A 69,452-nucleotide genomic window follows, 5' to 3' on the forward strand; every position below is an offset into this window, starting at 1 on the left:
ATTTCATTTGCCGTACTTGTTCTGTACTAACTTTAGCGTTTCTGCATATTTATGACATTTCTTGCAAACTCCAATACAATTAACTAAAGTTGCGCAAACGCAATTGTTTTGTTTTATAGCAGATGCTAAAGGCTACATTTTCATTTCTAAAATCGTTCTTTAAGTTTCACATGTTTATTTTAAGTCCACAAAGAGGAAAATGAATTCATACATTCTAATTTTTCCTTTGTAATTTTGTAAACCATTAATATGAATAACTGTTAGAAAAACAAACAATACATTGCAGATTGTTTTAAATGCAATATTTCTTATTAATAGGAAGAAAAACGATAAATTATTACATTCCTTAAAGGAGATGTTATATCCATAAATTTGAAAACATTTTGAAACATCTGCATGAAGTAATGAAACTTCTTTTTCACTGGTATTGTCAACACTGAAAAAAAAGGAGAATCAACTTAAAGAATATACCTGATATCCAGTGGCGGCCTCTGAGGCAGTGACGCCGTGACATGTCACTGCCTTGAGAGATAGTTGATTCAGAAAATTAAAAGAAAGCGAGTTAGATATCATAACTGCTTCTGAATTTCTTCCTTTTTTCTGCCCGCTGCCGTATCTATTTAGTCGCAAGACCTAGCGCGAAAGACCTGGCGGTGGCAACTCTGCTTCGGTGACTGTCACCAGGCCCTTGCTTCTGAATGCTGCTTGGCATAGTAGTATCACCATATACGCGCCCTATCAGCTGTGTACGTGAAAGGCTTTCCATTGCTTCTAGCTCGTGACAACGAAAGCTTGTCACGCAGAATCCGAAAGCAGCCGATATTTCACGATCTCATATACACTGCTTGGGGGTTGCCGCGGGTTTCTCACACCAGGTGGAATTTTCAGTCTCGTGGAGTAAATACAGTTTACGAGTATCGGAAAGATCTAATTGATGTTATGTTAGCAATAGAAAACTGTGAATATATAACATTACAAACCATCTTAACTCGAGCTTCCGCGTACAAGCTATTATTAAATGAAGAAAATTTCGTATTTTGGTTGACTTTTTTCCACAAGATTATGCCACACGTAGAAACTATTTTCAGCCAACTACAGAAGAAATGTACTGATCCTGTCAAGATTCGAGAACATCTGCATAATTTTCAACTTGGTATGCAGTCAGTCAGAGAACATATTGACTGCAATTAGAAATTGCAAGAGACGGACCATGTGCAAAAATATGGCGAAGTGAGACGTTCTATAACGACAAAAAAAGACAAGCATTAGAAGTTTGTGATGCAATCCTAGTGGAGATTAAATCTAGTTAAATCTAGATTTCACTTCACTGAGCACCTTGCAGCTACGAGATTATTTGCTGTAGAAGAATTTGACAGTTACAGAAAGGAGTTCCCCGATAATTATCTCAGTGAGATGGTTAAAAAATATTCCTTCTTGGAGGAAAAGAAATTAAAAAGCGAACTTCAAGTGTGCTATTCGAGACGCGAACTGAGAACGGTGTCTGGCGCGGTGTCATTCTTAATGTTCATTATAGACGATGAATTGTGCGACATGTTTCAAGAAACAGTTAAACTCTAAAAGTTATTGATAACTATGCCAATGTCAACAGCAGAAGCAGAGAGATGTTTCTCGATGTTGAACAGAATAAAAACTTTCCTAAGAAATTCCCTTGAAAGAGGAAAGATTAACTGCGTTAGACATGTTGTTATGTGAAAAGACATTCATTAATGAGATAGATAATTTTAACAAAAAAAAAAAAAAAAATTATCGACGTCTTTTCCAGCAAGAAAAATCGTCGCATGTAGTTTCAGTGTCGTGCATCTTAAATAAACAGTGTACTCGTGTTTTATTCAATATCAGAGTGTATGTGTATTTTTTATCAACAAGATAAATAACAAACTTAGTTAAATAAGAGCATCTCAAGATTTATTCCCCAAATTTGATTTCTGAATTCACTTCAATATATAACTGATTGGCATGAGAAGAATATAACTTCAGTGAAAGGAGCAAGAGAACCAGTACCTACCTGATTACTGATAATGTAAGCACAATCGATTATAATTAAATTGAAATTCTATATATGTTCTAATAATAATAATAATAATAATAATAATAATAATAATAATAATAATAATAATAATAATAATAATAATAATAATATAGTTCTGTCACTACCTAATAAATTGTCACCAGCCGCCACTGCTGATATCCATGCTTTCTCACCGTTGTTCGTGAAAACACCAAGAAAAGACTGGTGAATGTGAAATAAAATTATACCGTGCTAGCTGAAATACTCCATTCTTCGCGTGGGTCAGATAAAACATCTATGCAAACAAACTAAACAACGAAAGGAAAAAAATAGCGGTCATTTTCTACTACTTTTACATATCCCGGTAAATACCCCCTGAGACTCTCTGGTTCAAAATTTGAACAAAAATCCTTCTGGTCCCCAGCCGATGGGGTCTATATTTGGAAGTCAACGCCTGTTGGAGTATCACCATTCGTCTCAGCTACCACGAAAACTATGAATTTGACGCATATTGGTCATTTTGTGAAAGGTTGTGTTGTGTGTTGTGAAAAGTTGCAGTGATATATTTAAATATCCACTTCGCACTATATTTAACATTTCTATTAGAACAAACACTTTCCCAGATAAACGGAAAGAAAGTTTAGTCTGTCCATTACCAAAATCTGGAAAAAAGAGAGAAATAGAAAATTTCAGGCCAATTGCTATTCTATCGCCCTTTGCAAAGATTCTTGAAAGTATATTATATGCGTGAATTTTAAATCATGTAGAACCTGTTCTTTCAACTTATCAACACGGCTTCTTACGTAATAGGTCTACTTCGACAAACTTATCAATTTTAACAAATTTTATAGTAACAGAATTAGATAGAGGCGGTCAAGTAGATGTCGTTTATACTGATTTTAGCAAGGCGTTTGACGTCGTTGATCATGATGTCTTGCTACTGAAAGTAGCATCTCTGAACTTTTCGAAACAAGCAATGGAGTATCTTGTATCATATTTGCATAACCGAAAACAATATGTTTCATACAAAGGATTTGTTACTGAAAAATTTAATACTATATCAGGAGTCCCTCAAGGATCTAATCTAGGTCCTCTGTTGTTTCTTCTTGTTATTAATGATATTCCTCTATGTATTAAAACTTCTCAAATTCTTCTTTTTGCCGACGATCTCAAATTGTACTCCAAAGTAAGTTCAATTGATGACTGCGTGAAACTTCAACAAGATCTAGACAGTATTCAAATGTGGTGTGATAAGAATAAATTAGTCCTTAATGTTTCCAAATGCAAATCTGTATCTTTCACGAGGAAAGAAAATCAAATTAACTTTACGTATACAATAAATGGCACTTCCTTGTCTACCCCAAATACTATCAAAGATCTGGGAGTTATATTTGATAGCAAATTAACCTTTACTCAACACATTGACGCGATAACGAGTAGTGCATATAGAAACCTAGGTTTAATTTATAGGATAGGACAGGATTTCTGCAAACAATCAACATTTATAAGGTTATATTTTTCATATGTGAGGTCAAAATTAGAATACTGTTGTACTGTTTGGACACCAAATGTCATTAAATACACTGATGCAATAGAAAATATACAATTTAAATTCTTAAAAATGCTTACATACAAGAAAACCGGTTTCTATCCAAAGTATGTCTCCTATGAAGACTTGGTAAGGAGTTTTAATTTTCAAACATTAGAAAAAAGGAGATGTGTTTTTGATTTGTTGTTCTTACATAAATTATTAAACGGTAAAATTGATTGTCCAGAATTAGTTTCAGAAGTATTATTACGTGTCCCAACAGGTAAGACTAGAACAGCAAACGCTGGGACATTCTATTGTAGAAAAGCAAGAACAAAAATATTACATAAGTCTCCTCTGTGGAGAATGTGTGCTTCATATAATGAAATGATTAGACTTCATGTAATAGATGTGTTTAGTATGTCAGAGAACAAGTTCAAAAGAATTATCATGCAATAACTTATGTATAACTAGATAACGTATATTTGTGTATGTATAATAGTGTATTTTAAATAATTCTGTATACGACACTATAACTGGGCATTAAGCCTGTTGTGTTGTCCTTATAAAATAAATAAATAAATAAATAAATAAATTTTAGATTATTTTTACATGTCTCGGTGCCCCCTTGCAGGTTAACCCCGGCCCGCTGAATTTGAAAATAATCGCTAATGGAAGAGTCACCATTGATCTCATCAACCGAAAAAAATTATGAATTCGACACTAGTATCGGTCATTTTCTACTACTTTTGCATGTCCCGGAAAACGCCCTCCCTGGTTCGAATATATTTTTTAAAGGCTTCGTCTTGGTCTGGGGCCTGGACCAAGGTACCCGTGACCAAACTCTCGGTCACGGTAACTCTCGGTCCACTCGTCTGGTCCCCAAGCCGGACACAGATACACATACAGACAGACACACAAACAAACTCATTATTTTATTTATATCGGATAGATACTGGATAGATATTGGATATTTATATTTATATTCGTTTCATTACTGTATGGAAATAATTTAAACTTCAGAGCTGTACAACACCCCGAACCTTCGCGGCTCCTGCATTCTACAAGAGGGATGCTACATCAACAGTGGCGGCAAAACCAACTACACATCTTCCAGGTTTTGGGGCGTTTAATGATTTTTCACATTGACAGAAAGATTCCTTAACCAGCGATTTATAAGTAACAAGAAGATTTAATAATTGTGTAGGAAAGACTCAAATTCTGTCGAGATGGAGATCATATATAGATGAGAGTATGTTAATTAGATTTTAATAAATATACTACCGCACAGATTCCTGGACGAAAATATCTTTTCAAACAAAATACAACATACGAGGGTCGCTACGAAAGTTTTGAGATACGCATTGTTGTGGCACAGTATTTGAATTCTAACAACTGCGTTCGGTAGTGGTATCCAGAGCGAAGAAGCGAAGCAAGTTTCAACTCGCCTCGCTTATCAGCGTGGCCGTATCGCCTTCACTTGTTTGTTGACGTGAGCAGTATTCGGCTGTCTAGAATGGAGCTCGAAAGGGAACATTTTCGGGCAATGATCCCTTACGATTTCAAAAGTGGTTTGAACGAGACACAAAGCCTTGATCTTTTGCAGGGGAAATTTGGGGACCTTGCTCCATCCCGTGCTACAATTTTTCGGTGGTTTGGTGAATTCAGAAGAGGCCGGACATCGCTTAAAGATGAAGAGAGAGCTGGACGTCCTTCAACAGCTGCGTCAGATGAAAACATTGCCGCTGTGGAACAAATGATTCGAGAAAATCCTCGAATAACTTTCAAGGACATTGAATCTACAGTGAACATTGGTTCGCCAGCAGTAACAAAAATTCTTCATTATCATCTTCGGCTCAGGACGGTTTCATCTCGTTGGGTGCCTCACACTTTGACTGAACACCAGAAGCGCATGCGTGTGGAATGGTGTGAAGAAATGCTTGCAAGATTTGATGGAGGCAATTCTCGACGCGTCTCTGACATTGCTACTGGTGATGAGACTTGGATCTATCAATTTGACCCTGAAAATAAACGCCAGTCTACAGTTTGGATCTTTTCAGACGAAAATCCACCCACGAAAGTGAAGCGACTGCGAAGTGTGGGGAAGAAGATGGTCGCAACTTTCTTCTCCAAATCTGGCCATGTTGCAACTGCTCCACTTGAAGAACGAAGGACTGTTACTGCTCAGTGGTACACCACTGTTTGCTTAACAAAAGTGTTCCAGAAGCTTTGGGAACGGCGTCTAAGAACTGGATTGCATGGGATCCTGCTTCATCATGACAACGCGTTCGCACACACGGCCAACATCACAATTCAGTTTTTAGAATCTACGAAGGTCAAACTTATGACTCATCCGCCGTATAGCACTAACCTGGCCCCGTGTTATTTTTTCTGTTCCCCAGGATCAAAGATCGCATGCGCGGGAAGAGATTTTGCAGCCCTGAAGAAGCTGTAGTGGCTTACGAGAATGAATTTCCAACACTTGAAGAAAAAGATTGGCAACACTGCTTCCAAAAGTGGTTTTCGAGAATGCAAAGTGTGTACAGTGTAATGGTGAATACTTTGAGAAAATGTAAGTGTTAAATTGATTTTAAGTATGTAAGTTATTTCACACCTCAAAACTTTCGTAGTGACCCTCGTATGACAACTGACGTTAGAAGATTGATTAGGAAGAGGAGAAAAGACGGGTAATGGTTTCTTAATACCTGGAATTCTAAGAAATTTACATGGTGTTTAATGTTTCCTTTAGCACAGAGGTTATGCGAGACGTGGACATACTGCTTAACCTGGGAACTAAAAACCACATGAGCTTTTTTTTTTTTTAACAGGGAGTCGAAATAACGTTTTGTTGATTTGGTGTTTAATATTTCTTTCAGCCCAGGACTATACGAGACGTTGATTTATAGCTTAAGGTGAGGTCCGGAAACCACAAAGAATTTTCACAAGGAATCGAACTAGCAGTTACAATTAAAGTTTAACTAACGTTCTTTTCAGCATAGAGTCTATATGAGACATGGAACTGCAGCTTAGTGTGGGATCCAAAAACAACACAGAACTTCCACAAGGAATCGAACTAGCAGTTGCGTTTGTAGTTTAACGTTCCTTTTAGCTCCGAGGCTATATGAGACATGGACCTGCACCATGTCTCATGTACTGCAGCTAAACCGAACATTTGGTTTAGCAGTGACATTTGGTTAGTAATTTGGCTGGTTTTGATTTTTAAACAGAGAATAAATAGATTGTTTCTTTTTCTATATAAGTCTGTAGTCACACCCACTTATCGCATATGAGACAAATATAAGTATATCCAGAATTTAAAAAGGTCACAACAGACAAATAATAATAAGAATACAAAGAAATGTCTTTACATTCAGTAATGTAATCGTTCATTTGCATTTTCAAGAGCATAGTTTAAAGGACGTTAAACTAAACATGTCATTGCACATGGAATCCAGTCAGAAGTGACTTTGTGTTTGTTACTTGACTCACTCTCTCATGGTCTACCCACATACTTGAATCCAATTTGTTACATCACTCATGCGAGCATTTGTAGTTATTTCCGTTAAAATTTCTCATCAAGAGTTTTGATTTGTTCCGAATGCACCGACGCCTACGTTGCAGCGAGTTCCTATCAAAAAGACGCCAGCATTTTAGCTTCTGTCTCTCCTCTACTAAAAAGAAAATATTCTATACGTGGTCGAGTCACCTTCACCCCGCCCGCAATTTGAATTTTCTGTGTAATACACGAATTACTTTTTTCTTCTCTCCAAATGAGTCAGTGTAAAATTTCTCCACATTTTTCATTTCATAGGTAATTATAACCTCCGTTTCTCTCCATTTTTTTTTTTTTTTTGTTTTGTTCATTCATTAATTATACTTTTTGTCGACTTCACTCGACATGTCGTAAACTCGTAAACACGAATGTCTACTTGATTCACTCAGGAACCACGTAACGAAACTTACAATGATAAAAATCCGTTATCCGGACAGCGGTATACTGTACAAATAGACGGAATCTGTATGTTTACTACGGAAATCTGTACGGAACATACGTTATCCATATGCTACATGCGTACTTCCTTTTTTCCCGCTTAGATGTTACATCATGCCGCGGCAAGGTGTCTTGACATCTAACAATCTTCCGTATATTACATACGTATACATGTGTTACATACGTCAGCTATAAGTTATATACATCCATGTATATGTGAGAACCTTATGGCCTATGTGCAGTTGTTTCTTTCATATGGAAAGTACGTATAAATGGAACACTTGTACGGAAAGTTATATAAAACATACGTTTCAATTATACGTTTGTTACATATAATCGTACGTTAAGTGCAAAAAACTACAGGATTTACGCATGTAACCTACGTTTGTACGTACGCCACATACATTTTTTAAAATCTGTTTAGGAAGTGTGACAAATAATTGAGTGATTACAATAAAGAAACTCATATGTACGGTACATACCAGTAGCGCAGCCAAAAAAAATTATCATGGGGGATTCATTGCCATGTTGAAAAACGGTACACGAAAAAGAAAAAATGGAGTTAGAAGCCAATGTATTGACCACGTATCACAAGCTGAATTGTGTGTCATGTCGTCGTCTAGAGTACTTCATGTTTACTATTTTATTTCAGCACACAGAGGAGAGGGGGAATTGTTGGAGAGACAGGTAATAAAAAAAAGTCACATTCTTCCCATTTTTATTTACTTACATGGTATTGAAATACTACTTAAACTATCTAACAGAAAGAACTAAACTCAACACTGGAATAACAGCCGATAAAAGCAAATGGACGGCCGGTTCAACTGAGCGATGAATGGTCAGTCCATCGGCTCCCAGGCACCATTATTTCTAGCTTTATGGACCGGTGTATGCTACCTTTAATTCAGATAGCTTTCGAATTGTGCCGTGATTCTTCATCAGTACTTGAGAAATTTAGTGCTCTAACTGGGAATAGAACCAGTCAGAACACATACTGAAGCTGCCCTCGCTAGCTTAGCAAGATTTCAATAATACAATTTATATATTTTTAAAGATTAGAGATCCACTGTCCGTTTTAAGGGTTTTCACTACAACGAAATTAAACTACTGCTAATTTTAGAGTTTTTTCTGTAATATCTTCAAAACAAATAAACATATTCGAAAAGCAGAAACGTAGTGAACTAGACAATACGATTTTGCATCTGATAAATGTACTGTACTACAATTCACGTATCTGCTTTTGGTTTGGCGCTATTTACAGAGCCCGCAAAAAATACAAAATCTATCTACAGTTGCAAATCGAAAACAGATAGATGAGTTGTGATAACGGTATTATGTAGTTCACTACGTTTCTGCTTTTCGAATATTTTTTTATTTGTTTTGAAGATAATACAGAAAAACTAAAATTAGCTGTAGTTTAATTTCGCTGTAGTGAAGATCCTTAATGGTTTTATTCACACCAAAAGATGATAAATTTTAATGCATGCACTAACGAGAATGAGCTCCAAAGATGAAAAATACAGTGTATATATATAACCAATTTTCTGGGTTAAAGATAGAATGCTGGGAAGTAAGTTTTTGAACATTACAGCTAAATGCAGAAAAGTGTCCGTATCCTGGAAATGACGTTTGATCAAAAATAGTTTCTTTTGCTTCATCTAATAGAAAGTTTTGAAAATTTCAGTAGAAAAAAGCATTAATGACAAATAGATTTTTAACATTTTGTTTATAATAGCGTAAAATAGATTAAAAAACATTAAATATGGGATAACTTTTCGTTCAATGGCAGTACTATGAATGGGGAATTTTGTAGAGGAAAATTACAATAGTCAAGGCCAAAGAAGAACGAAATGATGAAATGATTTGCCACTCAAGATACCCGGAACAATTCCTAGATACCTCCCAAATTGGCCGCCATATCGATACTCATAGAACTTTCTTTTATTTCGATAAACGCTGGACCTTCATAAATTTCATTCCGAAGAGCAGGTCTATCGTGAATTTAAATCTACATAGGAAACACTTTGTCAAATCGCATCCTGTCGTGAAATTGTTATTACCTACAGCAATTTGTATTCAAACATTTCTTTACTTACATATTCAGTACATATGTAGTAAAGAATGAAAATTTTATATCGAAGCACGCAAGTGGAAAACATTTCTAACTCTCTTCCTATGTAAAACACCAAGCGCTGCAAACAGTAGACACGGTATTCAAATGGTTCTTCGTGAATGGATGTTGAAATCAAAGATCAGCGGTTCTAGCCCTGCTTTGAAACTACTTTTTCAAATAGAATTATTTGTAAACCATTGTTTACTACTACTACTACTACTACTACTACTACTACTACTACTACTACTACTACTACTACTACTACTACTACTACTAATAATAATAATAATAATAATAATAATAATAATAATAAGCAGCAGCAGTAGCAGTAATGGTTTAAAATTAATTCAATTGAAGTAGCTGTAATTTATGTTAACGCCAATGCATGCATACATAAAATAGTCAGAAATATAACTTATTTGAAGTGTTGTCGCACGCCTGGTTCATTAGTATTTATAATGGTTATAAATAAATAAATACATTTGTATCATTACTACGAATTTCGTTTCAGGGCTTTTCCTACCTTTAATAAATGTTATATTAAATAAAGTATCTCCTTGTTTGTAAAAGGATTATATTATCCTATGATTTTTTTTTAAAAGTGTTGTTTGTATATGTGACAAAATATCAGCGGGCCTGTCCGGGATTTGAACCCGGGACCTCTCGCACCCGAAGCGAGAATCATACCCCTAGACCAACAGGCCACGTTTAGCCACTTCCTCTGTCGTGAGGGAAAGTGGACCAAGTACCGTATTCAAGAACAGCTTTCTTATCGCTAAAATGAAAGTTTAAAAAGTGATGGATTCATACCGGATATAATTTCATGTTTCATACCGGTCTCAGCACAGTTCTTTGGAAGTTAATGTTGAAATAGGGAATAATTTAGTTTCCGGGGGTGTGGTATAATCAGCAACGAAACATATACAATCTATGTATCAATCGATTCAGCTTGACAAAACAAATCGATCGATACCAAATTTAACCACTTCCGGTTTACTGAGCCTAATTTAGTTTCCAGGGGTGGAATATAATCAGCAACGAAACATATACAATCTATATATCAATCGATTCAGCTTGACAAAACAAATCGATTGATACCAAAATAAACCACTTCGGGTTAACCACTTCCGGTTTACTGAGCCTAATTTAGTTTCCGGTGGTGGGGTATAATCAGCAACGAAACATATACAATCTATATATCAATCGATTCAGCTTGACAAAACAAATCGATCGATACCAAATTTAACTTCTCCCGGTTAACCACTTCCGGTTTACTGAGCCCAATTTATTTTCCGGCGGTGGGGTATAATCAGCAACGAAACAATACAATCTATATATCAATCGATTCAGCTTGACAAAACAAATCGATTGATACCAAATTTAACCACTTCGGGTTAACCACTTCCGGTTTACTGAGCCTAATTTAGTTTCCAGGGGTGGAATATAATCAGCAACGAAACATATACAATCTATATATCAATCGATTCAGCTTGACAAAACAAATCGATCGATACCAAATTTAACTACTTCCGGTTAACCACTTCCGGTTTACTGAGCCTAATTTAGTTTCCGGGGGTGGGGTATAATCAGCAACGAAACATATACAATCTATATATCAATCGATTCAGCTTGACAAAACAAATCGATCAATACCAAATTTAACTTCTCCCGGTTAACCACTTCCGGTTTACTGAGCCCAATTTATTTTCCGGCGGTGGGGTATAATCAGCAACGAAACAATACAATCTATATATCAATCGATTCAGCTTGACAAAACAAATCGATTGATACCAAAATAAACCACCTCCGGTTAACCACTTCCGGTTTATTGAGCCTAATTTAGTTTCCAGGGGTGGAATATAATCAGCAACGAAACATAAACAATCTATATATCAATCGATTCAGCTTGACAAAACAAATCGATCGATACCAAATTTAACCACTTCCGGTTTACTGAGCCTAATTTAGTTTCCAGGGGTGGAATATAATCTGCAACGAAACATATACAATCTATATATCAATCGATTCAGCTTGACAAAACAAATCAATTGATACCAAAATAAACAACCTCCGGTTAACCACTTCCGGTTTATTGAGCCTAATTTAGTTTCCGGGGGTGGAATATAATCAGCAACGAATCATATACAATCTATATATCAATCGATTCAGCTTGACAAAACAAATCGATCGATACCAAATTTAACCACTTCGGGTTAACCACTTCCGGTTTACTGAGCCTAATTTAGTTTCCAGGGGTGGAATATAATCAGCAACGAAACATATACAATCTATATATCAATCGATTCAGCTTGACAAAACAAATCGATCGATACCAAATTTAACTACTTCCGGTTTACTGAGCCTAATTTAGTTTCCGGGGGTGGGGTATAATCAGCAACGAAACATATACAATCTATATATCAATCGATTCAGCTTGACAAAGCAAATCGATCGATACCGAATTTAACTACTTCCGGACAACCACCTCCGGTTTACTGATTCTAATTTAGTTTCTGGGGTGGGGTATAATCAGCATCGAACAATCTGTATATCAATTGACTCAGCTTAACCAAGCAAATCGATCGATACAGATTTTAACTTCTTCCAGTTAGCTTTATTTCTTTCGCCCTTTTCTTTTTGTTTTTATCTCATTTTTACTTTTTGTCAGAAATGCTTTTAAATAAATATAAATCTCGTAAACTTAACTAAGAATGTCGTGTGCCTTCAAAGAAACAAATGTTTTGGGGACAACTGTTAAACAATAATATGAGCACGTTCTTGGCAACGTCAACATTTAAAAATTATTTTATCTATTGTTTTTATTGAAATTAAAAAAATTGAAGATCGGTGTGAATTGGCTCACCCAACTTTTATATAACCTTTAAGATTTTTTCGAAATAAAATATTTTATCTTGAAGCCACTCAATAAGAAAGAAAAAATAAACAATTTGTTTGAGTTTTGAATCGAAATCTAAAAGCAGAAAAAGTAGTGTGAAAACCAGTGTGAAGTTGACCACCAAATATATCTTCAAACGTATTTTTTTTTTGGGTGTGTGTGTTTTGAAAAAGGGATTTTTATCTTGAAAATAATCAGCAACAGATGTCTCTCTTTCTATTTTTCCAAACAAACAAAAATAATCTCTTCAAAATAACCAATAAAAAATAAATAGCTTTTGCTTTGATTCGAAATATGACGGTGTTACCAGTGTGCACAGTAAAAAAGGTTGTGTTAATTCAACTCAATTTTAACACAGGGCAGTGGTTCCAGCGTGACTACCACTATACGGTGTTAGTTCAACACATACGCCGCAGTGTTGGCGTTTAACACCGGTGGTGTGTTACGTCTTTAACACACAACCGGTGTTGAGCCGTGCCGTAAGCGTTAATGAACCACAAAATTACTCCCCCAAAATCGCCTATATGCGTAATGTGTTTACATTAAGCTGAGTCTAAAAAAACACTTTAAACAAGTAAAAAAAAATGTACTCCAGTGGCGGAGGGTGGGCACGAACTACCTACTTTTCAATTATTAGCCGCGTGCTTTTCCGACTTGGCCACGATGGCGATGAAGAAAGCGTCGCTTGTATAGGGATAAATTGTTGAGGTCTTTTGAATTTGGCTAATCAGATTGCTGCCTTAAGCCGCGTATATTCGACGATAACCGTTCGGGATAAGATACAATCTGCTCGCCATGTAGACCTAATTCTATAACAAAATGATGACTATCTATTTACTTTATTTTATAGTTCTTTCATATTCACTTTCAAATGATCGGCGCCAGTTGCCATGTAATAAAGTTGATGTGTTTGTTGCTTCTAGTACACAATCGCTTAGAAAAAGAAACAATAAATTCGTCAAATGTGGGAGATGAATTTAGAACACCTAAATGGCACATGTCTAGCACATCTTATGCTGTTAGAGTTTTTTCAGAAACATTGCGTAAAACAATTGAAAACACATCGCGCGGTTTGCATTTTGAAACTTTGCGTATACCTGGATTTGTTTAAGTATTTCTTTCCACTGCGTTTGTCTGTAGCTTCAATTCATAAGCCTTTATAATTACATGCCCAACAGATTTGGCAATCACGCAGAAAACAACACCGAAGATTCTACACTTGTGTTAATTTAACACACAGCCTGTGTGTCATTTCAACTACCGGCATTTGACACAGAACTCCAAATGGAGAGTGAGTTGTTCTAACCACTTGTTTGTGTTATATTTTAACACAATCGTGTTAACACATAAGAATGTCGTTGAAATAACACAACGATTTTTTACAGTGTGAAGTTTCATCACACATTTCTTTTGTAAACACTTTTTATGTTTTTCGAAAACTGTTTTTTCTTCAAAATAATCAACAATCGAACATCAAACAATTGATTTTGGTTTTCAATCGAAATTTGTAAGTATAGTTACCTGGCTAAATTTGGCCACATCTCAACTTTATTTTATAAATATCTTCTTACTATTTTCGAAACAAGCTATTTTTTTTCTTCTTCAAATCAATTAATACGAAACAGAAAACAAATGATTGGCTTTAGTTTTAAAGCAAAATTTGAAAGTATTGGAGAGGCCAGTGTGAAGTTGCTTCGGAACTCCCTCGATCATTGGATAAATATCTCATTACGTTTTTCGAAACAAAGGATTTTTACTTCAAAACAATCAATAACAAACGAAAAACAAACTCTTGCCTTCGTTTTCGAATCAAAATTTGAAAGTAGGAAGGGGTCAGTGTGAATTTCCTCCCCCAACTGTATTTTGTAACCTTACGTTTTTTTGTTTTATTTTTAAACATTTTTGTTCTTCAAAACAATCAATATCAAACGAAACACAAATGATTGGCTTCGATTTCGAATCGATATTTGAAAGTACATGGCCAGTGTAAAGTTATCCTTCTCCCACAACTTTATTTTGTAAATATCCCTTTATTTTTTCGAAACAAACGGGTTTTTCTTTAAAACAATCAATAACAAAAGATTTTGGTATCGAATCGAAATTCGAATTGAGGCCCCTAAGCACATGCCTCATATGTACCTGGGAAACTTACCTAGTATGTTCCAAGTAGGTTTCCCATGCTGCAAGCATCAATGAACCACATAATTATTCACCCAAAATATGTTAAATCACCTATATGCGTAATATGTTTACATTAAGGTGAGTCTAAAAAACACTTTAACCAAGTAAAAGAAATGTGCCTCAGGGTGGGCGTGAACCACCAACCATTTGATTACTAGGCACGTTCTCTTCCGACATGGCAACGAAGTCGATGAGGAAAATGTTGCTTGTAGAGGGATAAATCCTTGAGGTCTTTTTAATTTGGCTAATCGGAGTGCTGTTGTAACCCTGTATATTCGACGATAACCATTTGGGATCAGATAAAATCCGCTCGCCATGTAATTTTATAACAAAATGACGCGCTTCTCTTTACTTTATTTCATGGTTCTTCCATTTTCACTTTCAAATGATCGGCGACAGTTGACATCTAAAAAATACAATTCTTTATCCCTAACTACATAAATAATTAACTGTACACATATGTATGAAAGATTCATCTTAATTTTTATTCATCAGCTATGTCATTCTTTCTTCGACATTTATCTCCCAAATTTCATGCATTTGTTGCTATTTTTTTCTAAGCGATTGTGTACTAGGACAGAGAATGGAGCAAAAAGCGCGAGAAACCGTTCATGTTATTGCGCATGACCAAATACAAAGAGCTGACTGTCATTCGTGTGTCACTGCAGATATCAATTATGTCATAAGTATCTGAAAAAGTATTCACCTACAGTAAGTACCAAGAACATGAAGATATATGTCCCAATGGACGATATAAAAACAAATGATTATCACAGTGCTAAACTGAGCCAGGTACATAAATGCCACATTTATGGTACATAGTCGCAAATATCAATTAGGTGTAACAAGCACCTAAAACTTTAGCTAGCTCAAGTACATACTTAACACATGAATACCATATATACCAAGTGTCGGGTACCTAAATAGTAGCTGAGACACCTAAATGGCACATGCCTAAAACATCTTGTGCTGTTATGGTAGATATTTGAAAGTATCCACTTTATTGAAAGAATTCTTTGAATTTTGAAATTTCCAAAACCCGACCCCGGAAAACAAATTAGGCTTAGTAAGCTGGAACTGGTGAACCGGAAGTAGTTAAAATTGGTATCGATCGATTTGTTTCGTCAAGCTGAATCGATTAATATATAGTTTTATATGTTTCGTTGCCGATTATGCACCATTCTCGGAGACTAAATTGGGTTCAGTAAACCGGAAGTGTTTAGCCGGAAGTAGTTAAATTTGGTATCGATCGATTTTTTTTTTCAAGCTGAATCGATTGATATATAGATTGTATATGTTTCGTTGCTGATCATAACCCATCCCCGGAAACTAAATTGGGCTCAGTAAACCGGAAGTGGTTAACCGGAAGTAGTTACATTTGGTATCGATCGATTTGTTTTGTCAAGCTGAATCGATTGATATATAGATTGTATATGTTTCGTTGCTGATTATACCCCACCCCCGGAAACAAAATTATTACCTCCGGATGACAGTATCCGGATGACGAATAACAGATAATATCCGGATAAAGAATAACATCTGGACGACGGATAATATCCGGATAAAGAATAATAATGAGATAAAGTATATCCGGATAACAAATTATCATAATCCGGGTAACATATAATATTCGGGTAACGGATAACCAATAACATCTGGATAACGGATAATATTCGCATGAGGAAAACAGATAATATCCGGATAGAGAATAATATCTGGATAAATGATAATAACCGGATAAAAGATCATGGATATATAGATAACAGATCATATCCGAATGACGATTCTATTCCGACAACAGATAATATCCCGGTGATAGATAACGAATTAAAATATATCCGGATAAATGATAAAGTGGACCCCAACGACTGAAGAGATTGAAACATTCCACCATTTTAGATTGAAAGCCATCTGCGTCCTAAGGCAAGAGATACTGTGCGGGTCCTTCGCCTGATACTTGACATAATATCATTAGTAAAAGTGACAACGACAGAATATTGGCCGTCAAAATTTCGTTAAGCAAATGTAGATGGACATATTAGACTGGTGCGATTGAAATGTCCGTTTTTATGTCTAGTGAAAAACAACTGTGTGTTGCAACCAATGGATGGTCGTGGTCACAAACTCTGTACACGTTCAGAAAACAGGCGTTAGTACCCAGCCATCAGGAAGCAGTGTGCTGCTCAACAGGATCGTGTGAAACTAAAGCATGGAGAAGACATAATTCAAACTAGTTTGCTTTACGAGTTTAAACTGGGATGTTCTTTACATCTAGCCGCGAAAAACATCAACATTGCATTTGGGCTAATGGAAGAGTGGTGAACTATATGTCGTTAGTTTGCGACGTTTCGTGCCAGTGACAAAAATAAGCCCCGCGGTTGCTGATCAGATGAGCTCATCTGGAACACGGTGGAAGCAGACCGTCCGAACAGTATTCTTTCAATTAGAGATAAGTGAAGCATACACCATACATTGTGTTTCAGCGGCTCCACGCAATCTGTAAAAGGAAACATTAGACTCGTGTTGCTCATGAGTTGATACAGACCAATACGAATCGCTGTCTGGAAATGTCCACTTTTCCCAGTATACGGAATAACCGGGAAGACTTTCTTTATGGAATTTTCATTTCTGATGAAGCTACAACAATCGTAAACAGTCGTAAACAGTGAGTTGGATCCTGATGTATGTCGAGGAAAGTTTCCTAAACAACAAATGGTAAGTGGGGGTGTTCTACCTTGTCTTTCTCCTTTGAGGCAAAATTATCTATGTGGATCGTTACAGTACTGAAATGCACCGCAAATATATCCATAAGCAACCAGCTATAGTGAACATCATATGTTGTCCACATGTTGCACGACAATACACGCCGACGTGTTTAAAGGACAACGCAGATTCTCCCTGTGTTGCACTATGAGCTTTCCTCGCCCACCATATTCTTTTAACGTCTCTTCCATCGACTACCATCTCTTCTAGCATCTCGATTACTTCATGGTCGTACGGTTGAAGACTTCTTGAAATCCAGACTTAAGACTTCTTTCCGTAATGAGATCCAATCGTTGTCTCAGTAATGGCAAACTTGTGTGGATACTTTGACTAACCAGGTATTTTTTTAAATTTCTTTTTAAATGCCATGCGATTGTCGGACACTTCAATCGCATCCAACCAATATTTACACGTGCATATTTGCTCGTTTATACTCGTATGACATTGTCGATGTTTTCGCATTGTCTTATTTTGTGATAAGCCTTTTCGTTGTGCAAGTACTCTTTAAAGAAGTGCATAATTTCATACTCTGCTAAACATTTGACCCTTTTCAGAGTTTTTTTTTTTTAAATTAACTCTCACACAGTGTGCCATGCCCATGCTATTCCCCTGCCATTCTCAGTCCCTGCCACACCCGCGACCTTTCACACATACCATGCCTGTTGTGCCATGCCGCTACTGCTTTCTACACCATTTACCTTGCTTCTAGTAAACTTCGTGTCACTTCGTGTGCTCCGGAAAAAGCCGAACGAAGGTTCGCGGCCTACAAGCCACGACCGGGTTTCTTTTCAAGGCGGCCTGTCGGGGCACGATATGTGTGAATTAACCTTCAGAGGTAATTTTTAGTTGCCTTTATATTAAACGAAGAGAGGTAATAATTATTGAGGGCATTTTTAAATACAAGTTCTCTATATAAATTAGTTCAAATGTACTTATGTATGACATAATTGTAAATGTGAAACCCTAGTAGCAAAATCGGTTGGCCCAAGTTAAGAAAATGGTTGCGACGCGACATACCAACAGTGGCCCAACGTCAGGTTTGGCCGCTTTGGTGACCATTTCCCAATCAAAAGAGTGGGTCCTCGACATTTAGCCAACGCTAAAGTACCGTATTTTTTGGTTGGGAAAACAGTGAATTCTAGTATCGTTGCGTGAAGATCGGGAGAATAGTTGGTTGGCCAACTATGCATTTAATCAACGTTGGGCCAATTTAAGGTTTTACGCTATAGGCTCGCATCGACCATTACCCACCGTTTTGACAAAATCTCACTCAATCCCCAACGGTGGGCTAACCAACCTTGCTACTAAGGAAGTTGTTTGTCATAAGTTGAATTCGGATATAGCAAAAACATTCTCATGTCCTTTGCAACAAACTACGAAAATCGCGGTGGCTCAGTGGTAGAGCGTTCACCTCTGGTGCTTGGGGTCCCGGGTTCGATCCCAGCCCCCGCGAAGTGGACTTTGTGGTCGACAAACACCGTGTGCGTGGGTTTTTTCGGGGTTCTCCCGTTTCCTCCCACTTTCTTCATTCCACCATTTCATTCATTACTCATCATCTCCGTCTCCTTTAGCCTAACCGGCACTAGCGTGGGACGTAAAACTCAAAGATTTCATTTCATTTTAAACTACTAAAATGTAACTATAAATGTTGGAGAAACATATGTGAGAATGAACTATAAACTATTTTTGTATTTTAAAAATAGAGAAAATATCATAATCTGGGTTTCTGTGATGTTGTCAGCATGGTAACAGAGAGAAAGTGACATCATTATACCAGCGTATGTTATGGGAACTTACAACTATAGTGTTGATCATTTATGTAAATAAGAATGATTGAATGGAAGTATTGCTTCTTTATTCAGAAGTATTAGATTAATTTCAAGATTTGATACATGAAATGGTTACACAGGAATTCAAAACCAGAAATAGATTTGGTTCCTTGAATTGAATTAAACTCTGTATAGTCTAAGAGCGATTAGAGAACGCTTGCAGCTGTGACCCTTCTGAGCGAAATGATATCTCTGGCGATGTTTAAAAAATCGCCCAAAGGTCCGTAGGCCACGCTTGAGCAATAGTTTTAATAGAAGAGATTCCAGATAAATACCACCCATTGCGTAAATTTGGTGACCCACAATAAATAAAAAGAAAAAAGTAGGCATGGAAACAAAAGAAACTGGTTTTGACATCAAATATTAGATAGATATTTCGAGAATAGTATTATCAACTCAAAGTGGCATGACTTTTTTTTTTTTTTTAATAGCAATTCGTTCTTGGTTTTATTGCATTGCAGAATTCCATTACAAAAAGAATTTCACAATTGTATGTCGACATTTCTTGTGTTCATATACGTAATTATGTGATGTTTTAATTAGTTGATTCCACTTTGAAATTTATCTTCCACTGTAGCATCCTCTATGAAGAAAGTTAGAACAAAATACTGGCATAACAGGAAGAAATTGTAATCTATAACTGTCGTTAGCGCTTGGAATTTTCGAATTTTGATATTTAGCAAGAAATGTGCCTGAAGACGTCAGACTTTTACTGTATGTTAGATCATAGTAACAAGAAATTGATTTGATTTCATTTTTAAGTTTAGCATCCCTTTCAGCAGCGAAGTTGTATGAGACGTGGACCTACAGTTTAGCGTGAGTTTCAACCACATGAGCTGCAGCAGGGAATTGAACCCAGGTCTCCCACGCCAAAGGCGTGTACGCTAACCGCTTAGCAACAAGGGAGTTCAAAGTAACAAGAGGATATTATCTGGAAAATGACATGTTGAGACGACTTACGGTACCTACTTTCGTTTCCAATCCTAAATATCGTGTATAGGGTTCATTAAATACGGAAACCCATTGGAATTTAGGATTCTTTCCATGTCGAAGAGAACTGTAATCAGGTTCCTGCATGCGATTCTATGTTACTAAGAAATAAACATACTTTGTATTTTTACTGACAGTTGTAGAAATTTCCTTTTTTTAAAGATTACCTTTGAGCCGCCACTGCATCTCATTCAAATATGTGTTAATAGCATCTGGAACTTAAAAAAAAAAAAAAAATGAATATTTTACTTTCTCTGACTTTGATCCGACATTTTGTTCTCGAGTTGTGTGATTGTATCCGGAGACAACAGTGACTATTATAATTTTATAGTAATCAGGTAACCAGATTCTTTTATCTTTCTTTCTTACTTTGAAAATTACACATATCAAATGGACACTTCAGTTGCACCAACCCATTATAGATTCTCTGTACATTAATCTCCCATTTTGTAGTTCAACTGTAACGTATCAACTTCAAAATTTTCTTATTTGACCACAAGAAAGTTACGACACAATGTGTGTGTCTGAGATTTTAGGGTTCAAGAAAGAAAAAAACAATTGAAATACTTAACCCCTCTAATGGAAAAATACATCCTTCGTTGACATTTTTAGAAAGCTTTATTATATATATACACACTGGATTTATTGAACATGTTTGTTAAGTACAATCCAAAACTTTGGTGGCTAATAACTCGAGCAACAAAAGTCTCCATTTGACCAAATTTGAGATGGGCTCTTGATGAGCTCAGTAGCCACGCGAAAAATCATGCTGTACAGAGATTTTGTTCCCAAGTACATGTGCACCAAATTTGTGGTTTGTGCTTAATAACAAAATAAACCAAAATCTCTATTTTGGTGTTTAATCAGTATTTCTTTCAGTAAAGATGTACCAGGAGAAGGGCACTCTAAAACTACGTATTAACAAAACCTATAGCTTATTGTTTTACATTTTTCTGAAGTACACGCAACAAGATTTTCAATTGTCACTTACCTGTTCAAGGTTGGCAGTTACAGACACAAGGTACCACTTACTCTCTAAATATTAAAAAAAAAAAAGAGAGAGAGAGAGAGAGAGAGAGAGAGCTTTAGAACACTTGTAAAGTAGCAATATTAAAATATTTATTTATTTATATATTGTATTCTGAAACTATTTATCTCTCACAGCTGGTATTATACTAGTACATTTTAAGTTTATCTCCCCCAGAAGAAGCACTCTCAGAGCTCTGGGGAGCACTGTCCCCCAAAAACATGCCTAAAAGAAACAGTGCCTAATAGCTCGGAAACCAAAGTATGCACACCATTTGTACTTCATGAGTACTAAGGAAGATCGTCAAACTCTTTCATCATGTCAAGTTTGGTTAAGATCGGATAAGTTCCATATTTCTCGTTTAAAGAGCAATTAGTGAAATTTTGTTATAATTTACGACGTTTCCTGTAGTTTCTAAGAACGCCTTGACTGTATGGAATCCCCATTACATGTTGGGCGTGCGGGTTTACATAACATCACAGGATAAACAGCCGGTAATGGACTTCCTCCTTTTATCCACGTTCTGGTAACAGATGAGGTTCTGAATTAATACAGAGCAACGATGGATGCTTACAGCTAGTATTTTATAAACTACTAGGCTCGTAGTTATCTACTGCTATTCCCAAATTTGGTCAAAATTGAATGATTTTTATCGATTGAGTACTATCATTCCTTTTCTTTTATACTGTTCATATGATTTAATTTTTAGGAAAAAAATACCAAATGAAGGGCGATAAATTTTTGTGATGTGTAATAATGCAAGAAAACCACGTTTTAACCAAGGTGATACCCAAGAAAAGGAAGGAAAGACATTAGGTCTGAACCACTGATTAAGTTTTAAAAAGAAATTGATTTTGTGGCAGGGAACGCCAAAATTTTATTAGGTAATATGTGATTAGCATATCGACTTCCACGCCTGTTATTTTTATATCTTAAAAGGTCATGAGCTCTTAAAATACTACCCGGTTATTTTGTATGATGATTCGCCTACAAAAGAGAAGGAAAAAAAATACTGGCTAGGAATCAATCTTAGGGCGGGCGCACATTGACAGAAGACAGGATAACCGAGCCGAGGTACAGTATACTGTGAGCAATGCAACAAAGCATCGTATGGCATATTCACTCGACCACTTGCTAGATGAAAACCTCCTCAATAATTGATAGTCTTTAGTCAATATATGGCTGACCCTAAGATCTCAAAACATTTTAATTAGTTCCTTACGAACATGTCTCAAGATACGAAATAAATTTGACTTAGCAATTTGGTGTTTTTCTGAAGAAATTCTTTAATTTCGACATTATTGGTTAGATAGATTAGAGTTTAACGATCCTTTAAGCAACAATACTATATAAATCATCGACCTACAGTTTAAAATGGGATCCAAACCACATGAGCTCACACTGGCTATCGAACTCGGGTCTCCCGCGACCCAAGACGCATACGCTAACCAATATGAAGGTTTGGAATATAAATCTTGAAACATAGAAATGAGTAGCCACATGTTTCTTTAATAATTTAATCAGACTTTCTTCTAGATCTTTCGAAGAACTTGGTTTTATATCTAAGATAGACGAAACTTATCATCTAATAGTGTACATACACAATTCTTTGGTTTACAGAATTGTCGAGCTCATGTAGGTAAAAGTACAGTAATTTAATGGTTAAAAATCATAATTCGTGGCTGACTATCCTAACTTAAGTTTTCAGCCCAACTACGTGAATGTCGGCATAGTACCTTAGTATATAATCCCTGGGTAGAACCCCTTCTCTACTTCCAGTATCAATAGTACTATTTCTAGCACAAAGTAGACTTCTGAATATGCCTGAAACAAACAAATAAAGTTAGTAGTAAAATCTTCTTCGAATCTTTTTGATAGGGGATGAGTTGTCGTACCAACCCATAGAAACAACAAAAATACGAGATATCGCTTAATACTCTTTTTTTCGGGGATTGGAGGTGGGGGTTGAAGTTTCAATTATGAACAAAACCCACCTACAACAGTGGACTAACTACAATTCAAATGAATAACATGTTGTATATGTCACATTTGGTTACAAATTGGTTTACGAAGGAGTAAAATCGTTACAGAACCATTTTCGATCACAATAAATCCACCGTTCTTTGAATGATTGCGGTTAGAATTTCTGAGATGTTAAAGCTCTAGGTTTGAAATTTTAAGAACAAAGGGAAGAAACAAACAAACAAAGCAGCGCAGAAGTAAAAGTTACTCCATAGTTCTCTTCTTCTTCTTGATCTTTGATTTAGCGTTTATGTATGTTTTTACTAAACAGTTTTAGAGATTTGTAATTGTAATTCCAGCATTAACTCAAAAAATAACCAAAAATGAAAAAGAGAAACAATCCTCAGTTTAAAGACCAACTATTAGGTTCTTTAGGTAAAGGAGACGAATGGTGAAAGTGAAGAATAACAAAAGTATTGGTGGAATGATAAATTAAAACCCAAAGACACGATGTTGTCCACCTCAAACTTACATGTCCTGAGATCTAACCAGTAACCCTTTTCACCAGAAGTGAACGATCTACCACTGAGCCCCAACCCAAAGTGGAGTATAACCATTTTTTCCTGTGTTTCCAAATCATGACTAACACGACAACTAAGCTTCAGCGTGTCTACTAAATGATTGTTTTTAAATTCCAGGCTTTTTATAGGTTTATCCACGTCTATACTTTTTTAAAGAAAGAAAAGTTGTTATTGTTGTAAAATCCTACCCGAAGGCCAGTTGAGAAAAATGAATCATATCTCTTGATAGTAGTAACATTTTTATATTTTGTTTTACCACATAAAGTTCTAAAAAAAATGTTAATTTAAATTCTAAACGTACGTTAATTGATATTACGAAGGCAAAAAGTATCCGATATTTCGTTGTAACTATTTATTATCACAACCAGTGGTCGAAGTGAGACGGTATGCGGTGGTATGCCATATCGCCTCTGGTTTTTTAGTGACAAAGGCATACCGCCTCTGGTTTTTTAGTGATCAAGACATGACGTCCTGGGAGAGTAGATGCTAAATACCTTTAATAAAATCATTTTTATACACAGTAATTGACGAATAGCTTTCCACGTAGAAAGTTTTTACTTCTTATGTAGAAATAATTTCTAAGTTGACAACACTGACATTTTTGTTACCTTTTTCCTTACCCTTTGTTTTTAAAATGAGGTGTCTTTAAAGAAGTTAATATGAGGTGTCTAGTTTATATTTTGATGTGCCATAATGAATTGTTTCTTTCGTATGTATATATGTTTCTTCTTGTCTTAATTCAAAAAAAAATGTTGTGTTTTGAACATGAGCGGATTTAGGGGTTGTCTGCTGTGAGTCGATTCTTCCAGGGGTTTAGAATATCCCTCAGTCGAGTGGGGATACTGGAGCTGTCCCGCAAGAAATTGTTAATATAAAAGCTCAATTTTTGAGCATTTTCGTGAATTAATATAACATAAGGCGAAAAATCAAAGTCTCTCTATGCTCTCCCCCCTCCCAGTAACTAAAGAAAGCTCTCCAGTGGTTTTCAGTTATTATGTAAATAGAAATACAATCTTTTAGGTAATATACCCTCACTGTATTCCAACATTTAGATAGTCGGTATGTCGTAATAGAACATACCGTCTCTGCTTGTTTTTCCACTTCGAACACTGATCACAACATAGGTACACATTCCCTTAATTGTTTTTCAAATTGGCTTCTTGAGAACACACTTTTCCACCACTCCTGGCATTGCTGGAAACAACGCTGGAAGTCCTGTTTTGGTATGTTCCAATGTTCAACCGTCGAGTTGGTTTGGATGTCTTCTACGGTGGCACAACGGTTACTTTTGAGTACCTTTTTGATCTTGGGGAAAAGCCAGAAATCCTCCTCTACCAGCCTCCCTACTCACCGTATTCAGCACCAGTGGATTTCTGGCTCTTCCCCAAGATCAAAAAGAGCTTCAAAGGTAACCGTTTTGCCACCGTACAAGACATTCAAACCAACGCGACGGCTGAATTTCAGAACATACCAAAAAATGACTTTCAGCGTTGTTTCCAGCAATGCCAGGAGTGGTGGAAAAGTATGTGTTTTCTCAAGGAGCTAATTTGGAAGATGATTAAGGAAATATGTACCTATATTGTGGAATGTGTACCTATCCGGGCTTTTTGACTGATCTTACATGTTGCTGTATAATTTTCATGGATGGAAAACACCTAGTTACTATATTTTTACAAAATTTACTCACGGAACAGATAATAAAACAGACAAATGATAAATACACACGAATCAAAATCAGAAGAAGACTTCCCATATTCATGGGATGTATATGTGTAATAAAAAGTATGCTTCGAATTGTCAAACAGGATAGAAATTCCACCTGTGGCCTATGGGAACTCTACCACAGGAAAAAGTAAAGAAATGAGAAAAAATAAACCTATCACAAGTAAGTGGAACCATTGACAGACTCAGTTTAGGTTACCATCCACGTACTCACAAAATATATACTCTTAAGGAAACCGAACATATATAGTAAAAATGGTAACTTTGAGGAAATTCCATGTTTCTGATTAATTTCCCAGGTTTTCTACGTACAAAAATAAATTCCAAATTACTTCAAGGTTTTCCAGGTCAATAGACATCCTGTTATACGGATACAAACAAATCGCCTTGTAGGTATATATGCAGTTTATGAAACATGGAAATCCATTGAAGTTTTAAGATTATTTCTGTACCGAAAAGAGTTGTAATCAAATTCATCCATTCGTTACTAAGTTATTAGAGAAAAACGTGTAGAAATAAGTGGTATGAATTGTTACTGACCACTGTTTCGATACATAATAGGTTACGAACAATATTTAATATTTTATGCGATAGCACAAAAATAAATAAGTAAAACAGTGATTTCTGACCTTTAAGCGGCACTTAGGAGTACAGTCAGGAATGCGGGTACAAAGACACTCCTTTGAAACTGATCTTCAAAAACAAATTATTAAGTAGATCCTAAGTATTTCGATTTAAACGTATGGAACATTGTTAAAACAAGGATGATAAAAAAAAGTTAAAAAAAACAACAAAAACAACACAGTTAACATTTCAATCTCGTGTACTGGCTCAGTAGCACAGCACTCACAAATGAGCTTTGTGGTGGACAAACACCGTGTGGATGGGTTTTCGCGGGGTTCTCCCACTTTCATCATCCATCTCATCATCACCGTCTTGGTACATAATCGTGGACCGGCAAACTAAAATAAAAGGCTTGTGTTTTGCTTTCTCATAACTGCATGAAGCAAATCACAATTCACATGTTAATAGCTGCTCTGCGAAGAAGCTATTTGTAACATCCGATGTCTATGTAGACTTATATATGTTTATATATATCCTTTTATCCCACTCCCAACTTGCTGATTTCTTTGATAATGTTGAGCTCCTTCGTCGCTAAGGGGTTAGCGTACGCGCCTTTTGTGTGGGAGACCCAGGTTCGATTCCCGGCAAAGCTCATGTGGTTCGGATTTCACGTTAATCAGTAGGTCCCGTCTCATATAGCCTCGCTGCTGAAAGGGACGTTAAACTCAAAATCAACTCAATTCTTTGATAATGATCCAGCATACACAAAAAATATCACATGATTAGTATTGACAATTTTTTATTTTGGAGACTTGTGAGGTAAGTTTGAGGTAAATGGAAAACTGATACCACTGCGCTGAATTATAATTCACACTGCTTCAAGTTTTAATAGATGTCAAAAACAGGTGCAATATGAGAGAAAATTCGCTAGAGGTGAACATTTTACTGAAGAAAATGCAAGAGAGCACAAAACCAGCACTTTGCACTTATTCTTAAATAAAAAATGACAGTAGTAGGCTATCGAAACTGTCTCCAATCTGAAAAAAACCCTTCAGCACAGTGGTAAGTTCCAAGTTTCAAGTTATTAGGTAAGAAATGTGCTATTTGCGGACTTTGTTAAGTACTTTTGAGGAAGAGGGTTTTGAAATAGTACAAAGACATTAATTTATAATTGCAAGAATCGCATTTTATTGTTTTATTTAATAAATATTTGTGACTTTTAATGGACAACAGACAATGTTTTATTTTAAAAACAAATAATAATAAAATATTGTAAATACACAACCTGTCATTTTTTGTTGGCACTAACTACATAACACAACGCTAAAACAATACTCAAGCTTCAATAAACAATCAACACAATACAATTAATAAATTAATACTCTAGACATTAAGTATAAAAAAGAAGAAAAATAAATGAAAAATATATTTTTTTCAATGCATATAAAAATGGATATGATTGTTCAACACATTATGAAACGCAATTAAAAAGAATGATTATGGAAATGTAATTAATCGACGAAATATATGTATTTCTTCCACTGGGACTGCTATAGTTAATTATCTAGAGTTGGAAATATTATTTTAGCAATAACAAATTATATAGTTATTGTCGTTATTGCTATTACGTAATTCACAATAAACTACCAAAGGTCATTAAAGATGATAGAAATTGTAGTTATTAGGCCGCAGTAACAATATTAAACCAAAGTTGCATTAGTATATACAGAATAAGTTCCAGAAATATGTTTCACAGACTTTCTTACTTTTTAAAAATTTTTTCAAGAAAACTTTATTAATGATAGATTTTGCAGACTTGATTTTTTAAAGAAAAGAAAAGAAAAATGACAAAAAATTGAATGTTTTTGCAACAATTTCGACTTTAGATACTTTTTTTTTTTTTTGGGGGGGGGGGGTAAAGGAACTTAATTGTAGACTGAAAATAAAATCCGTGTTAAGCGCCAAAAAATGGAAAAGTTCGGTTTAAAGTCAAAATGTGGGCTATGCGCCTAACACTGCTCAGTTAAAATCGGGCTATCTAGTACTCACTGTGGAGGTAGTTCAAATAATCCTCAAAACAATGTGCATGGGTCTATGTGCCACCAGCTTTGAAGTAAAAATTTTGGCTTTTTATTCAATATTTTCATTTCGGCACTTAGCACTGATTTTATAGCCAGTCTGCCTTACAATTTCAATTCCTGCTTCATGTACTATCTGCTTTTCGAAAGCACACAAACAGAAGACCATCCAACCTCCACTATTTGAACTACATCATTCTAAAGGTCATTGTATCATGTTTAAAAACAATACACTGTTTCTGGATCCTTTTCGGTATAACTCGACAACAAAACTCATTTCACTTCCAGTATTTTCCTAACAATACACACACTATGTAAAATAAAAGCTAATTCTCTTTACAATGAAAAATTATTCCACCCGAAAAAATAATTCTTCCGTACATTTCATATGGCAAGCTTATAAAAATACCTTTTATTTTAATATTTTTTTTTATTTTACTAAGTATCACATTAACTACAGCTCTTTCTAAACTTGAATTTCGCATATTTTTTTTTTTTTTTTTTTTTTCGTACTTTAAAGCTTAATATGTAGACTGCCATGTGTATAGAATTTCATACACAAACAATATATTGCACTTTTGTCGAGTTTGTCTTATAGGTATGTATGCAATTACATACATATGGCGTAGAGGTCAAAACTGAATGTCCACTCCGCGTATATGCAAAAACAACACACAGAGGAAATCATACATTTGTACGCCTAGAACAAAGGCGAAAACAAAATGTTACTGGCGAACTATTGCCAGTGGCGAACAGGTGATAACGGTCAACAGATATTGTGGCAGTCAAGGTGCTAATTTTGATTCAATTATTTTTGATAACATTAAAGTCTTTCAAATAGCATACAGTACTTGTCATTTGTAATTCCTGAGACCATTTTTTTAAATATTTATTCCCAAAATACACAAATTTTCTTATTCAAATCGCATGACCTACATTAAATGCTACTCTTCCCCCTTTTAAAAATAGTATTTGCACTACCTTAAATGGTAATAAACAGACTACATGAGCTATAGATCTTTCACCTACTTGAATTTTACAACTTGACATTTCCGCTATGTTCATAATCGTATCACGTTATCTCAATTCTATTTTGCAAAATATTTCTTTTTTATACCTTTTCCTTAAAATAAAATGCGTTTACAAAGTTGAGCTGTAGTTTACGATTACACCTGTAAGTTCGATAGGAACTTTCAACCTTATTAAATATCACACCTGAAACATTTGGCACCTCAAAAATATCTTTCATTTCTTTATTTGCTTCATTTCTAGCTTCAAACCCATCTACATTTCTTTGCTGATTACGCTTTTTATACATTACAATGAAATACCAATTAGGTGTGGAATGTATTTGTAAACAGAATGAAAATATATCGCACCCCAAGAATAAGACTGTCCTATCTCTTTTAACAGTAACCTGTCTATTTTACAGGTAAGAAGAAGAAGAAGAAGTAGAAAGAAACGTACCTAAAGAAACCTCGTTACCTTTTCTATTTTTGGGCACTGTAGTATTATTTCAATATGTATACTACTAATTATCGCCCAGAGAACACCTTTCTTAAATACACAAAAAATACAATTATTACACCTAAAAATTAAATCAGTGAGTAGAAAAAAGAGAACATTCCCTAACACGTTACTTTTAAAAACGAAAAGTAAAACTGCTGACCGGAAATACCATTGCTTACGTAAAAATATCTGTATGGGAGATTTGTTGCGTATGTTAAGACCTTTCATTTCCCAAACGTAATGGGATTGGATACTTAGTTATGGAGAAATTGTTATCGTGGAATGTTATCCTTTATTTCTGGAATGTTCTTTTTGTTCTATTCACTGATTCAATTGATAATTTAAAACCTATTCTGAGGTATGACAGTCTAACTCTGTGGTTGCAACAAGTTCCGCGCGTGTAACTTAAAAATATGTGAAATTAATTTAATGATAATAAAAGTGAAAAAATGAAATACAACAGATTTCGACCACAATATCACGTAATTTTGGCACGTTGTAAACCAAAAATAAGTACTTGTTTATTTTCACACATTATCACATAATGTATAATCTTGTAGCACTCACTTTTAAAGGTTTTTTCTACTCACAGAGGTGAGGTTTGCAACAAAGATTTAGAATATGAAAATTTACGTACGAGGGAGGATCAGAAACTAACGTTACAAGGCCGATATTTCTGGAGTTTCGTCTGTTATAGAGAAATGAGGAATGTGCGGGAATTTGAATATATGGAGTTGGCAACTGTGCAGAGTTTCATCCAACTGCCACTAACGGCGCTAGTTGTAGGTACAAACACAAATGGCGACTCGTTTGGAAAACTAGTCTCGCGAAGAAGTCGCTCAGCTATAAGATTTCTGTGGGCGAAACATGTAACCACGGCTTCAATTGACTGATAGCTAGTACAGGTTTACGGAGAGACTGTAATGTGTCATTATCATGTCGCAGAATGGTATCGAAAAGTTTGCAGCTGATAGAGAAACGTTACAACGCTGTTGAAGCAGTTTCGCTGGGACATCATCGACCACCTTCCCTACAGTCCAGAACTCGCTCTAAACGATTTTCACGTATTCCCACACTTGAAGGAGCACCTCGGAGGCCGTCGCTTCAGACGAGGAGGTGAAACACTCCGTGACAACATTGCTGAACACGCAAGGACCAGGAGGAAATCTCTAAACTCATCCCACGATGCGATACCGCAAATACCCCAACCCATATGGAGTCTATGTCGAAAAATAACCTAATGTATGTACTATCCGTTGACTGTATTGGTTGTATGGTATAATATATATGTTTCACTGCAGGCTTTGTAACTTTACTTTTTAATCATCCCTCGTATATATACGATATTCAACAAATTATAAACAACATTTATTCTATTAGGAACAAAAACAACGATCCATATCATGAAAATAAAAATCTTATATTAGAACCCTGTTTTAAGCACCACAGCGTCTAGTATCACAAAACTGCTGACATATTTCCAAAAACTTAATCCACGAAATCGTGTTAATAGAATTTGAACAATTATAATTGTATCAATCATCATAAGTTCATTGATAAGACACATGGAACGATAACAAAAGCAGAGAACACTTAAGAATCAGACTATATGAAATACTTATTTCATTTAACTAATGCCCTGGTTTAATTACATTTTTTTTCCTAAGTAGTGAGTAATAATATCACCATACGATCACATATTGATTCTCATAATCACAAAATAGCTAGAGAAAATTAGCAGGTATCTTTTTTTTTTAAAGTCCTTTGCTGCAATATGGTGTCATCTTCAAAATATTTATTATTCTTTCAATGCATGCAAACACACAAAAAATTATGGATTATACGCTATCATTAATTAGATTTAAAAAGAAAAAAAAAAGTTCAATTCAGAAACTAACTTTTCTAAGGTAAGGCATACTCTTCTTCACTATACACAACTTCAATTATTTTCCCCTCGAAATTAACTGAAAACCTGTACATATAGCTCTCTTTTGAGAAATGTAATTTTCATGCACTCAGTGCTGTGCCGTGCGGGGGGAGTGACGCAACGGCCTCGGGCGCCGCAGTAAGGGGCGCGCAAAATTCGAGAGGAAAAAAGAAAATAAAAAAGAGAGGAAAAATGTTACTCATGTCAGGAAAATGCATGTGCACATATATAAAACGGAACGAAAAAATAATTAAAAAATGCTCAAAATCAACGAAAATCAAACAGTTCGTAACAGTAGTGTCACTAACAGCTTACAAACTTAGATATTGTTTCAAACTCTATGTTAATACTTGTTCCTGATAATTAGCACATATAAAGAAAGAAAGAAAAATGAAGTAACTAAGGTATTCTCGCATTTTGTGAAAAGATGTTATTTAGAAATCTACCAGGAATTTACAAATATTATTTTGCGTTCGTTAAAAGCAGCATATTTTGGGTGATTTGGACATTTATTGTTAGTTTCTGAATTCACGTCTCCCTCTTACAAGCAAAAGAAAATGTGTGTTTGATAACCTGTAGCATGACATATGCAGCGAAAGGACACAGCATTATGGAAGACCATAACACACAGCATAGTAGGTAATCTCAGAAATGGGATTCCTTTCTATGACCAGTTTTATATTTATCTATGGCAAGACATTAATAAAACTCTTTTACGTTAAATTGACATCAAAAAGGTAAAACTCCTAAGAAAGAGAAAGTAGTCTTCTGGTAACTTGTTTGTTACTCTCTACCTGTTGAAGTTACCATACACGGCCTGGGAAGAGTAGATTAAAACAAATACTGCATAATCAGTATATGCACTGAACTAATTTTAATGTATCATAGGGAATCAACTAGCTCTTGGAAGTCCGTTACATACCACTTGGCCTTTGACTTTACTTCTGGTCTTACAACATTACCACCAAAACCTGTAGAAAGAGATGTTTCTATTATTAAACTACACATCCAACATAAGAAGAAATTTTCATACCATACATTTAGAAGAAATGTTCAGCATAAACTTCTGGATGATGTTAAATTATTATTCCAATTCTTACTCTATTAACGATAATAATACATAAGAACAACGTTAAAAAGGATAGATTAATTGGAGGAAACTCATGTTACTTCGTGAAGATTTCTTTATCACCATAGAAATCGAGTTGAGTTGAGTTGATTTTAGTTTAGCGTCCCTTTCAGCAGCGAGGCTCTATGAGACGTGGATCTACTGATTAACGTGGAATCCGAACCATATGAGCTCCCGCCGGAAATCGAACCCGGGTCTCCCATGCCAAAGGCGCGTACGCTAACCGCTTAGCCAAGGAGCTCTACCACAGAAATCGAAAAATTACAGGTGAATATACAGGGTGTTACAAAAAAAAGTGTCACAATATTTTGCGAACAGATTCCTCACATCAAAATAAGAAAAAAAAGAAAAAGTTCATACGGACCTATGCTTAAGGTTAGTGTAAAGAGAGAAGTTTTGCCGATAGATGTCACTACAGTCTTCGTATCTCTCCCATGTATTTTTTTACCATTCACGAAAATTTACAATTTCTCTTACAAATTTCAACCTAGAGACTTCACTTTTTTAGAGAAGGAACTCCATAACCTATCAAAGGGAACAATCCGTGCCGATTTTTTTATTTAGAATGTTTTTTATTGTTGAAACAGTTCCATTGTTAAAAGTTTGGATATCTTTTTCAACAATCAAGCCATTTCAACAATGAAGAAAATTCTAAATAAAAAACCGGCACGGATTATTGCTTTCGACAGATTATGAAGTTCCTTTTCTAAAAATTTGAAGTCTGTAGGTTGAAATTTGTAAGAGAAATAGTGAAGTGTCCTGAAAGGTAAAAAAAAATACATGGGAGAGATACGAAGACTATAGTGCCATCTATCGGCAAAACTTGTCCCTTTAAACCAACCTTAAAGATGGATAGTTTCGGAGTTATAGGATGCCGAAAACGTGAACTTTATATAAGTTCACAGCTCCACTAATATGAAATCTATCGTAGTCGGGTCAATATATCACTGAGGAAGAGTACGTGAACTATTCAAATATCCTTGTTTAAGAATGCTCCAGTACTTGCACACCACTTTTTAGGGAAATAGGTGGAGAGTGATGGATATGTGGATAGTTCACATACTAGTTCCTCAGTGATGTCTTGACCTGACTACGATCGGTCCTTTAATAGTGGAACTATGGAGCTTTAAAGTTCATTTTTTCACGTTTTCGGCACCGTATAACTACAAAACTATGCACTTCCGACCATAGATTCATACGAACTTTATTTTCTTATTTTGATGTTAGGAATTTATTCTCAAAATACTGTGACAAATTTTTTAACCCTGTAAAACAATTTTGCTCAATGGTAAATACTGGCAACTCTCACTCTATTACGCTAAGTACTTCTTGTGAGAAATATCGTGAAAACATTACGGCCTCCTTATATTTCGTCCATCACAACGTGCAGTGAATTAGTGACACTGTTCAGATGGATAATAGTGATCCATACTTTACTGGTATCTCTTTAAAAGGTTCACATATTTAAGTGTAGAAACTCAACTGATGCTAACTTTGGAAATTAACTTGAATTACGAAAGATTAAATTAATTGGAACTAATTTGATAATATTTCATCACGCTAACACGTTATATTGTAACTCAGGAAATCTATTTTGGTGGTTTGCAAATTTGTAATCTGAAGACAAAATCGACTGCTTTCTAAATTGGCAACTAATACAAATGAAATATTACTGAACGATTGTAACTTACACTCAATGATGGTCAATAAAACTAAGACAATACAATGCCGAACTCTGAAATATATCACTGAAAATACTACAAGAAATAATTTCTTGCTTGATTCTCCTTATTTATTAACTGCATTCATTTAAAGGATTACTTATTTAATAAAATAAATCGCTGTATTCAATATTTAGCTATGATTTATATTCTTGTAGTTTTAACCTGAAAATGCCAAATGGTCTTTAGTAGGAAACTAACAGTCTTCAATTGTGCAATACCTTTGATAGTGCAAAATTGTATTATTCGGTCAGAGGTTGTAAAGCAAGTCTTGCAACAGAAATTTCAAAGCTACCGAGGAAGACAAGAGGCCCAGCGGAAACTGTTTGGTACTTTCAAATCAAGAAGTATTAAAAAGTAAATCAAAGTTAACTCGTATTGAATAAACAGTTATTGTTAGATGCATACATTTTTATGTATATAATATACAGGGTGAGCACAAAAACAGTTCCTGATTTGAAAAGGGTATAACTTTAATAACATCGCAGTAGTTATATAAACTCAAAAAAAAAAAAAAAAAAAAAAAAAGTTTTTCATGGTGTTATAATTGGAATTACAAACACGCGATGTGGGCGCCATCTGCTACGCGGGAACCATTGAGACGATAATTCAATCCCAGCCAAATCTTGTGAAGCACAACTTATGTAATGGAGTTTATAGCTGCACTAATGCGTTCCTGAAGATCTGGTAGACTCGATCTATGCACTTACACTACCCAGAACCTTCAGTGACATTCAGGAACGTAATAATGCAGCTAAAACACTCCATTACATCCATTATGCTTCACAAGATTTGGCTGGAGCTGGATTATAGTTTCAATAATTCCCGCGTAAAAGATTGCGCCTACATTACGTGTCTGTAATTTCTATCAATACCACCAAACTACTGCAAAAGTTTGACCATATTAAAGTTAAGACCCTTTTCAAATCAGGAACTGTTTTTGTGTTCGCCCTGTACATATAACAAAATACCAACCTATAAATGCATCGGCTGGTGGACAGGATTCCAAATCCGTGGCTCCATCTCCGATTAAGACGACATTAGAATATCCATATTTCTCCTTTAGAAGACGGATCACCTCTCCCTTTCCTCCACTCATTGAGGTTGGCTCTGTTTCATCAAATCCCGCATAATCACCTATAATATACAAGAATTTCGATTTAAGACAAATGAAACACAAAATACGAAATAATTTTATCTTTTTTCACAACTCATGCAGTATTATTTTTCTAACTCTGTTAAAGACACAGCGATAAAATTATTTAATAAGCATAAGCTTTTTATATATTATTAAAAATAATAAATATAATAAATAAAGCAATTAAGTTAGTTGAAATTTTAATTTTTAACAAATCAAATGGTTGTCATAAAATATAGCTGACAGTCACACAAGATAGCTCTCCTCCCTTCTGTGTTCCCTTCATAGACCTCCCGACACTTCGTCGATAGTTTGTTCGGGGTCTGAAAGCTAAGTTATCTCTATTTTTAAAAAATGCAGGCAAAATCTGTTATTCTTTCCAGTGCCTAATTTTTAATATACGTGGAATCACAATGAATTTCAAACAATGAAAATATGTGCAACTGGGTTGAGAATCGAAACTGGATCTCGCGCTTAGCGTACCGACGCATTAACCACTATGCTACCATTCTTCCTAAGGTTAGTCCCATACTTTTGTTCTTGAGGACGGGGATATGGGCTGTATTACCGATTCTTTATTAGTTTCTTTAGTATGTTTGTGTTTAAAGTAATCACATTACAAGTACCTATTATTTTGATTTGATTAGCATATATGAAATCACAATCGTCATAAGGTGCTCGGTATATGGACACAAGATTGTCCAAGGGGTCTCAGGACCCCTGTCACACAGCAGGGGTCTCTGGTACAATCAGAAACAATATTAAGTATAGATTGGAGGTATAAGAAACGATAGCTCCAACCTATACTTAATGTTGTCTCTGACTGTACAACCCACGTGGTTCGAGACGAGAGCACCGACCTCAAGAGTGAGTGGCTGTTCTGGGTGGCGTAATGGCTAACGCATTGGCACGGTATGAGGAGGTCCCGGATTCGAGTTCCGGTCCAGCCAGTCACTTTTTCACTCTTTGTGTGTTACAGAATTCGCACCTATAGAGGATCTGGTGTGTGTGTGTGTGTGTGAAAAAAAATCCTTTCATTACTACACTAAAGTTAGTTTATTTTAACTGCGTGTACTTATTTCAGGAGAAATTTTTAGCCATTTTATTGGCTACCAGGTGAGCATGAAAACAATTAATAGTTCTTAATTATCATTAATTTAAATTTATTCGAGATTTCTTTTTTTAGGGTGCAGGGGATAAGGAGATAACATCTTACATCTAAAAATACTTCAGCTGACCGTTACAAAAGTACTGATCCAGAAACAGACCAGTATCACACATGCAATTATCCCAAACTAAATTATTTGAAAACATATTACGGATGATCGTGTACACTTACCATTAAAATAGAACTTTAGTCTATTTGCAAATATATTTTGCAGAGGAATATTCAGCTCCAAGGCAATTGGACCTATCAATCCCCGAAATCCTCCTGAGATGAGATAAATTGGTACACTCCTCTGTTGCAAAGCTTCAACCAAATCCCTGAAGAAAGAAAAAAATGTCTAATTTAATCAATTTATTCACTACAATACGCTAACTTCCAATTTAATATAAAAGTAACTTATGTTCTAAATCTGAAAACAAGAATAACGAGTCGAGAGTTGACGTGCTAAACCATTTATCATCTTTCTTAAATCGATTTGTGTGGTCATAACTTCGAAAGGCATACCGCCACTAAATTTATAATTTTAGAATTAAAATAATATGAAATGTGCGTTCCCCAAGAGACGAAGGAAGCTACAATACATTTACACAATACATTTATACGTTATTTTATTATCATGATAGACAATGAGAGGAAAAACTGTATGACTACACCGAGATTCGAACCCGGGTCCCCGATTTACCGTGTCGAATCCTTAATATCGGTGTTCAGACACTTAGAATCACATGTGCTGTACCAAAACTCGAGCATCAACATCAACGATGGAAAAATGTATGGCTGTTAAGAGAACAGACTGAGTAATGTAGTAGTTAACGCATTGGCACGATAAACCGGAGACCTGCCCTCGAATACTAGTACAGTTCTGCATTTTATTCCCTTTGTATATTAGACTCGGACTTATAGAGAAACTGATGTGTTAAAACTCTGTTATTTCTTCAATTTATCAAGTCAATTTGATTATGGTAAATATCGTAAACTATAAATAGTTATGTAGTGCTGTTGCTCATAAAAGACTAACCATTCAGATGCTCTTTCAGATGAATGATGTGCAGTCAGCACATTGCCCTATATAACCGCTATCCTTTGTTTTCTAAATCAGAATATGGTATCTTATCCTAAAGCAGTTTTCTAATTACCAAAAATACCGAAGATTCTAATTCAACGGTGGAATCTTAATCTTCAATCTACCTCTTCATTCCAGCTTCGTAACTTCCAAGTTGTCCACACACCTGTACCCTATAGCTGGTGTTTGTTTAAAGGATTCACCTCAGGGGTAAAAGTGAGGGGGAGCCATCCCCCCATCTCGAAAAAGTATGTACGGCGTCCCCCAAGTTCCGAAAAATTATAATGGGCAAAGATAGGCAGGGGGAACGGAGTGGCGTCATGCCGCTACCTATCGTCCCCCCCCCCCCATCTTTTCAGATTCGCTTTTACCCCTAATTCACCTGGCTAGAACTTGTACACAAGAATAGGAACTGAACACACCCGAAATAAATCTTAAACTACCCTTTTTAACGTCCAACGGTTATGCCCCTTAGGCTAAAGGAGACGGATGATCGTAGAATTAAACTTTTTGTACTCTCTGACCGGGAATCGAGTGTGGCACCACGTGTAAAAAAGGCAAACGCGATAACAAATGCACCAGCCGGGAGGGTCCGTAATAAATTTAGGTAGCTCGTTTTAGAGCCATACACAATATTCTAGGTTACCCCTATCGAACGAATGTTAGATTGGGGCCTTTAATTACGAACAAGAAGTGCGTTTCTCTCTGCCAGCGCTCTCTAGTATAAGTAAAAGACCAAAATTTATTAATTGCGTTCCAATTCAAAAAAGCTATGAACTGGAACAGCAACACAAAAGAATGATAATACAAATGTGATATTTTTATTTCCTTTAAGTAAACAGTATATCGGCAGATTACACAAGTAGGGAAGTAGTTATAAGCGATAAGTACACTTAACATGAGAAAAGCAAATTGAACAATCTAGATAAGCTGAATACTTATGTCATATACTTCTTACGCTTCTGAAGTAGTTTTCCTGTCATATAATACGTACACGTATTTCCTCATTACTTTTTTCTTTAACGTCAAGAAAAATACACAGATTATCTTTTGACTGCCTTCCAATAATTCTTTTATATATATATATTGATTGCTTTCCAATGATCTTTTTTTATTTTTTATTTTTACATATATCTACATAAATACATAGCAACAAGCGAACATTATCTGAACATCCTTGCTACGTAAAGTGACACTATGTGTGGGGTCCGAGGTCAACTGACAGCTGATTAGGAGATTTACCACTACATCATCATGACTGTATGTGACGATTAATATATACTAAAGCCATTAAGAAGAATGACACTTTCTAGAGAACTTTATATTTTTTAATTAAGGATTATAAAATACGATGAAGTAAGAGCTTATGTTTAAAATTTCACTGCCGTGCCCTTCAGGTTAATGTTTCAGAAACGTAACATTCCTGCGAAAAACTTAAAACAAGAAAAGAAATAATAAATAAATAAAAGATTTTTGTTCATAAAAGTTCACGTGGTTCAACCAAAGGTCCAATTTATGAGGTGAATGATCCATCACTAAGTCAGTGTGTCATCTGACTAATTGCTTAAGCAAATTATCTTTATTTATGTCTCTCGTAATTCAACAATTTTGGAGGCGAGATAATGTGGTGGGGAACGACATACATTGTTGACAGTTGATTTAGCATGATGATCTGTGTAACTGCCATCTGCACCGAATTCAAGAATCAATCGTGGTTGTTCGGAGACCATGTTAATACCAGGTCCCAGCGTTCATAGTCTGAAGGACGAAAGAACTCAAACTTTATTTATGATAACTCACAAACAAACGTTCCTCCGTCCATTACACCAACTTACGACTCTTGATTAAAATTTAAACTAAGTATGCATTAACTGCAAACTTAGAGCGAAGTGATGGACGTTTATTGATTATTCATAGTATTTTTTTTTTTAATGGACCAATTATTTTCGTGAACGAACACGACACGCAAATAGTTAAATTTGGCGTATCAGCGAAAAGTATACTGGCTTTGGAAAAATTGTGTTCGCAAAACAAAACGAAAAGGGCTTCGCCCTATTTGTAATGCTGAAAATTCTATTTTTTCATTTGTTTACAATGAGAATTTGCGCGCCAAATTCTTTTCGAAGATTAAGTCTATGAGCATCCCATTTTTTCGGTGACTTTATTCCTCAATGTTATGTCCGATCGAAACATGCGATCCCTTACGACACTCAGCGCGCGCTCTTGAATCAGCATGCTCCGGATTTTCATCTTAGCATTGAGGAATAAATAACCAAAAAATGCGATATTCAAGGCATATTTCCCTAAAAACAAGGCATATTTCCCTAAAACTATTTACTTTTTTTGCGAAGTAAATAGTTTTAGGGAAATGGGATATTCAAGGCATATTTCCCTAAAAACAAGGCATATTTCCCTAAAAACTAGTTGCTTGTCTTAGGCGTTCGTTTATCCGGATACTCCTCCGAGATGCCTCAACCGTTTATCCGGATAAAGCTCCGAAATGTCAGCATGCCGCAACCGTTTAAAGAATTTGTCAAAATTTGGTTAAAAACGGTTGAGGCATCTCGGAGGAGTATCCGGATAAATGAACGCCTAAAGACAAGTAAATAGGAGCTTTGCTCGCAAAAAGGAAGTTCAAATTCTCCACATTTTCAAAATGTTGCGAAAATCAAATAATAATATTATGATTTCCAGTGTTGTAATGCTAGAATTTTTGGTAGGTATATGCTAGATCGTTTTCAAAAGTATATCGCATACGCAAGACTACTTGGCGTATACACACCCCTATATACGTTCATTCTTTCAAAATTTAAGGTGAGTATACGCTGGACTATAAAAAGTTTAGATGCGTATACGCCGTATACTCCCGTATATGCCCTATTACACCCCTGATGATTTCCCTATGTAATTATTTAGTAATTAGAAAATACTTTTTAGGAAAATAATTTGTTTTCTCGATATGTTCCCCGTCGCCCCCAATAAAAAAATATACCTTCAAAGAAATTATGGTGTTATAAGTTTAACGAGATAAATCCGGCAAGTAAATGACTACCTGAAAAACCTTTCTTGGTTTACTGAGTGGTATTTCGTGTTGCTTATTTCACTGTACTTGTTTGACATATACTAAAACTGACCCAAACTATTATCGCTTTTATTTTTGCACTATTCTGAGAAGACAGCAAAACTTTTACTAAAATCTATTAAGTGACAATCTATTGATACTTCTAAAAAAGCGTAACCGATATTCAATGAACCCTGCTTGGAAGAAATTATTTTGTGCAGCCTACAGTTCCATTAACCCCTCCCCCCCTTCTATTTACGAGCACCAACACACTCACTCATAACATTCTAGGAATCTTACCTAATCCCCGGTGTTAGCCGTGGTGGATGACTCTGAATAAAAGCCCTAATTTGATCGAGTCGTGGCTTGATGATGTTTAGTCGAACTGCCAGGGCTTGACGGAAGTCCATATTTCCTTTCATGGCCTCTCTAGTTCTACAACAAAAACAAAACAACCGTTAATACAAGAGATATATATATAAATAAAATGTGTGTGTGTTTGTGTAGAAATATTATTTGTTTGAATATTATCATCCCTTTTCAGCATGAAGGTTAAATGGGACGTAGATCTCGTTTCATGTTGGAGTACTCTTAGTAGGAATTGAAACAATCTCTTATACCGAGGGCGAGAGCTATACATTACTTACAAACTATTTATTTTACTTGTAAAAACAACACTGTTTGTCGTACGAACTAAGAGTAGCGCGCTATATATATTTTTTTTCCTAAGGAAAAAATCAATCTGATTTGGAGAATAGTACCTTGATGAACTCGATTTGTTAGAAATATACAGGTAATGAATTTGCTTATGCATATTCACGAGGCTATGGGTGATCCGTTGTAGAAGGACCATCTGAAGCGAGAAGTTCCTGGTTCCAAACCTGGTCACGCGAGTTTGAGGTGGAGATCATTATGTTCGTCAGTTTTCTCAAAGTTTTTCCGTTTCCTCACACATTCGCATTCCATCAAATCTTTCGTAATAATTCCATTTCACTAATCATCTGTCTCTTTTAGCTTAAAAAGTATAACGAGGGACATAAAACAAGGAATTTTATTTCATCATTTTTACACTATTTACTATACAACTAACACAATTTGTATATAAGTAAAGGCAAACTTGCAATAGTAGTGGTTGAGTTGATTTTAACGTCCCGTTCAGCAGTAAGGCTATATGAGACGTGGATTTACTGATTACGTGGAACTGTTTTCTCCTTAACACCTGTTCTGAGTAACAGACTGAAAATACTTGGAAACAACACTGGCCAAGCTCACTATTAACACAGTAATCCCACCAGTTTCATAGTATGTTACCTATTCGCTTTCAATATGATACTCGGTTACTGTGTGAAATTTCTAAAGTTTTTTTTAAGTTTGAGATACACAATACTTACAATCTGCTGACTTCTTCACCCTTTCCACAAAACTTGGCAAGTTCGTCAACCCCTTCATCTTGAATAATTGTGGAATCAACATCAAAGCACACTGCGTCTGCCACCTTCCATATTGCTTTGACTTCGTCTACAGAGGTCATGGCCACTGGCCTCACGTAAACAGATCGAACAGCTTCTATCAACTGAAATATAACGTAAACAAACAATCACTAAAATAAACTACATTGTAAAGATAGCACGTAGTTTTGTGCTCTCCAACAAAAATACTTATAACGAAATCTAATTACGAAATTAATTATAAACTACGGCTCAAGACACTCTCAGCTAAATCAGTAGATTATACTTTTCAACGAACTTAAAAAAATGAAATTTTTGAGTTTTACGTCCCACGGTTATGCCGGTTAGGCTAAAGGAGACGGTGATGATGAGATGAATCAAATGGTGGAATGAAGAAAGTGGGAGGAAACTGGAGAACCCCGAGAAAACCCACGCACACGGTGTTTGTCCACTACAAAGTTCACTTGGCGGGAGCAGGGTTTGAACCCGGGACCCCATGCACCAGAGGTGAACAACGAACTTAATAAGTTCGTTACTGAATTTTGTATATCTGTCTCTGTATGTATGTGTGTGTTGTGTCTGTTATTCGCTTTTTTTTTTTTTTTTTTTTTTTTTTTTTTTTTTTTTTTTCAATTTTGAGCTCTCCATTTGATAAAGTATCAAAAACTATCTAAAAGAAGTGATGGAATTTTTCGCGTCACTCTTACCGTTCCCGAGATATTGACCAAAAGAAAGTTCCGATTTCGGGAGATTTAAGGAGCCATATCTCGGGAACCGTAAATCACAGAGAGATTATATTTTGCGAATTTTTCAATTTTGAGCATGAGTCTTCGTAAAACAACATATCGTAGAACGTTTTAACAGAACTCTTAAACAACACATGTGAGAAAAATTTAGTACTCAAGGAAATTATAAATGGATATATATATTACAAGAAATGTTTAATGAGTATAATAATAAAGTAAATGGAACAATTGGTATAAAGCATGTAGAAGTTAATAAGAAAAATAGGAGTATGTTTAGTACAAGGGGTCCAGAAGCACGTAAAAACACAAAATTTACAGGAGAAATGAATGATGCAAGTACTTAGACGTAACATAACGTAACCAAATCTAGCCTAGCCTAACACAAACTAATTTAAGCTAACCTCAACAAACCTAAAGTAACCTAATATTAGCGTAATTCTATCATTTTTTGGAAAATTATGCGGGACCCCTACACGAATATAACATAAACGAAACTAGCCTAACCTAATTTAAACTAACCTAACCTACCCTGAACTAACCGAATGTGAACAGAAATTACCAAAATTGTAACATTTTTTAGAGAAAAGATATAGACCCCTTCTGCTAAACATAGGCCGAAAAATAATTCTTTTTAAGTTCGTTCTGGCAATGCTCTTGGAGTTTTTTTTAAAAAATGGAGCATTCCCCACTGGTTTCGTGGCTAGTTTGCGCATCTTTGATTCACGGGATTCCAGGTTCGATTCCCAGTCGATAAACTAATATTTGAACGAACGTTACGGTGCTTCGGATTCTACCTTAAACTGCATGTCCATGTTCCGTATAGCCTCGGTACTGAAAAGGAGCGGAATAAAACCTTTATGAGTGACGAGCGGGGTAGAGGACAAGAAGGATACGAAAAAAAAAAATCCAAACTGATTTTGTTTGCAATTGCTGGAAGTACCAAAACAACATCTCATAATATTGATTGAAAATATATATATATATATATATATATATAAATTTGAAGAATCTAATATAGAAAATGTCCACTGTTTATTATAAATAACCAAATTTACCAGAATGACGTACATGTAAAAGACTTAACTTTATTTTTTTTAACATTCTAAAATTTCAGTGTTATTTATTTGTTTTACTAAAATAATTTGAAAAATGTTTATATGGAAATAAGTGAAACACTTATTTACTTCGTTTATTGCCTCTGTAAGCTTTCCTGTATAGTTTCAGCTGCTTAATTTGTGGCCTTGTTCACCTGGCAATTCACTCACATAAAGATGAAATCATTTATGAACACATTTTACACTTTTGGTGCAAGGGTTCTAAAACTGAAAAAAGAAACCTCTTCATAAACTGTTTTTTTTTAAAAAAAAGCACCGCATTTTTCTTTTTACCTAAACAATTACGTAATTAAGAACTAAGATTTAATAAGAATGTCTGTTTGCATTAACTATTCTTTAAACAAAGTATAACTCTTCCATACTGTGTACATTATATATGGTAATAACGTATTGCACTTTCATTAAAAAAAAAAAAAAAAAAAAAAAAAAAGCGAGGATAATGATACTATTGTCGTTTTGAGTTTCTGTAAGTTTCATTTAAATATTAGTCGATTTATGAAACAAAAAATGTAAAATCGCAGGAAACTACTACTACGTAAAAATACATTTCTGGCCAATGAAGAATGTATTTACAATGAAATTAATCAACACCATTTAATGAATTTATTATAAAATCAAAACTGCAGGCAGTTTCATCCAAACAGTGCCACAGTATCATTTACATAACAGTAATTGCAATAGCTGATTAATTACAACTGGCTTCATATTGTGACATATCACCTTAATGACAACTGAAACAAATATTTCCTATTATTTCTTAATTTTCACATTTCTTACGTATATCGAATGAAATAAAATACCTTACGGGAGAATACACCAACAGAGTAAAAATTCCTGAAGTTATAATGTAAGAATGCATGAACATGCATCATTTGTCTTTTCATTTTTTACTGAAATTAGAAACTGATATAAAACAATTTTTCTGTAAGCAACGACTATATAAGGAAAATATTTTCTCTAGCAATCAATCAGTTTTCGTAAAGGTGGTAATAGGATAATATTTGTTTCTAGATTACTCAGTTATGTCGATGCCATGAAAAAAAAATGAAAAAAGTTAGTCACACCCTTCTGGTGACCTAAAATTTTGTTATTAAAAACTAATACAGAGACACTTACCATGGTTATTTGTTTGTTACTTCCGAAAGAGAAAAAACACACAAGAGATAATTCTGTTAAGCTCACAACGAATAAAATACTAAAGAGATATTCCCTCGAGTTCCCTATATACTTTTAATTTTTGGAATCTTGCCAATACTGCCTGATGCAAGTTTCTCCACTTGCAGCGTTATGGCTCAACTTCATATTAAAGGTTCATGACCCACTCGACGTCAGAGATAACATAGGAAAAGTATTTTTAGGTTCTCATGCGACCTTTCTTATAACGTTCTGATTTTTTTTTTTTTTTTTTTTTTTTTTTTTTTTGATTATTGTTTCTAAGCTTCTCACATGTATCAGATTAAAAATTAAGTAAATCTATAAACCGTTTAGGAAAAAAAAAAATTATTAACTGTAGACTACTACAGAAAAAGTTGCCACATTTATTGTTAATAAGTTCTGGGAATCTTAATTAATGTACAGATTCTTTCATTATGAAATGGCCCAGTTCTTGCTGATTCACTTACGTTTATTTCACAATATTTTACTGTTCTCTATAAAGAAATATTCTTTTAATAGAATTAACTGCCAGTTGCTAACTGCTGGATATGTATAGTCACAAGCAAATGTGGTGTAAGTAATTTCTTTCCTCAAGAAATGAAATCTTTTAAGTTTCATGTCTCATGATATATACCGGCTAGGGTAAAGGAAACGCTGATGATTAGAAACGAATGAATTGGTGGAATGAATAAAGTAGGAGGAAAGGGGAGAACCCCGAGAAAACCTACGCGCACAATGTTTTTCCACCACAAAGTCCTTAGTGCGAGCTGGGATCAAACCATGGACCTCATACACCAGAGGTGAACTCTCTAGCACTGAGCCATCGCGGCCCCTTCTTTCCTCAAGAATTTAGGAACAAGAAGATAACTTAGAAACAGCTTATACATAAGAATTATTTATTGTCGCGAAAGAACAAGGTATTGTAACAGATAATATTAAGATTTATACTATCATATTATCAATGATAACTACATGTATGTTGCAATGAATCCAAACTATGCTTATGATATATTTTTCATAAGTTTAAAATGAATGAATTGAGAAACACTTACAAAATATTACCTATTTTAAGACTTCTATTTTTGAAATTCTACACTATTATATAATCATCTATCTATTAAAATGCTACAATAGCAATTAAAAGCGCCCGAGCTCCAACTTATAACTATGGCTTTCAAATCTTTCATTTACGGTTATGTGTGATTTCACGTTTAACAGAGACAAACATTTGAAGTACGAGTACTTTAAATAAATCAGTTAACTAGATCTTTTTCATAAAGTTTATGATATAAAATTGTTGTTCAAAGCCTTTGTATTTTAATAAGCCTTCTCTAAAATCAATGCACATGAATTGTGCTTCCATCTTCCGAGTTCTTTTAAACTATATGTTGTGGAAATTTATATGTTTGTGGTCAATCCTTTCGACAATGAGATCTCGGAAACTACAGGCTCTAGAAAGATGACGTTTCCACTGATCGATTGAAAATTTTGCGTAGATTGTCCAGTTCTAATTGAATATTTTAAAAACATGGCCGGTATTTCTTTATTACATTTTTTAGGGTACGCATGGAAGCGTTGAAATTAAAAAAAAACTAAAGCACCATATCCTACGCGTTATACATTCCAACACCACGCTGTTGTATATAGGGGTTGCATATGTCTCAGGCTTTATTTCATGGCTAAATAATAATGAAAAAGGAACGATAACCATTTCTCCAGTTTAACCAGTAAGATGGATCTTTATTTTTGGGGTGATTTGCCCAATGAACACCATATATAACTGCGATTATAATTAATTGCGTATGTAATGTATTTGCTTATTACATACTGCATGCAAGAAGAAAGAAAACACTGGTCATGCATGAATTAGAAACTCCAACCGGAAGTAGGCTCAAATCTTGCAAACGGTGCGAAATATTGAGGTCCCCTTTTGATACGCCTTGCCGATTGTTTTTAAATCAAGACTTTTTCACTTGTGTCTGTAAAGGGACATGTACAGATGTGAGGAATGAGAAGGATATTTATGCTCATATGCGAATGATGTGCTGTGTAGAGAGCGCAGGTTCAGATAGTATATATATACTTATTGATTAGCCACAATATATATATATATATATACTTATACTTATTGAAGGAACTACAGTGATGCAGAATCACAAGTATTAACTTCAAATTTGGTATTTGTCAATATATTTACTTAATTGCCTGGACCTTCAATGGGTCCCACTGAAAATTCCGGCAATTAAATAAAAACATCGATGTACCGGTATACCAAAGGTTCAGTTAACACTTATCTATTAGTCATTCTACCTAGGTATACAGGCAGTCAAAATCTTTAATGTCCATTTATCTTAGAAACGTAAACCTAACGTTCTACCTCGAGGCTTCACTCATTTACTGACAGGGATTGGCTGGTTTAAACCAGCTAGGTTAAAAAAAAAAGTTTAAACTAAAAAAAAAAACTTTAAGTCGGGTAAACTTCATAGTGATGTTTACACGTATCAAAAACCATCTACATTAGTTTTATCTCCTTTTCACCTTTTAATCAAGGTGTCCCATGTTCAATTCTCGGTCGAACCACAACCCTTCTTTCAAGTATAAACCAAGTGGCGGTTCGCATGTCACCTTAAGCGAAAGTCTTCTTGATAACCTCGGTATTACATAAGGGTGTTACGCCTAAATATACGAAACGAAATCAAATTGTATATTTATGCTTGCCTGAATGCTTGTTGTTTTATAAAGCCAAGGTTCCTTGAATATATTGATAGAAATTGGCAAAATTTATCGGTTGCCTACGTAGCCAACATTAGCTTGGATTGAACTGTTTTAATTTTCTTGAATTACATCTACATACTAAATACGTAATTTAATACCTAAGTTTTAGCGTACTGATTATGATACGTTTACCTCAAACATACTATGCATTCCTATCCTAATTTTTCCTGAAACAAACATACAAGACATCCAAATGAAAGATGACTTTGATGTTGTTTCGGTAAGCGGGCGTTGGTTACTAGAAGAAACAGGATAGGCCAGACAAAGATTAGCAGTTGATATATTGGACCCGATTTGCTTTATTTCTCTTTTCTAAACTGATTTCTCCATCTATTAATTAAAGAACTTGAACTCCATCCCAATTGAGTGAAAGCCTATTTTATATTGACTAAACTAAATTTTGAGCTCACCATTTCCAAAATATTGTCCTCGCTGGTCTAATGGCTAGCGCGTTCGCCTTTGGTGCACGTAGTCCTTCCGAATTCGATTCCTGGCGGGATAACGTACACGTACGTACGTACGTACACACACACACACACACATATATATATATATATATATATATATATATACAAAAAAACTTAATTTTACAATCACTCAAACCATGTTTCCGCAATTACATTTTATAAAATGCATTTCAAGAAGCCACCTGAAATTGTACAGAATAAAATACTACCAGTGAATTCGTTTAGATCATTCTCAGAAAACTGTTATCTAAGAAGCCTGATAATTTGTTAGTATCTCCACACAGCTTATTTTTGCTTCAAGCGTTAAAAAACTATTTACCTAAACCATATTAAAGTGAAACTTATTACTCTTCTTTAATTTGGTTTAATAACCGACACACTGCAACATTATCCTTTCGGTTAAGCGAATTCCACACAACAGATGTGATCACTTCTCGCCGCGTCGTACATTTCAAACTGGTCATTTACTTGTTAAGATAATAGTATCAAACGGTACTTTATAGCGATAAAAATATGTTTGCGTATTACAGGGCAACGTTTCTTTGTTGGTTGAATCAATACAACTAGCACAGGCAGCAGTGAAAGTGCATACCGTCCTATAATAATGCAGGGTTTTGTCAGCAGCTTCCGTTGTTTGCAATTTAATGTAAGATTACACCTACCTTTATATATGGGACATGGACCTTCATTTTCACATGGAATCCAAACCGCAGAGGCTCTTACTGCGAATCAAACCTGGTTTCCCGGCCCCCAAAGCGTGTATGTTTAACCATACAGCTTAATATGAATGTACCAACTTGAATCATTTTTTTTAAAGACCATAACACTCCGACTTCCGAAAGTGTACTTAAACTTGCATATCATTCTTTAGTTATTAACAAAATAACATATAGAAATGTGAGACTCTGCTGGTGTCGGAATACATACAGAATTCCCCCGGCACAAACAATACTTATAAGACAAAGTTCCTTTGGTCAACATTTGGTTCTTATGCTTAAACAAACAAACAAACAAACAAAAATCCCGGGCGCTAGGTTGCCATGATCACTGAAAATACGAGTCTGACGCCTGAGCTTTATTTGACGTTAATATTCTTAATTTTTACCTGCAGTAGTTCTGATTTTTATTTGCTTGGAAAAAAAAAATGAAATGCAATCTTTAAGTGTTACGTCCTACGCATATGCCGGCTAGGCTAAAGAAAACGGTGATGATGAGAATCCAAAGAAATGATGGAATAACGTGGCAGAACCCCGAGAAAACCCATGCAGACGGTGTTTGTCCATCACAAAGTTCACTTGGCGCGAACTGGGATAGAACCAAAGACCACATGTACCAGAGGTGAACGCTCTACCACTGACCCATCGCGGTTTATGTCTTTGGATTGATTAAAAACAAATTTTGATACATTCGTTATAAAGTTCAACGTTTACAATTTCTTGAACGTTAACATGAATGGAACATCATTTGAGCATTCTGATCCACCCAGAACAGTGGATAATTGGTGTTTCACTGCTCAAACTAGAAAATATGTTCATGGACATAAAACACACATTGCTAGTTTGTAAAACTCTACTTATATTGTTTATAATTGCTGTTATCTTTGAGGTAAACTTGTACTTTTTACTTCAATAACCATAATTTAAGGCCAAAACACGCAGGCCTATGTATCAACTGGGATATGTATTACTGTGGCGCCTGGTTTTCAGAACTGACTCGGTCAGAAGAAAATTTTTCGATCCCTGTATAATGTGATCTCCTATGGGAGTTAACATAATGAGACAAAGAGAAGAGCTTAGACGCATAGACGCAAAGAGAAGAGGAAGATCCATCTGTAGTGTGTTGCCGCAAGAAAGGAAATAATTTATCAGTGGCAGCTTAAAGTATGTAATAGACACAGGCACAATAATACTCATGTTGGCGATATTTGAGAGTTGAAGTCAATAAAGAGTAACGTGAAAGATGATTAACTATCTTGTGCAGTTTCTTTTTGTTATAATAATTTAATGCATTTTAAAATGTAACGTCCCACGTTTATGCTCCGAAGCTAAGAGAGACATTGATGATCATAATGGTAGAACAAAGAAAACAGGGGGAAATGGGAGAATCCCACGCATATGGTGTTTGTACACTACAAAACCACTTGACGCGTTGTACACTACACAGACCACTTGGCGCGAGCTAAGATCGAACCTGAGACCCATACATCAAAGATGTTTTAATGCATTGATATTTATTGTAAATAGCTTCCGTGAATTTAAAATATGTTGTCTCTGGTCTGGTATCTTATTTAAGTATAATAGTCATTTTGTAAAATGCTTGTACTGATGCGCTCTTGCTCTGACTCGGTGAGATAGCATTCGTGTTCTTTAGTGGCCTAGCACAAGTTGGTTTGTGTTTTATGCACTGTATTTTTCATGCCATACGTCCACACTGTATTTCCAACTGTAATCACTACCAAGTGAGCAAGAGTCCAGTCACAACCAAATGATACGGAGAAACTAAATAATACCCCCCCAAGGACGCGATATTGTCGATCACAAATTTATATGATCTCGAATCGAACTAGAATCTCCTTGCACCAGGAGTGAGAGCCATTATGCTCTCAAGAAAGTTACTAGATATAATTTCTGGCAATGGTGAGTGCGATAAGAATATCCAATTCAAGCATACATTTTTCACCTACTATTATTTGATTATTTAGCGTAAGTTACGAAGATGGGAGCCACATAGGTTAGAAATCGTTATATTAGGTTAGTAGAAGAAGAATAGTAGGTGAGCAATTCTTCAGAGGGTAGGGTAAGTCATGTTACTTTATGTTAGGGACTCACCAATCATGAACGAGTACATTTTTTTTGGCATTAATTCCATTAAGCCCTGTTAGTTTTTCAATATGACAGCAATTACTTATGAATAGGTTAAGTTAGGTTAATTTATGTTAGAATAGATTAGGTTGGGTTTGGTTTGGTTCACTTACCTAATACATAGATTTGACCCGGTGGGATTGCCGAAACTACATTTTTTTTTTTTTATATACATTTAACTTTCGTAGTAGATTTTTCGGGAAGAGCGTACTTTGAGCAAAACAAGTAATTTAGGCATCTTTTAGTTTCTTCCCCAATCTTGCAAATATAAAATTTCCAGTGTCACTTACCCCATACGTAAAACATGGCGGAGCGAGCGACAATGAGCGAAGGGGGTTAGAACCAACGCAGAGCTCGTTTAGGTATGGTTCCTATGAATGTTCTGCTTAAAGGCATTTTTGCCGATTTCTCTCCGTAAATTTAATTTCTAGACTCTCATCTGCGAACCCGATTATTATCAGTAAGACCATTCCTTTCACTTGGTGTAATACTTTGAGACTATTTTATCAGGGGAACCTTTTGTCCTACTCATATAATGCGGTAAATTGTGTCTTGCGGAGATTTAGTTCTAGATTCGCTAGTGACAGTACGGTATTTCAGAAAATTTTAAATTATGGTTATTTAAGTGCAAGGATGTATTTTGAAATATACATCTGGCTAATAAATCTAATTAAAATATAAGAATTTGGTTTTCTGAATCTTACATATCCACATTGACAATAAAAGCCTTGCACTTAGTATTTAATGTATATTGCTTTTTTTCCTCAGGAAATGTCCCGAAGTTTAGAATATAATCTTATATAATACTTTTTTAATACATAAAATCATGCAAATTAACTCTCCAGGCTTCTTCTTCAATTATTTGAATATACCAACAGCAGGAGTACTTACTGTTACGTGAAATATTTTTCCATACTCAAAAATAAAACGCCGGCCTCCAATAACCTTGCATTATTAAAATTAGATCGGACATTTATTTAATGCGTTAATACATCTCTAACTCTACATCATTAACCAAAATAATATATAAAACGTGTCCTAAATAGATATGAAATCAGAAAAATATTCAAACTTACAAAAACACTTCTACAAATCTGCTTCATCAGAAATCACACAATCATGATTATGGATTGTTTCACACTCGTCACAGATTGTTTCCCTCTTTAAGATTTTCCGTATAGTCTTACGTAATCTCAACAGATGTGCTCCAATCTTGAGCATTTATATCTTGCTCCCATTATTGATGTTAAGTTAATAATTCTTTTTCCCTGACATAAAAAAAAAAAAAAAAACAAATATTTATTGTTTCTTTCCTATTCAGTGGTGACAGCTAACTTCAGCAATAATCGAGGCCACTGTTGGTCTGGAGAAAATATTTATGCGCTCTGTCGACAGCCATAAATTTATTTAGATGTATTCAAATTAGAAACGTCAGGCTTGAGAAATGAAGAAAAGGCAAGCTTATTATCCACTCACAATCAGTGATATAGTTTATTTTCAATTCAACATGCGATTTCAAAGCAAACAACTGTTAGTCAACATTTTTCTTTTAAAAAAGAAAATGTTTTAAGAAAAAGGAAATATTAGAACGTAACATAGCAAATTTTAAAATAGTAATTTTACCGTACTAAATAGTAGAATTAATTGTAATTGAAATATTTGTCAATGGAATATTCGTTTCTCTTTATCGGCAACTTGGTTAATTTCCAATGTTGTTTAATATTCTTGAAATTTTCAACTGTTCACATGAAGTAAGTATTCGAATTCTCCGTTGCTGATTGAAATTCACTTTTTTTCCCGCGAAGTGGCAAGTGGTTGTCTGCTTCAACCAATGAGTAACTGTCATTACCGATTATTCGAACATATCTGACTAAAATAAACAAATGGTTTGTGCTTCACATTAAAAAAAAAAAAAAAAAAAAAAAAGGTAGACTTCCAAACCATTTAAGTCCAATATTGTGTCCAGAAGTGATAGATTTTCAGTATCGGCTTCCATAAGCGGATAAAGGGGAGTTGAAATCTACTCTTGGGATTTTTTGTTTGAATATTTTCGTTTTAAAATTTTAGTTTGATTTTCTTAAATTTGGTTTAAAAGTTTTAGTTTGAAAATTTATACACTCCTAAATATTTTCGTTTGAATTCCTTTAACATTTTAGTTTCGAATTCATTTGAAATTTTTTTTGCATTCACAAATTTTTCTTATTTTAAAATTTAATTTATAAGTTTTAGTTTCAAATTTTTGATTTTTTTACACTCGATGACTTTCTTTTAGTTTGAAAATTTTGGGTTTCAAAATTTTTAGTTTGGAAAATTCTTGAGTTTATTAATTTTTTTAGTTGCATTCATTTATTTTTTTAGTTTGAGTAATTTTGTTTGAAGTTCCTATAGTGCTGCCAAAATGTCTTGAGTCGTGGCAAAAATGCAAACAAGCTCACACCCACGCGTTGAGCCAATGAGTGTTCAGCTGATGCTAAGAGAGAAAGCCTTATAGCGAAAGGGAGTGGAATTCCTTCAGCCGATAGCAGCGCTCGGAACGGTAGACTAGGTGTCAAGTCAATTTGGTATATCTATAGTTATGAATCACTGAACTCGAAACTGTAGATTCTTCACCGGATTGATTTTAGCAGACGTTTGTCAGCAGGCACTTCAAAAATTCACAGTGCAGTAAACAAAATAAAGAATTATCATTATAGATAACAACACAGAACTATCATTCTTAACAAATTGTGTTACCCACGATGCATTCCTCCGTTAGAAGAATATGCTGTACCTTGAGACACAATGTATCTTGGGACATTTGAGATATTTTCTATATTAAGAAAGACTTATGTTTGTCTTAGTGTTGGTCACAGCCGTAGCTAGAGATTTCGGCGCCCGGAGTGAAAAAGAATTCGGCGCCCTCTACACTCAACATAACAAACTTTTCGTTTCGTTTTCTTTTTTTTTTTTTTTTTTTTTTTTTTTTTTTTTTGCATATAAAAGAAGCAGCTTTTGTTGTTATGCTACGCTGAATTTTAGGACTAGCTCAGGAGAGTAATGCTCCCGGAAGTAGGAACGAAAAACATTTCTGATTGGTTGGCGTTATCCATTTCTTGTCATGTTGCATTCAAATAGCAGAAATCAAAGAACTGTTGTCGTCGGTCTTCGTGGCCGAGTGGGCTAGTGCTATAAGCTACTAACAAAAAATCTCTTTTGGCGTGAGTCAAACCCGGCCCGAGGAAAGTATTTTTACATTTTATAACACTTTTTAAATTACAATAACATGAAAATAATACTCAAAAAAGTGATTTACTTACTTTTGTGCAGATAAGTAGTAGTAGTAGTAGGAACGGGTTAGAAGTCCCGCCAGGTTTGTTTGATTCCTCTTGTACTCCATGATATAGGGCTCGTTTTGTTCCCCTTGTACTCCATGATATAAATTTTGTGACCAACTTAAAACAACTGCCTAGGATAGCGCGTAAAACAGCTGGCTAGAGTAGAGCGCGAAAACACGTACTTCCTGGAGCATTACTCTCCCGATCGGGTCGTTGAATTTTGATCAAGCTGCTTGGACAGACAGACCATTGCAACAGCCAGAAACAATCATTATGTATTCTTTTACAAATAAGAACTGTTTTCAAGCGTCTTATTTTGGACTTTTGTTAAACTTCACAAAACTACCTTCGCTTGTATACAAATCAATTTGGAGAACAGTTACGGAAATTTACAGCTATTTACGTTTCAAATATATAACATAACTCAATACATTAGAAATTATGTGCTTTTAAAATGTTTGAAATGGGTGACAGCATTAATTTTCAGTAATAATTGTAAACTTTTGTAATTTTATTCTGTATGTGACCACAAAAATAGCATTTTAATTTCGATTCTTTTAATATCATAATTAAAGGGTTGAATTTGTTAATGATAGTCTTCCTCTTATTACTTTTAAGGGTCCATGGTATTTTATTATTGTTTTAAATGTGCAAGCCGCAATAAAAGATAAAGATGACGATCAGTGGCGTATTTAGGGGGAGCTTCCGGGCTTAAGCTCCCTCCTAAATCTTACTATAGTAAAGTATATGAAATACCTTGCAGAATTTTCATTTTCATGCAAAGCTCCCCCGAAAGTTAGCAAAACCCCCGAAACAAAATCGTAAATACGCCACTGATGACAATATAAAAGAAGTTTTTACGAAGAAGTAATAGAACGGTATTTGCCCAACTCCCACGATTCTATTAGAGACTTTCAATGCCAAGGTAGGACGAGAGGATATTTTCAAACCGATTACAGGCAACAAAAGTCTGCATAAAGAAAAGTAATGAGAACGGCATTGGACTCATGAACCTCGCAACATCCAAAATCTTATCTTGAAGAGCACAAAATTCCCGCATCGCGACGTTCACAAATACACATGGACCTCGCCAAATGGAAGAACACACAATCAAATTGATCACGTTTAGTATATAGAAGAAGACAATCTAACATAATTAATGTTCGCTCGTTCAGTTGATCTGACTGTCACACTGATCAGTATCACATAGCAGCGATAATACGAGAGAGAGATTACCGTTGAATAAAGGAAATATTCAACATCTGAAAATGAAGAAGTTTAGTTTAAAGAAATTTGAGGAGAACCAGGCGATAGGGAAATACCAGATTGAAATGTCGCGGTTTTAAAAGGCCTTGAGAGCACTAGTGATGAGGATACTCGGGTTCAAATTAGGGATAGCATTAAAATTTCAGCAAGAGAAATATTGGAGAACGCGGAAATACGTACGAACAAACCATGGTTCGACCAGGAATGCATTAAACTAACAGAGAAGGGAAAACATGCGGACAAAGTTGTCTACAAAATTCGAACGATACAACTACACAAAATTTCGTTGACATCAAACGGGAAACTTCCAAAATGTTAGGACAAAAAAAAGTGATATTTTGAAACCTAAAATTCATGAACTTGAAGACAATTGTAAAAAATATTCGAGATATGTATAAGGGCATCAACGAAATCAAGAAAGGGTATCAACCTCGCCCTTATATATTAAAGAGAGACGACGAAACAATCCTCAATGGTACAGATAGCATCTTGAATAGATGAAAACATTTCTTTGACGATTTGCTTAACACGCAGCCACAAACTGTTCGTGGAGAAAGGGAAATGCAACAGCAGAGCCGTATATTCCAAAATCTAACCGAATAGAAGTAGAAATCGCTATAAAGAAATTAAAGAAACACATATCTCCGGGTATAGATGAAATTCCGTCTGAGTTAATTATACCTGGAGGCGAAAAGTTGTGGAACAAAGTACACAAACTCATTCTCTTTATCTGGAACAAGGAGGAATTACCACATGAGCGGAAAGAATAAATCATTGTTCCAATTCACAAGACAGGCGACAAAGCAGATTATAATAATTATCGAGACATTTCTCTTCTGTTAACATCCTATAAAATACTCTCAAACATTCTATTAGCAAGATTGATCCCATACACAGATGAAATTATCAGTGTGGATTTAGACGAAATCAATCAACTATCGACCAGATATTTACCATTTGAAAAATGCTCGATGAGAAATGGGAATACAATATCCCGGTACATTAATTATTAATTGATTTAAGAACGTTTTACGATTCTATTAGGAGAGAAACATTGTACAACATTCTTGCAGATTTTGGAATACTGAAAAAGCTAGTTACATTAATTAGACGTCTTTAAATGAATTCCAAAGTAAAGACCAAGTAGGAAAATTCTTGTCCAGGAACTTTCACGTCGAGAATGGCTTGAAACAAGGAGATGCGTTGCCAACAATATTATTCAACTTTATTCTGAAGTACGCTGTAAGGAAAATCAAAAGTAGGAAGGAGAGTCTATAGCTGAATTATATTAACCAGATTATGGCTATGTTGATGATGTAAATCTGGCAGAAGATGATAGGAGAACAATACAAAGAAATGCATAGTAAACGCTTGCAGGTTTAAAAGTAAATGCAGAAAAGCTAAATACATACAAGTTCGCTGGAATCGTAATACTGCAAATTAAGATGCGTCAAAGTATCAAATAATAGTTTCAATAAATTGGATACTTTGAAATATCTAGGATCAATATTAACAGACCAAAACCATGTAGACTGAAAGCAGGGAATTCGTGTTACTAGTGAGTTCAAAATTTCTTGTTGTTGCGAATTTTGTCCAGGAATTTGAAGCTTAAAAAAATATAAAACGATAATCATGCTTGTTGTACTGTATGGTTCCGAAACATGGTCGTTTAAATTAAGGGAGAAAAGCAAACTGACAGCATTTGAGAATAAAATCCTGAGACGACTATTCGGAAAAGAGAAACGGAAATGGGGAATGGCGGAAACTTCATAACGAGGAACTGCATACTTTATGCCCTTTATCAGACATGTGTTGGGGATGTTTTTCTGTTTTAATCATATATCTATATATATCTATATCTATAGCTATAGCTATCTATCTATATATATACATATACATGTCTTGGGGATATTTTTCAATATAATATTTTAAGTTATGCATTTGTGATGCATTTAAAACTTTTTTTGGAAGTATGTGGCGTAGAGTAATTATTATATGTGGAAAGCTACAAATCGGATTTTAAAAAAGTTGCAACAAAATTTGTTCATCTCGAAGGGGACATCCCCGATACCAGACTCGACCCCCTGTCTTACCCACAAGGTGTGTGCATTTCAAACAATATATTCATAGTTATTGTCAGTAGATTTATTGAATTAATAAATCCCTTATTTATTACAGATGTCACATCATATTTATGTGTGTATGTGGGTGGTGGTGGGGGGGTTAAGGTATTATTGTCTCATTTTGAATTATTGCACCTTCAGACTCTAGGTCAAGTTGGTCTAATTTTATCCTCCCAATATAAATTGTCTAATTCGCACACTAGTGTCAGGAATCACCTCCCAAACGTTGTCGGTGTTGTTTTGAAACACCCTACACACACACACACACACACATATATATATATACAGAGGCGGATTCAGGATATGATTAAGGGATGGGCTAAACCATCGTTTGCAGTTTTATCCAGTGTAATGCAGGATTGAAGAACATTCTATCCAGAGTAAACCTGAGCGTCACCGCGCCTCTCTCTCTCTTTATATATATATATATATATATATATATATATATATATATATATATATATATATATATATATATATATATATATATATATATATATGTGTGTGTGTGTGTGTGTGTGTGTGTGTGTATGTGTGTACCTTCCGATTTCCGAGCCGTTGTCTGGAGACACGAATTGCAGTACGTGGCAACGTCGCAAATAAAGAAACATTAAATCTACGAATCTATCAACAAATACTTTATATATTGATTCTTTCCAGATGGCAGATAAAGTCGACATTGACTAACACTAGCATCACTTATTAGTGTAGAAATCGATTCAACTACTTGTTGTATTCGTAGAATAAAGCTAATAGCTCCAAGTTAATCTGCGACGTTGTCACACTGTGAAATTTTGATTCCCCATAGCAGCTGAAGAAGATCCCGGAGGGCATACCAGCATATAACATTTTCACGTTATTTCGGTCTGTAATGCTTTATGGTCCTTGGGTACCATTTTAGAACACCCGATGAGTGTGCATGTGTGTTATTAATATTATATAAATTATATATATATATATATATATATATATATATATATATATATATATATATATATATATATAATAGGCAACATTGGACATTAAAACATTATTTAGACAGTAAGAGGGGAAATAGGTAAAATAAAATTGGCTTGAATCGAAACTATAACCCCTCATATAAACTTAAAAACGTTATGTTTGATCATATCTTTGATATTAAAGAATAGGCATTTTGCCTAACATCCGGTGTCTAGTGATGACAATGCAACATGTACGTAAAGTGTCTGAAGTTCAGCGGTGGTCACGTGAGTGTGCAAGATGAACAAGATGAGCAAGTATCCTGATATCAGCATAAAGAATTATAATTCAGTTAGTAAGTTATTTTATTTACCATCCTGCGATGTATTATTCTGTAATGCTGTGAAATTCAATTTCCTATAAGACAATATTCAACAAGAGCTTGAGTTCATATCTACTCTCACTTACGTGATATAACTTATTGTAAAAAAAAAAAAAAAAAAAAAATAGCAATTGTTTTATGCGGAAACATTTAATAGTCTGTGTCATAACCACTTGATACAGAATCATGCAGTTTGCACCTATGTATTCATAGTTGTTGTTCCTACTTGATAAATAGAGCAATTAATACAATACGGCCAGCTATACACTACGAGATAAATGCTAGGAAATATCTTACGATTTTTCCTAGAGTCAAAATCTCAACGTATATGGCATCAGATCGCATTTATTTCCTATGTTGTGAACGATCTCTTGTTTAGAGCACGCTCTATTTCAGAAAGAAAATTCGTTGAGATGATTTCGATTTAACCAATATCAGATGAGAGAAAGTGAAAACAAATTTGCTTTCTCCCCTCCAGCAAAGATGGTGTTTGCGCACTTATCAGGATACGAGGATGCACTTACATAATGCATACGAGGATCATACATTTTTTATATAATATAAACTCAATAGCAGACATGCAAGGCAGAAGGCAGAGGAAAATATTGCTGGCCGAGTATGCGTTATGAGACCTGGCACCTCTTCCAGGAGGATGTGAAAACAGGAAAATCTTCACGCGTACGGCACAAAAGGATAGGATTTCCTACGAGATATGTCGTAAAATTTGTCCTAAGATATTCCCTAGGATTTATCTTTGGGCCTTTCTGGTATTGACAATATTGGTACTAGTGGGAAAAGTCTGTATATACATTTAAAATCACCTGCCGCAAATTTGACAAAACTGTGGTTGAAGAAAGCAGAAAGCTCACCCAAGAGTAATGAAACTTTTCATTCGAAAAGTTATATATATTGTGGCGTATTTAGGGGGCTTCCGGGTTTAAGTCCTCACCGAAATCTTACATACTATAGTAAAGTATATGAAATATCTTGCAGAATTTTCACATTTTCAGGCAAAGCCCCTCCGAAAGTTAGCAAAGCCCCCCGAAACAAAATCGTAAATACGCCACTGTATATATATATATATATATATATATATATATATATATATATATATATATATATAATACAGGGGTGCCCACAAAGGGGGCTATGACGCAAACTGCGTCATTGAAATATTTGGGGGGGTTAAAAATCTATATAAATATGTTTGACGGGGGGGGGTTAAAATTAATCGAAAAGTTTTTTTTTCATGGAAGAATACCTATGGATAGACAATTGCGGGGGGGTGCGTCATGGACATAAGGGGGGTGGGCACCACTGATATATATATATAAATCACTCCATTAATAAGAAATGTATGTAGGAACGCAGAAGAAACCACCCACTGCGAGAAGGAACAGAGAAAATCGTGCTCGATGTTTCAGAAGGGATTAAAAAAATTGTTAGTTAATCTTAGCTTTCGTACTGATATTCATTGATCAAAACCACGTTAACTTGGACACAGACGGAGCTGACGTAATCTTTTCACTTTCTCTTATCTCCCCTCTCTCTCTATCACTTTTCTGATCTAACATACATTTCAACCGTGGCTAGAAATAGGAAATGAAATGAAATCTTTGAGTTTTACGTCCCACGGTTATGCCGGTTAGGCTAAAGGAGACGGTGATGATGAGAGATGAGTGAAATGGTGGAATGAAGAAAGTGGGAGGAAACGGGAGAACCCCGAGAAAACCCACGAGCACGGTGTTTGTCCACCACAAAGTTCACTTGGCGGGGGCTGGGATCGAACCCGGGACCCCAAGCACCAGAGGTGAACGCTCTACCACTGAGCCACCGTGCCCCCTGGCTAGAAATAGGATAGAAAAGAAAGTGATGTAGGGCGTTTCCAGACAAATGTCAACCTGTTGTTGAAAAAATGAAACTGCTGGCATGCACACGTGTAATACATCATTTGAAAGCTAATTTCATATAGAATCCAGATCAAAACAGATTAATTAAAAACAATTTTATTTCACTGTCAAATAATGCTAATTAAATAATAGATTATTCAAGTGATTAAAACAGGCAAATTGTATATTGAGTTATAAACTGATTTACAGAGGGATCAACAGCAAGATTTTGACCAAAAGGTATTTCGCTGATGCAGTGTTATTTCATAAATCAAGTAGTAGAATTAATATAGTGTGTGTAAATACAATTATCATTCAAATTAAATAAGTACTATTTGGGTCATTCCACGTCAATTCAACCAGTGGCTCCAGCACATAGGATCAGGTTTGGTTGAAATTTAGCACACCAATGCTACCATGTCTGGAAGACTCATGTACAAATTATTAGGTTCCCCTGAGTATTAATTCCAGAATTATAGCGTACGAAAGAATATGGTACGACCTAGAAAATGCAACGCGCATTTGGAAATCAATCTTCAGAGCCAACTTCAGGACTTAATAACTTCGGAATTATTCCTCACAGTTCAGTGAAATTTTTACCACCTACAAACACCCACTTAGGGAACACACTCAATGGATCAAAACACCAACAACATGTTTCTGAGGGAAAATAAAAAAATAACAAAATGTGGTGAAAAGAATGTACCGTGTTAAAAGACACGTATTGTAGGTCCCCACCACGCCAAATATAATTCTCTCAGGAAGAGGATAATAGTTTTTCTAGTAAGCTTGATGTGGGCTAAACACACACACAACACATCAGGCCCACATCTTTCATACATACTGAGGTACATACACATGAAAATTTAAAAAAATGAAAAATCAACGGAACAAAATGGATTTTCAAATTTAGGTAGCACAAAAGGAACAAATTTAAGCCAAATTTCATACACTGCATAAGTAGACCATAGTGTAATATGTCTCAAAATTTCAACATGTTATTGCAAGGCATTCGTGTGCAACGAAAGTTAACAGAGATGTATTTCGTGATGTGACCATTGTTGCAGAACATATTCTTACGACAATTCCAGTTCCTATTACTGTGTCAGGAATTTGCCACTCGATGGACAGAGTACAGTAACTTCAGCATGGGAAAACTCATGCTCCAAGCACAAGTGACTTTTTTTGGCAGTTAAGGCGCATTAAACATTAACGATTGGTTGTGTTAATCTACCTATATGTTGTTGTTTAGTTACTAAACAGCTTGGGAATAAGAAGAGGCAGAAGAGTTTAATACATACGTTTATGTTTCTTTTCTTCGAAATTGTGTGGGTGTTTGTAGGTGGTAAAAATTTCACTGAACTGTGAGGAATAATTCCGAAGTTATTAAGCCCTGAAGTTGGCTCTGAAGATTGATTTCCATCTGTAGAATCTCCCATAACCAAGTAAACCGTGTTCCGGACTAACAGATGTTTTCTTTTCCCTGCCTGGACTTGTTTATGCTCTCCAATCTCATCAGAAATTCTGCCGGGTAAACATCTAACTTGTCCTTCAGAGCTTCTTATTTATATTTTGACAATTTATAATTACACAATCATTTTACAATTTAACACCTGATGGATGAACTGACTGGTGATGTTGCAGATTTTTTTGAGCTATACTTTCATAAAGCGTCAACAAGCAATATATTTTGCTAACAGCAAAACAAACATTCCTCGTGGAACCATTCTTTTACAGATGCACTTTGCTGAAATTTTTACCGGTAAAGAGCAGAATGAAATCCAGTTAACAAACAAGTGTTAGTCTTTACAGCTCTGTTGTGGTTCCTCGATGATGATTTTCAGCGATAGCAAATGAATTTTGCTTTTGTTTCGGATTATTTTGAACACGAAAAATATGCAGTGCATGTTTATCTAATATATATATATATATATATATATATATATATATATATATATATATATATATATATATATATATATATATATATAGTCTTGAGAATTAGGGTGTATTCCGTGAAGAAGTGACATCAACTTTGATAAATTTTCTCTTACGGCGCATCTAACCAGTTGAAGCAGAAGTTCGTGTTGATAGATATAACAAGAATGGCTGAAACATTTGTCGTGGAATGGAAATTTTTGCAACCTCCCACGAGAAAGGAACTATAGATGGTATAGGAGGTAATGTAAAGGGGGTTGCAAGAAGAGCCATGTTAAGTGGAAACTATTAGAAACAAGTTTAAGCGTATGAATGTTTTTGAAGTGCCAGTGGATGAAATTGAAGCTGACAAAAAGGATCCTGATGAATGTTGGAAAGATGTTGTGGCCATTGCAAGACTGCTTGAGAGCCACTCCTTCAAGGTAATAGGATATTGCCGGAGTGAGGAGGTATTCCTCAAAGAACATCTTTATTACTCCGTGTTTTACGATCAGAAGTTTTACATTGGCAGAGCTCTCCATTACAGCAAAGATGAGTGTTGTTACAATTATATTCTTGGAGAAGATAGAACAGAGTTTTCGTTGGGCAAAAACAGATAGAGTTGAAAATGTAGCTCGGCAGTTTGTGTTTAGGGATGCGCTCGAGTCGAGACATGTCTCGAATCTCGACTCGACTCGACTCGAATTCGAGTCGAGACACACTTTGTAAAATTCGAGACGAGTCGAGAGAAACGCATTTCTCGACTCGAATTTTCGAGTCGAGTCGAGACAGCTGGTAAAAATCTTGACTCGACTCGAATGTCTCGAAAATTTTTCTATAATTTTTAAGATTATTTTGAAGAAAGTGCTCGATCAGAAACACTCGGCACGAGAATTTCGGAAACTGCAGGACTTGTCAGGTGTTCAAGGAGTGCTATGGTGATTGTCTTCAGCAAGTGGCGAAAGTCGCAAGGGCAAGGGGAAAAGTCGTCCAAATGTCGAGGGGTTGTGTGCCCCACCTCATTACAGATGTCGAACGTCGTAGGCTGGGCAGACTGGTAAAACAGAACAGGCGGCGAACTGCGTCACAACTAAGATCAGAGTTTAATGCTGGGCAAAGTACAAGTGTGTCTGAACTAGTGTTGTCAAATTTCCGGAAATTTTGAACCTGTTTTTTTTAAAACGTTTTTTTCGATTTTCCGGGAAAATTGAAAAAATAAATATGTTTGTATTAGGTTAATTTTACTAGTAACGATATCTCTTTTTTTTCAAACACGCGAAAAATTTAAGTTCAAAAATTTCAATATTGCGAATATTAAAAAAAAGGACTCGAAAATAAAACTATTCCAATTATTATCGATATATTAAAATACTAGATTTACGCATATATGTTTCTCCTCACAGAAAAGTTTATATGTTTGTCTCCAATCCTTTCAACAATGAGATCTCGAACCCACAAGTGCTAGAAACGTGCCGTTTTCATTTGTCGATTCCAAATTTTATGTAAATTGTCCAGTTCTAATTGAATATTTTTATATTAAAAAAACATGGCCATTAGTTCTTTATTACATTTATAGGGGTACACAAGAAGTACTGTGGGGGCGCGGTGACTCAGTGGTAGGGCGTTCACTTCCTGTGCATGGGGTCCCTGGTTCGATCCCAGATCGGTGGACAAACACCATGCTCGTGGGTTATCTCGGAGTTCTCCCGTTTCCTTCCACTTTCTTCATTCCACCATTTCATTCATTTCTCATCATCACCGTCTCCTTTAGCCTAACCGCCATAACCGTGGGACGTAAAACTAAAGATTTCATTTCACTAGAAGTACTGAAATTTCTGAAAAAGTAAAGCATCATACCCTACGAGTTATATATCCCAACATCATATAGCTGTATATAGGGGTTGTATATCTGTCAGACGTTTGTTTCATGGCCAAATGATAATGAAAACGAAGGATAACCATTTCTCCAGTCTAAGATTAATCTTCATTGTTTGGAGAGTTTTTTTTTCAATAAACACCGTTTATCACTGACATAATTAATTGTGTGTGTACTTTATTTACTTATTAAATAATGCATGCAAATGCATGCATACACGATATGGGCATTTAGTAAATGGATACTTGAATATTTGAATTCAATTATCTATACAAGCCGGCTACGAATCTTTTGTCCAAACTACTCTTTGGGATGAGCTTCTTACCAGATGTAGCCTACCGAAGGACCACACATATGTTATCGAAACTATTGTGCTTTTTTTTTTTTTTTTTTTTTGTTTAATGCTTTGGCAGAAAGTTCTGTAGATATCGAAGCCCGCCAGTGAAGCCATATCTAGCATCTTGGTGCTAGATCTAGCATAATTCACTCCCATTTAGCATATAACATCTTGACTTTAGCATCTTGGCAAAATCTCATTCTTTCCTCTGGAGAACAGAAAAAGAACGAAAATTTAGATGGCTCACTGACCGTTGGGAATTATCCCTTAGTTAAAGCGATGGTTGGAGTAATAAAACCAGTTAGTATTTCCGCTGTTGTATTGTTGAATTCACAGAAATGTTCAAAAATAAGCAAAACGTGACTCTGTACAAGATGTTTACTTACCAATAGTTTTATTATTGTCAACTGAACCCTGAGTGTCTGGGATGTTTCAGTCCCTTCTCACTTTACAACTTGAGAGGGGAGGGGGTATGACCGCTAAAAGAAATGCTTCAGTGCTGCGTTGGAAGCGGCATGTTTTGTATATATTTCTTAAAATATTATCCATTCTTAAAGTATAAATTCCCCCTTCCTCCTCTGATTCTCTTTCCAATACAGAAATGAAGAAAGAACCCTGAACCCTACCGAAAATGCAAAAATGAATGATGCGTACAAATAACAAATCTGTGGATGAATCAAATAATGCAGATACATGAGAAGATGATGATGAAGATAACAATGCTTGATGCAGCGCAGTCCACCACATGTAAATAGATTTGAAAGGTTCATATTTGTGTATGTGTACGTGTGTATGTACTTGTTTCTGAGTATTTATATGCGCGTGTGTCTTGTAATTGTTATATTAGTATCCACTGGATTAAGTGAAAGTATAAAATGGATTTGATGACTGCCAAATTGACGTCACCTTGGTAAGTCATTATTTTTTAATATTTAGTAATATTAAATTAGATTATAGTTTAGCGTCGTTTTCAGGAGCAAAGCTCTACAAGACGTGAACGTACAGTTTAACGTCGGATTTGAAACACATGAGCTCCTACCATGAATCAAACCTCGTTCGAGAAAGGCGCATACGCTAACCATATAGCAACGGGGAGCTCAGCATTTAGTGATATGTATATTAAGTTGTAAAATTATATTCGTTTAATTTTCACTAATACAATCTTCACAATGTAAAGCATTCGCTAGGCACGTTATCTTGTTTAAAAACAAAAAGCCTATCTCTTATGTTTCCGTCTGGCGGTTGGACTGTGGGATGATAGAAATCCGAAAGAGATGTTTTTATTATATTTTGTACAGTAGATCTGCTCCTTCATAATCTCCGTGTTTGATAAGAATGAACCTCCCTGGCTCACGTATACGTAATATAACAAACCATGCACATTAAATGCAAGACTAATATAGCAAACATTGAAGATGCCCCCTAGAAAATTTTCTTCGACCGCCCATATCTGGAGGTACACAATTTCGCAACTCAGTGGATACGATGTGGATGTATTCAAAGTCTACTGATTTACCCATAAAATTTAAATTTTATAACAATATTCTCAGTGAATACTAACCTGAGGAGAACTATTTTTTTAATTCGATCGCTAAAGGAGTTTTTTTTTTTTCACCAGGTCTCGGTAATCGTTTGGCACGAAAACTGAAGTTTCTACAAGTGTTTCCCCAGCAATTTTTTTGAGAAAGGGGTCCTCCAGGAGCGTTATTTAGGGTGTAATTCCTGCGTTTGTTATATACATATATAGATATAGATAGATATAAATATAGATATACTGTGTAGAAGCGGGTCTTTAAAATTAGTTCGGAAAGACAATATGAAAATCTGGCATAATTTGCAAGAATCTATCTAGTCTAATATAAATAAAATAAATAGTTTGTTTGTGTTTGTCTGTCTGTATGCAGCCTGGGGACCAGACGAGTGGACCGAGAGTTACCAAATTTTAGTCAGGGGTACCCTGGCCCAGGCCCCAGATCAAGACGAATCTTTTTTTTTTTTAAATTCGAACCAGGGGGTCTCAGGGTGCGCTTACAGGGACATGTAAAAGTGATAGAAAATGGCCGATATTACTGTCGAATTCAGTTTTCGCGGTCACTGAAATCAATGGTGAAACTCTGATCACATTAACTTACAAATTCACCCTATTCGGGCCGGTGGTCACCGGAGGGGGGGGGGGGGGGTCGGATACCGAGACATGTAAAAGTAATCCAAAATGACCGATATTAGTGTCAAATCCATGGTTTTCGGGGTCACTAATATCGATGGTGACACTTCCATTTGCAATGATTTGCAAATTAAACTATAATTGTATGCGGGTCGGGAAAAAATATAAGTTTTGCGTCCCACGGTTATGCCAGTTAGGCTAAAGGAGACGGTGATGATGAGAGATGAGTGAAAGGATGGAATGAAGAAAGTGGGAGGAAACGGGAGAACCCCGAGAAAACCCACGCACACGGTGTTTGTACACCACAAAGTTCACTTGGCAGGGGCTGGGATCGAACCCGGGACCCCAAGCACCAGAGGTGAACGCTCTACCACTGAGCCACCGCGGCCCTCAATAAGGTTGGAAGCTCGTCAGTCATGGCGGGAGGTGGCACATGCCATAGGAGTGGCACAGAGTGTGATTTCCCGATTGTGGAATCGATTTCAAACAACTGGAAGTGTTCAAAGAAGACAAGGACAGGGCCGTCCACTAGCAACCAAAGCCAGAGACGATCGTTATCTCTTGTTAACAGCCCGTCGAAACCGGCGTCAGAATACAACTCTGCTGCCGCGAGCCTTCCGAACAACAACAGGACGCACAGTATCTACTCAAACGGTCCGCAATCGCCTTCGAGAAGGTGGTATCTACGCACGTAGGCCTATGGTGTGTGTCCCATTAACTGCATGACACCGTGTTGATCGAAGAGCGTAGGCGGAGGAACATCGTGGGTGGGGACGCAATGAATGGGGCAATGTTTTGTTCTCTGACGAGTTTCGATTCAGTGTAGAGCCTGATAATCGACGTGTTCTGATCTGGAGAGAGTGTGGAACACGACACAATCCCATGTTTGTGCGAGAAACATCCCAGTATCATGGTGGTGTACTGATGGTGTAGGCAGGAATCAGCATTGGTGGGCGTACTGACCTCCACATAATCCGAAATGGCTCTTTGACGGCTCTCAGATATAGGGATGAGATCACGAAAACTCTTGTTCTTCCTTATGCTGGTGTCATTGGTGATTCGTTCCTTTTTATGGATGACAATACTCGTCCTCACATAGCTCGGTTAGTGGATGAGATGCTGGATGCTGTGGGTATCACTCGGATGAAGTGGCCAGCATGCTCTCCGGATCTCGTTCCAATTGAGCATGTCTGGATAATGCTTGGCAGACAAATTGCTGCTAGGCCAGTAAATCCAACAACTATTCCATAGCTGGAAGTCGCTCTTCTGGATGAGTGGCACAACATCCCCCAAGAACTCATCGATAATCTGATTGAATCCATGCCACGCAGGTGCGAGGCCCTGTTGGCTATTCGAAGTGATCATATGACATATTAAGGAACAATCAGTGTTGTTGCTTTGCCTGTTTATGGGTAGTTCGAGAGGTGCACACATAACCGTCTTGTGTCATGAGCCACGTGAACAAGGTTTTCCGTGCCCCAACACCAGTATGTGCCCCATTTTTCTAGTGTATCTTAAAGCATTCCTTCTTGTATGACAATATGAGTCAAACACAAGCTTATTCATACACTATCTTAAGGTCTTGTGTGATATTTCAGATGAACCCCTAATTTTTTTGAGCATTATATACAGTATATATATATATAGTGGCGGATCCAGGATATGATCAAGGGAGGGGCTAAACCATAGTTTGCAGTTTTATCCAGTG

General features: G+C 35.6%; 1 protein-coding gene and 1 non-coding gene across 3 annotated transcripts; both read right to left on the reverse strand.

Annotated features, from left to right (window-relative positions):
* Positions 1 to 10,293: 10,293 nt before the first annotated feature.
* On the reverse strand, positions 10,294 to 10,365 carry TRNAP-CGG (transfer RNA proline (anticodon CGG)). The gene has a single exon. It is a non-coding gene; the product is annotated as a tRNA-Pro (tRNA).
* A 16,975-nt stretch (positions 10,366 to 27,340) lies between these two features.
* Positions 27,341 to 52,764, reverse strand: aay (phosphoserine phosphatase). Of its 2 annotated transcripts, none has more exons than XM_081770830.1 (6): positions 52,614 to 52,764; positions 42,362 to 42,543; positions 41,271 to 41,405; positions 37,018 to 37,163; positions 35,516 to 35,677; positions 27,341 to 32,661 (listed from the first exon to the last, which is right to left on the reverse strand). In XM_081770830.1, the coding sequence occupies exons 1-6, from the start codon at positions 52,638 to 52,640 to the stop codon at positions 32,573 to 32,575; spliced, it is 741 nt and encodes a 246-aa protein (XP_081626956.1). In that variant the 5' UTR covers positions 52,641 to 52,764; the 3' UTR covers positions 27,341 to 32,572. The 2 variants fall into 2 exon arrangements, with proteins under 2 accessions (XP_081626956.1, XP_081626958.1); XM_081770832.1 differs by lacking the exon at positions 52,614 to 52,764 and adding an exon at positions 45,396 to 45,545.
* Positions 52,765 to 69,452: the final 16,688 nt, after the last annotated feature.

This window comes from Thermobia domestica, chromosome 9 (genome assembly GCF_964235325.1).
Source record: "Thermobia domestica chromosome 9, izTheDome1.hap1.1, whole genome shotgun sequence".
Lineage (NCBI taxonomy): Eukaryota > Metazoa > Arthropoda > Insecta > Zygentoma > Lepismatidae > Thermobia > Thermobia domestica.

Coding starts and splice junctions, on each gene's coding strand:
- aay (XM_081770830.1), bottom strand. CDS start 52,640: ATGAAGCAGATTTGTAGAAGTGTTTTT. Junction 37,164..41,270: donor CGGCTAACACCGGGGATTAG/GTAAGATTCCTA, acceptor TTCTTTCTTCAG/GGATTTGGTTGAAGCTTTGC. Junction 32,662..35,515: donor ACCAGCCGATGCATTTATAG/GTTGGTATTTTG, acceptor CTCTTTCTACAG/GTTTTGGTGGTAATGTTGTA.